This window comes from Hordeum vulgare, chromosome 3H, assembly GCF_904849725.1.
Source record: "Hordeum vulgare subsp. vulgare chromosome 3H, MorexV3_pseudomolecules_assembly, whole genome shotgun sequence".
In the NCBI taxonomy this organism is placed as follows: Eukaryota; Viridiplantae; Streptophyta; class Magnoliopsida; order Poales; family Poaceae; genus Hordeum; species Hordeum vulgare.
The window spans coordinates 42,808,540-42,880,628 of record NC_058520.1 but is presented as its reverse complement, the minus strand read 5'-3'; positions in this window follow the sequence as shown (position 1 = coordinate 42,880,628).

Sequence of the window (72,089 nt, the reverse complement as noted above, 5' to 3'; positions counted from 1 at the left end):
TCTCATTATAAGTTTTTTTGGCATCGTGGATGAACTCAACAATATAACTATCACATAAGGCATTATTTCCATGATCCAAAAGCATAAAGGTATGATTACTCTTCTTATAAGCAAAATCTTTCTTATTAGGAATAGTGAGAGTAAAGCAATCATTGTCATCATGGTAATCATCATATTCAGGAAGCATAGTTTCATCAAAGAAAATTTTCTCCTCAAAAGTTAGGGGACTAAAAATATCATGTTCATCAAACCCGTCATCCCCAAGCTTAGAGCTTTCCATGTCATTAGCAATATTGATATTCAAAGAAAGCATACTAATAACATTGCCACCATCATAATTGTTATGCAAATAATAAAGTTCCGTAGGTTTTTAAATTTTCTCCTCAAACACTTCATGTCCTAGTTCAAGATAAAGTTTATAAAGCTCTCTCATATTTTTGTTGTTTTCCATTAAGCCTAACTAGTGAAATGAAAACAAGAAACAAAAATATTTAATTGCAAGATATAAAGATATACCTTCAACCACTCACTTCGCCGACAACGGCGCCAGAAATAGCTTGATGTCTACGCACGCTTCTATTCTTGTACACTATATTGGGCCTCCAAGCGCAGAGGTTTGTAGGACAACAACAATTTCCCTCAAGTGGATGACCTAAGGTTTATCGAACTCAAGGAAGTAGAGGTTGAAGATGGTCTCTCTCAAGCAACCCTACAATTAAGAAACAAGAAGTCTCTTGTGTCCCCAACACACCTAATACAATGGTAAATTGTATGGTGCACTAGTTCAGCGAAGATATGGCAAAATATGGGTGATAGGTGTGGCAAAGCAAGGTAATCTAAATCTGTAATTAAAATTACAGCAAGTTAGAAAGTGACAAAAGTGAGCATAAATGGTGTAACAATGGTGAGAAACAAGGCCTAGGCTTCATACTTTCACTAGTGGCAACTCCCAACAACATTAACATAGTCTAATCACATGATATTTCCACTAAAACATGCAATGGAGACGTACTCGGAGGTAATTCCTTTTTGATCAACAGAGGACGAGAATTATGTAGGGCTACAAAAGCACACCTCAGAGTTCGTAGTTCTCATCTATGGATTTCCCAATGTCACCGCGGCCATCCAGTGATAGTACCACAATCACCACAACGTATCTCAAGGATAGTCAAAGACAAGCACCAAGAGACTCTCAATATTCAATCAATTCACAACAGAGCAAATCACTCATGAAAATATTCTTCTAATCCATGTCCAATAGACCGCTATCAGCATGGTCTCGGAGATTATACTAGATAAGATCAAGTGAGTACATCAATCCAATACATAGAAGAAGGGGAAACATCATGGGATCACTCTAGGTTAACATAGCCTATGATCACAATCAAGATGACATCATGGGAGAGAGAAACCACATAGCTTCTTTAGAAGACCTGAGCCCCGAGGAGGAACTACTCCCACTTCATGGAGGGAGGAAGCAACGCCGATGAAGATGAATCCGAGGGCACTTCCCCGTCCCGGTGGGGTGCCGACACAGGAGTTCTGGTCCCCTAAAACTTGTTGGCGATGGCGGCGGAGATTAGAATTGCTTCTGGAGAAAAGGGTTCTCCAATGAGGGTTTCCTCCATAGGGGTGAAATAGGAGCCAAGGTAGGGCACCACAGGGGGTGGGCCCCACCCAGGCGGCCTCCCTGCGCGGCCAGGGGGCAGGCCACATCACCAGGGCACCTGGGGGCCTGGTGACCCCCCTCTGGCCCTCCTTCGGCCGTGTGGAGCCTTGTGGAACGCTGATATTTTATATTTTTTTGTGGAATTTTTAGGCACTGTAAATATGGGTATAAACCTGCAATTCAGAGTTAGTAGGTTAGTCCAAATATGTTGAAAAAGGTATGAAAGTGTACAAACCACATAGCAATAGCACCCAAAACTTGCATGGAGCAAGCAGAAATTATAGATACATTTGGGACGTATTACGAGTGGATTCCTTTGTGAATGTGACGAGGCATGGCCGACCATTCTGGGCCCTTGCCACACATCCCCGAGACGGGGCGATGGGACGACATATTGTGGATTGCTGATCATCGCCACAATGTTAATTAAAATGCCAAGGGGATTTGGGGATTTTATCTGAGTTGGTCGGGAGACCTTTTCCCACTAACCTCCATGTGGGAGGAGTTATGGGTTCTCGACGTCATGGTATCGGTTGAAGCTCTTTAGACGTCAGCAATGGAGCGACGCGTGCTCGAGTGGCCAGGACAAGCATCGTTCTTGTATAGGAGGTGCCAGGACTGACATCGGTCGCCCTTGCATCATGCAGGAGCGCAAATGGTGACAGGCCCATTAACCTTGCACGCTTAGGATTTTGACCGACGGGCTCGCCTCTCTGCTGAGCCTAGGTAGGGCTGCGACATGTTGACGTTCCGAGGCTAGGCATGACCCAGGAAAGTGTGTCTGGACAGAGTTTATCAAGTCTGTTGGGTACTGTGGTGCACCCCTGCAGGGAAGAAAATTAACTATTGGAATAGCCATGTCCACGATTACAGGATGACTTGAAGTCGTGCCCCGATCTTATACAACTTCAACTGTTACTTAACTAGAATGTTTCCTCTCGGATCGCTTTCTCACAGGGTGTCGAGCAAGGATCTGTGGGCGTGACCTTAATTAATATTGCTGCAACAATATGACTATATATTTGTGCTAGTTGTTCTACTCTCGTCTATTGCTGCAAGACCCCTGAAGATGCTAGTCTTTTATAGGACTAGTTCCCTCTCTCTAATCTTGCATTGCTGAGTCAGTCCACATATAACCCCTTTCCTTTGATACCGAGGCATATTAAGTAAAGTCCTGATATCAGTCTTGCGAGTACTTTGGATGAGTACTCACCGTCGCTTTGCTACCCCTTATCCCCTTGATACGATTGCTGCGACCACATGTTGGAGCCTAGAAGATGGCGTATCCCGCCGACGATGTTTGCTAACCCGACGGTGCCGACTACTACGTGGAGGCCGCTAACGACGAGGATAGTTTAAGAGGTTCCCAGGCAGGAGGCCTCGCCTCGTTCGATCGATGTATCTTTTGTGTTAGCCTTCTCTAAGGCATCTCCTTGGTTTATGTGTGTCCTCAGATATTTGTTGCTTCCGTTGACTCATGTGTTTTTCGAGCTTCTGTATTCGAGCCCTCGAGGCCTCTTGATTGTAATATGAAGCTTGTATGTTTTTATTTGTGTCTAGAGTTGTGTTGTGATATCTTTCCGTGAGTACTTGAGCTTGGTCGTATGCATTTGCGTGTATGATTAGCGTACGATCAAATCGGGGGCGTCACAAGTTTGTATCAGAGTTTACTGCGTGTAGGTAGCCCCCTTTCCAACACCTTGGCCGAAGTTGAGTCTAGTATTTGAAAAAAACTTTACTAACATTGTTGTGTGGCTTATGGGCCCACATATCAATCACGTGGTATTAGTATCTTTTAGTCCTCGTCTATACTCTGGGTTTTGTCTCTTCTCTTTCGGGTTAAAGATTTGCTAACTCTAACTCTAGGTTCTCGCAAATACTTCTTCCCAAAGAGCACCTCATCGAGATGATGGCTTGATTCACTAGAAGACTCCGAAGATACTCTCCAATGTTCTCTCGAGAACTTGTGCTTATCGCTTTTGCTACTGCCTTCTTCCGTCAATCCCTATGGATGACTTCAAGTAAATGTCGTTCATGTTTTTTTCTAGATGCTCTTGTTTTACAAGATGCAACGGATTATCTTACCGGGAATTCGTTCGTCGCCACTTCTCATGGGTTTCGCAAGTACCTTGAATTACTATTCGACCTTTTGAAATCCTCGGTAGCCTATTGCTCTTGGCCTTTCTCATCTGCTTTCATTATGGTTAAATCCATATGTCTAGCAACATTCATTAAAATATTTTGTGATTTTCTTTAGATATTATTGATTCAACGTTTGTGTGAATGCACACCATCATCAGTTCATCCTCATAAATTATCTTTCCGGCTCTAACGTCATCTGAACATGAACTCGTTCTAGACAAATCAACCTTGATTTATTGTCCAATCTAAGTCCATTCAACTTAGTTGTATTTGATCAGAGCATCTGATTCTGATACACCAACCTGGAAATCATAAATTCCTTTGGTATTTAAGTACCGATATAATTCATGTGTTCTATGATCCGATGCCTTGCGTTTCTTTCTTCCTCTGATTGAGTACCGATATTCACATCAGGTTCTTTGTGAACCGCCACACCCATTGTTGGGTTATTATCCGATAACATCCTTTACATTCAAAAATTCTTGTGATATTCCTCCCCTGATACATGATGCCATTGGTAAATTGCGTCTTCTCCTTTTGATAGGTTGTACCCTATGCTTTTGTCACACATGCTTTCTTTTCGAGCATGTGTTAACTACTATTGAAGTTTGTGGTATATGTTCCTTAGATGACTTGATGGGTTAACCCTATACCTTCCTAAATCTGTGTGATCCCAAGGGTTTTCACGATTCTTACTCTTCTGGTGTTTTGCCAGATAATCCTTCAAAGCTACAACCACATCAAAGGCGAGGAGTAAATGGCACATGATGCATTGATGAAGTGCGAGTCGACCTTGAACCTTGTGTTCATGCCCATGGAAACGATCTTGATCCTATTATAGAAGCTTCTCGTATCAATAATCATTCATTGTATCATTTGAACTTGTATATGTGATATGGTACTTCGCAATCGTGGTTCCGACCAGGGTTGTTCTTCTTTGATCCCATATGTAGACAAGTTAAAGTCCTTATCTTCCACAGATCAATACATTAGTCTAACCTCTATTCTGATCTGCCTCCGAGTAAAATCCCCGGTATCTCGAGAATATCACAGAGCAATATAACTTGTGATGTGCTCCTCGTCAACTATGATATTTCATTGGTTCCGGTTTTCCTCGTGTTCTAAGTTGTTGGACACTCAAGGACACCGATAAAGGAATTGAGTAGGCATTGCGATTCAACAACTCTTAGTAGTACTCTTTCCTTATGAATTTGTACTCGATCACGTCTTTCCAAGCTGTTAGGCTACATCATCATTGTCATGCTAGAGCTTGAGCCTGCTATCTCCGTCCTTTATCCCCGGAATGCATTTCCAGCAGTGCAATACACTTACATCAAGCTTTCAACGTCGTGTTGGTTGTCCTGAAAGACAAGTTCGACTCTGAGCTAGCAGCCTTATCTGTATGTCCGACAACATTCCTTTGCTTGATCTCGTCACTGGTCGATCATTCCTTTGCTTGATGTCGTCACTGGTCGATCATTCCTTTGATTGATGTCGTCACTGGTCGATCACATCTTCATGTAACTTCTCGACAATATGTGTCGTGATGTTCATCATCATCATTTCAAGCTCTTCCAGGATATCAATCAAATTAATGATGAGGAATACCATCCTTTCCCCTTGATGATTTATGTTATCATCGACAACCCTATTGCCTTCCCTCCAACCCAAACTTGTTCGTGTTTCGTGTTGACCCTAGAGTTCCTTGTTATCCAGCTTATGTTATGTTCTACCTTGGAGTATTGCCATCCTTTATGTCAAGTGTGTTGTGACAATTGATGCACCTCTTAATAATTCTTGGCATGGTGATACTTCTCGCCATCACCATTCATTTCTTGATCCCCTTGTTGTTCCTAATTGGAATACTGACAAGTAAAGTTTGATGAATGATTCCAATACTTCTAGCAATCCTATTGCTTTGAAGTTAATAACTAATTGTTTCATATTTATTGTATTGGTTGTTGGCTCACCATTTTAGCATTGGTCGTGCTGTTGAGTCCGTATTTCCGAGTGCACCCTTCGACCAATGTTAAATTGTTGTTGTCCCCTCGAGCATACATCATTATGTCATTTGATCTGACAAATGCTATCTCCTTGATCTTATAATTTTCGAAATTCATCCCTATCAAAATTTTGAGGGATTGTTGTTGAGCCCATCGGCCACACCCTCCACTTATCCATGTTTCCACGATGAAGCTCATGAAAGCATTATCTTTGTGCCTAGCTCATGAAGAATATATTTGATAGAAGACATGTGTTACCCAAAGTTCATGTGCATTCTTATCGTCGTGAATGTGAGAAAGTTTTGTTTCGCTTCCTCTCGGGTCATCCCGAATCATTCACGCATGTGTGAGGTGTTATATGTTTTGAAGATTTGCTACCATCATTTCATATAACTTCTCTTAGCACCCCAAGCCACCGATTGATTTGATGAAGGAAAGTAAGTTTCCTTCATAAGAGCTAATCCTGGTTCACACAAGGACCTTGATATCCTCGATGATGGTTCCCAAATCATAACTTAGATGCATTTCGTTGTAAGAATTCCATGTGGCCATGAATGTCTTGACATTGTATTCACGTGTCTTACAATCCAGCTCATGATACAAGACTTGCTCCCGTAGTTCATATCCCGAGGATCTTGCATCATCATCTCATAAATTGTTGTTGCCCTATTTTCTTATCACGCACCCTGAGCCTGAGCTATCCTAACACCAATCATATTTGAATCTCGGGCATAAATGATGGTTGTAACATTGACCAAGAATTATAAATTTGGTCTTATATAACCCGGTACGGTGATGTCTTGTCTAGCACACCTAGACGGAGGACCTATTGTTATAGTATCTTGTTCAGCAAGATTCACCTATTTTCCATGAGGAAATCATATGACTTATTTTATAAGTGGTTCCTCATGAATCCCTTGTGTTCCCAAATTCTGACACTTATATGATGACCGTGTCGATGCTACCTCGAAGCACATATTTGGTACTTCAAATGTCAACAGGAACATTGGAAGCGCATAAACCCTTCTTGTATTCTAATATATCCGCGCAGTGATAATTCCCAGCTTAGGTAAAAATCTCATTGTACAACTGTGTCAACAAGACCAGGTTACTATTGTGGGTAACATTTCTGTAGCCGCTGATGGACGAGAGCTTTGCCTACTAGCCCGCCTCGTTTCAACGAGCGGGAAAATGGTTCTATTCCCCCCCCCCCCCCCGCACTTGGTACCGACGTTGTTGCCAACGTAAGTGACAGGTTATCCTCTGACATGTCTTGCTATTAAGACCATACAAGATGTCACCGCTCTGCCTACTCTTGGCCCGCATGATGGGCCCATAACCCAAAATTTCCACAGGATCAAAACCTAATTCTCCTATACATCTTTGACTCCAAAGTATCCTTTACACTTGGCTTCGTATGAAATTCCCGAGCCACCGTCCAATGGGACGATCAATTCTTGTATCAGGCTCAATACTTATCTCATTTCTCTAAACCCCCTTTCATATCTGCTTAGGCAGGTATCCTTTACACAGGTTTCATTGCCTAATCGTTTGAAACCTCTATACCATCACATAGTATTCTTGATGAATTCCGTGAGTTACAATTGGAAAAATATTTCAGGTCCTCTTCCGTGAGTTGACCGTCACATGCCCAACTTTGTGTTGCTACGTTCTTCTAGATTTATATCATGTATCTCATTCATAGGACGATGAAGATCCCGAGGGAGGATGACGAATTCATCGGGTTGATCTAAGTTAGAGAATTGAATACTTCAACGAAAAGGTTGAATTTCTTCGGGAAGAATAAACAAGACCGAGGAGACTCGTTAGAATTTCGTAACCAAATGTTTCCCTCTTACCCCTACCTCTTAGTTCTCGGGACGAGAATTTCTTTTAGTGGTGGAGAGTTTTGATATCCCCAGATTATGCTACAGTAACCCCATGTAATTAAGCTACAATAACACGGGGATTCAGCTAATACATTTTGCTAATCAAGTTATGATCACTATTGGAATCAAACCCTCATTCAAATTCCTTTGCAATTCAAATTCATTTCAAAAGTGGATTTAAAAGTTTTGCAAATTTCAAATTAAAAATCAAGAATGGGTTGCAAATAATCCCCTAGTAAATATAAAATTGTAACCACCTCTTTTTAAGTATTTAAAAGATTTAAAACCATTAAACTAGAGGCCAAAACAATAAATTGCATGCCTTTTAAATTATGTAAATTCCAAACCTTTTTCAAATGCCCCCAAACTTTTTGTGGCCTAGTCTAATACTACCACATAATTATTGGAGCAATTTCAAGATTTACAAAAGTCTTTTGGTATTAAAAGTAAATTAAATATTAAATAATAAATTAAAAACAAAATGAAAAAAGAAAGAAAAAGAAAAGCCCCGGTTCCCTCACATTTGGGCCGGCCCACTTACCCCAGCCTCTCCCACGACCCACTCCCCCTTCCCCCGTGTGGTTATAAAAGGGGTGCCAGCCCCAACCCTAGGTTCTTTTCCCCTATCCCTTCCCATTTCCCACCCTAGAACGGCGGCGCCCTCATCCTCCCTCGACCCTGCCCATGTGCGCCCGAGCCGTCGATGCCTCGCCGACACCGGCGACCATGGCCGTTGCCGCCGGATCCTCCCCAACCCCTCCCCGCCGGCCGACCACACGCCTCGCTGCCCCCTTCCCACAAACGACCATGAGGCCACCCCTTCCTCCTCACCTTCCCCTCCCCTTCCAATCCGGCACCTCACCGCCGCATACCCCATCCCCCTCCGACGAGCCCCCCATCCATAGTCGCAGCCGCATAAGCAGGCGCCAAACCCTGTCGGCCGCGCCCTGGCTCCGCCCGCTACATGCCCGCACCTATGTTTCCGCTCCCAAGTCCGTCGATGCACCAAGCCGCCCGGGCCACCGCCTCTGACTGCGCTTGCCTCCGGCCGCCATGTGCCGCTTGTGGCTGCGCTGCTGCTCCCCACGCGTCGTGCCTCCGGTCCCGCTGCTCGCCTCGTACCACCGCCCTGTTCACCGCGAGCGCTGCTACAGTGCCCCTCCGGCCATCTCCGCACCCACTACTACCGCCCATCGACATGCGCCAAAGAAGTCGACCCGTAGCCGCTCTCTGCTGACCAAATGGTCGCCGGAGCCGCGAGCTTGGCGCTCCTATGCCACCTCTATAAGGCACCACCAGCGCGCTCTTGATTAAACCAAAGGGCTAGCCCACTGCCAGGTGGGGCCCGACCCGTTTTAGATTTAGTTTAGGATTAATTAGTGCCTAATCTACCTAATGTCTCAGTCACATGTGGCCCCGTATGGCTAATAACTCCCCTTGATTAAAAGTACATCTCTGTTAAAATATGTGTCAATGACAAGTGGGCCACCATCCCTCATTCTTTTTTTCTGTTAAAACAATTTTTAATAAGCCGAGACAACGAGATGTGGCCCCACTCATAAGTTGGACCAAGTGAACAGTCAACTCAATTGACTGCTGACTCGAATGTTGACTTGGTCAAATGGGCCCTCTAGACCCACGTGTCATCCATTACGGCTAGCCCATAGTGGGTACAATAGGTATTTATTGTTTTAATTCGAATTAATATTAGATTCAGGAAATCATTAAACTTCTGAAAATTGTATAAAATAATTTATAACTCGGATGAAAAAGTTTTATACATGAAAGTTGATCACAAAAACGAGACGAGCCCGGATATGTTGCTCGTTCATTTGTTACACGTCGCTAGCATAGCAAATATGAAATTTTTCCATCGTTTTTGCGTGTCCAGTAGTAGCCAGAGGCATGAGAAATATCGTCAGGTATTTTACCGATCCGTCTATAACATGTAGTACTACGATAGATCATGCCTAGTTGTGCATATTGACATGCCATGCATCGTGCTGCATGTGTGCTTTATACTTATTGTTTCTTCCCCCCTTTTCTTACCGGTAGACCCCGAGACTGACGCTGCTGCCGGGTGCGACTACCTTTCTGATGACCAGCCCTTTCCCGCAGAGCAACAAGGCAAGCAAACTCCTCCTTGATCATTCCTATATCGCCTATTCTTTCTCCCTCATGCTTGCATTAGATTTTGCTACTATTGTAGATAGCTCCTATTCTGATGCATAGCCTGTTTTTGATGAACTGCTACTTTACTCTACCGCACTTTAATTTGCTTAGTATAGGTGGAGCAGGGACCCCCTTTGACCCATTAGTCCAGTTGCCCCTACTTTTTCATTAAGTGTCGATCTTTTGATTGACGAACCAGGACCCGTCCCATCACTCACACCCCCTTAGTTGTACGACCATGTAGTGCTACTATCGAGTACCGAGGGTGACACCTCGATACGTACTCCTGATGTTAGCTTTGTAGTGTAGTTAACCGGTGGTGGTTTATGGAGGGTGATTCCTCCTTCACCACCTTCGAAAACGACTCTGTTGTGCAACCCCTCAAGCGTGATCCAGTGAGGGTGGTTCTCCCTAGCCACCTTGACGGTTACATCGTTCGGAATCCATCGAGGGTGATACCTCGGATCCCCCTGATGTTTTAGCCACACAGTTACTTGACCTTGCCACTGGATACATGAGGTGTGTTGTGGGTGGATTCCTGCGTGAATCTGATGAGGCGTGGCCGGGCATTCTGGGCCCTTGCCACACATCCTCGAGACGGGCGACGGGACCACGTATCGTGGATTGCAGATTGTCGCCATAGTGTTAATTAAAATGCTAAGGGGATTTGGTTATTTTATTTGAGTTGGTCGGGAGGCGTTTTCGCACTAACCTTCATGTGGGAGGAGTGATGGGCTCTCGACGTCGTGGTATCAACCAAAGCTCTCAGACGTTAGCAATGGAGCGGTGCGCACTCGAGTGGCCCGCATAATCATCGTTCTTGTATAAGAGGTACGAGGACTCACATCGGCTGCCCTTGCATCATGCAGGAGCACAAAGGGTGATGGGCCCATGACCCCTGCGCGCTTAAGATTTAGACCGACAGGTTGGCCTCTCAGTTGAGCCTAGGTAGGGCTGCGACGTATTGATTTTCTGAGGCCTGGTGTTACCCAGGAAAGTGTCTCCGGCCAGAGTTTATCAAGCGTGTTGGGTACTGTGGTGCACCCCTGCAGGGAAGAAAATTAACTATTCGAATAGTCGTGTCCATGGTTACATGATGACTTGGAGTTATGCCCCAATATAATACAACTTCAACTGTTACTTAGCTGGAAGTGTTCTTTGGGTTTGCTTTCTCGTAGGGAGTAAAGCACGGATCTCTGGACATGACCTTAATTAATATTGCTACAACAATATGACTATATATTTGTGCTACTTGTTCTACACTCATCTATTTCTGCAAGACCCCTCAAGATGCTAGTCTTTGATAGGACTAGTCCACTCTCTCTAATCTCAAATTGCTGCAGTGAGTCCACATATAACCCCTTTCCTTTGATACTGAGGCAGATTTACTATAGTTCTGATGTCAGTCTTGTGAGTAATTTGGATGAGTACTCACCGTTGCTTTGCTCCTCCTTTTCCCCTTGATACAACTACTGCGAGCCTGCGACCAGATGTTGGAGCCGAGGAGATGCGTATCCCGCTGACGACATTTGCTACCCCGACGGTGCCGACTACTACATGGAGGCCGCTAACAACTAGCAGTACTTTAGGAACTTCCCACATAGGAGGCCTTGCCTCGTTCGAACAATGTATCTTTTGTGTTAGCCTTATCTAAGGCATCTCCTCTCGTTATGTCCGCTCTCAGATATTTGTTGCTTCCGCTGACTCATGTGTTTCTCGAGCTTCTGTATTCGAGCCCTCGAGGCCCCTGCTTGTAATATGAAGCTTGTATGTTTTTATTTGTGTCTACAGTTGTGTTGTGATATCTTCCCGTGAGTCCTTGAGCTTGGTCGTACGCATTTGCGTGTATGGTTAGCGTACGATCAAATCAAAGGCGTCACACTTTGTCTAACTATACACCGATAGAGGTTACCCCGTGGGCCGTACATAAAATTGGCACATGTGTTAATGGCTTGACCTCGGCCGGTGTCGTACACTAACCGGGGCTAGTAACTTGCCTCCCCACGCAAAAGCTCCTATGACTAAGTGAAAGTTATAAAGCCTGAATATCTGATTGCTTCGTTTCCACCAAAACACAACTGCCTTCGAGAACCGAGATGTCAGCTAAGAGTTGTATTATTAGTATGAAAATACCCTGCATAGTATCTACAAAGGGGTAGAAGCTGGCGATGAGCCACTTTCAGATTATAAATAGTCGCAATGGAGTCAAAATAGCATATAGCATAAATCATTTATATTCAATATGCGAGTGCTGCCTTCCGTAATCACCGTTATAAAGCCATAAATATGCATCAATTTGACTTAAGATTTTGGCCAAGATGGGTTGCGTGGCTCTTGTGCTTATCCCCTACATTCTCGATTGTTACTTCTGGGTCATCCGGGTTAGTACCTCAGGTTGGGTGAATCCAAAAGCTAGCCATCTTAAGAATATAATTGGTCGGCAACAACGGAAGTGAAAATTTTGGTTCATTAAAGACCATAGAGTTCGGGAACATTCCCCAAACTAAATCCTCAATATTTTCCTCCCACATTGATCGGAGTTGAGGTTTCAAGATCATGGTCAAACATGATATCCTAGGAAAAGGAACTTATAAATGAACTATTTTTCGAGAGGATGTTCTTTTATGTTAAATAAGTAATCTCTCCGCGTACCTTTGTTTATAAAACCGTATGGCCGGATTGCCTTGTTTTCCATAAATCTTTGCCCTTATAAAGGCTTTATAAATTAGGACAAACACTCCTCGGCTAGTGGTCGAGGAGGTTGCAACCGATGGTCGGTCAACAAAGTGTTGTACAATGCAGATCCGAGCATTAATGATGTAAAGTACTTGGATACATAGAATCATTATATTTAAATTGTGTCAAAAATAACAAATGTTGTGTCAAACAAATATTGATCCTTAATACAATTTCCGAGGAGATTCGATCCTCAGGTCAGTCGGCCACACCCAACCTGAGTCTCGGAGGCAACACACACCTGACGAAAACTTGATTTAGTTCGGAAAGAGGCGGGATATCTTCTTGTTTGAGGTGTAGTGCATGGTGATTCTTCTCGGAGAAATTTTATCGACTTACAGTTCGACATCTTCCCTGCCGAGCTCCACCTCAGTGTTGTCAAAACACACTTAATAGATGAAATAGTTCCCCAGGAGATATGATCCTAGGTTCGGTCATGTTGCCCAACCCAAGTCTCGGGGGCTACTAGTTATATAGCTCGTCATAGAATAAATTACACCAACTGAAAAATATTTTCCGACCCGTAGTTCGGCATCTCTCCTACCGATCTGCACCTTGGCATTGTCAAAACATACACAACAAATGCAAAATAGTTTTCGAGGAGATTATGATCCTCGGGTCGGTCGGCCGCACCCAATCTGAGTCTCACGGGCTACTGGACACCAAGTTTTAATTCCTGAAGTATGTTGTCGAGTAAGGAATTGATCCTTAGGCCAATTTCACGAATCGACATGAGTCTCAAGGGCTACTAGGATTAGCAGTTTTATTTTTTTTCCTTCAGGTGCATCTCGGGTTTTAGACCGGCACACACCTTGAGAGCTAGTGTCTATACATCTTGGTAGTAAATAAATTACACCAATTGGAAATAAATTCCGCAAAAAACAGCCCGAGACCGAGGTGGTGCACCACCTCGGAAGCAGTCTGGCATATAGTTTGGATGTGAATGGGCGGCTCCATAAAAGACTATTCTAGGATTTAAGCTCGGATGAACTCCTTCAAATTTTCATAGACCGAGGTAATCTATGACACCTCGGATGCCGACCAGCGTTGGAGCTCGGCTACAAAAAGACACCTCGAATGCAGTCCGATGCTGGAGCTCGGACGCAAGAGTATACCTCGGATGCAATTCGGCATTGGAGCTCGGACGCAAGAGGATATCACCGCACGAGAAACATTTCAAACCCAAGGTGTGGCATGAAAAATTACAAGGCATTAAGAAAGGCTGATAACTTAAAGGGGCTCCTCGGATGCCCGATGTGTGAACTCTTCGGATACACCTCGGCGATCCTCAAGATCATTGACGGGAAGATTTGTTGAACCAGTTTTCAAGAACAACGAACGAAGATGAAGAATAGTTAGGAAGAACCGAGGAGCGTCCCCAACTTGAAGACCTATGCTCGAAAATTAGGAAGTCATCGACGGCCGAACTGGTGTTGTCCGAACATAAAAGGGGAGAATAACTCACCCCGAAAGTCGAAGACTTTGGACGTATGATGCTAAAGATCAAGACTACTGCATTGGCGGCCAGTTGAGGGGCTACAGAGGGCGTCCGGGACTAAGGGGTCTGATGTCCCACAAGCGTATCAGATCGCAGTAGTTTTCAAGGGTAGAGTATTCAACCCAAATTTGACAATCCCCGGCAACGGCGCCAGAAAAAGCCTTGTTGACGGGATGTTAGCGCCAACAAAGTCTTGAAACAAGTAACATCGGAGTAGCAAGGAACAGTTGTAGCAGCAGCAGCAGCAAAGCGACAAGTAACAGCAGTAGTGACAGCAGCAGCAAAGTGAAAAGTAACAACAGTAAAGTGGCCCAATCCCTTTGGTAACAAGGGACAAGCCTAGGCAAAGTAACATAGTGAGAACCAGTAGTAAAAGACTCGTAGGCAATGGATCGGTGATGGGTGAGTATGACGGATGTGATTCATCATGTAACAACTATAATACGGAGAGATATGTAACTAGCTCCAGTTCGTCAATCTAATGTAGGCATGTATTTCGTATGTAGTCATACGTGCTTAGGGAAAAGAACTTGCATGACATCTATTGTCCATCCCTCCCGTGGCAGCGGGGTCCTAATGGAAACTACGGGATATTAAGGTTCTCCTTTTAATAAAGAACCGGACCAACGCATTAACACGCGGTGAATACATGAACTCCTCATACTATGGTCATCTTCGGGAGTGGTTCCGGCTATTGTCACTCCGGGGTTGCCGGGTCATAACACATAGTAGGTGACTACAACTTGCAAGATAGGATCTAAAACACACATATATTGGCGACAACATAATAGGTTTAGATCTGAAATCATGGCACTCGGGCCCTAGTGACAAGCATTAAGCATAGCCAAGTAGTAGCAACATCAATCTAGAACATAATGGATACTAGGGATCAATCCCCGTCAAGAACTAACTCGATTACATGATAGATCTCATCCAACTCATCATCATCCAGCAAGCCTACGATGAGATTACACACGAACGATGAAGAGCATCATGGAATTGTCGATGGAGAAAGGTTGATGATGACGATGGCGACGATTTCCTCTCTCCGGAGCCCAAAACGGACTCCAGATCTGCCCTCCAGATGAAGAACAAGATGTGGCGGCGCCTCCGTATCGCAAAACGCAATGAAACCTTCTCTCTGATTTTTTTTCCAGGCGAAACAGAAGATATATAGCTGAGATTGGGGGCGATGGTGCCACATGGGCCCCACAAGCATTGACAGTATCTAACATTGAGTGCAGGCATGAGTAGGACACAAATCACCATGAACATGAACATCATAGAGGTTATGTTGATTTTGTTTCAACTACATGCGTGAACATGCGCCAAGTCAAGCCACTTGAATCATTCAAAGGAGGATACCATCCTATCATACTACATCATAGTCATCTCAACATTCATGTTGGCAACCAAGACAGACCATTATAAGCTCCTAGCTAAGTAAGCATGGCATAAGCAACTATGATCTCTAAGTTGTCATTGCAAACATGTTTCTCTCACAACAAAGCTGAACTAGGCATAGTGAGCTAGTCATATTTACAAAAACAAAATAGATCGAGTTCATACCAGCTTTTCCAGGCTCAATCACTTCATCATATATCGTCATTATTGCCTTTCACTTGCACAACCGAACGATGTGAACAATAATAAGCGTGCTCGTGCATTGGACTAAAGGTGGAATCTGCACGCAAACACAAAGGAGAAGACAAAGTAATATGGCTCTTTGAAAGCTAAATAGGTATGCATGCAAGATCCACCAAACATTGTAACCAATATCTTCTACCTTGACCCAACGAAAAATAAAACTATCTACACGGGAAAGCTCCCAACAAGCAAAAGAAGAAAAAGAAAAAAATGGTTTACTTCTCAAACTAGAAAGACACACGAAAACAAAACGAGAAAAAGAAAATAAACTAGCATGGATGATACAATGGCAAAGTGTGAACACCGGCTAACAAAGTGAAAGCATAAGCAAGAATGTAAAGTCGGTGAGAACACATACTCCCCCAAGCTTAGGCTTTTGGCCTAACTTGGTCTACTCCCATGCAGGGAAATAACCAGCTCCTGGGTACTCTGGAGTGAACTGAGGATGCCACTGCTGTGTGAGCTCTTGTGGCTCCCAGGATAAACCGGCGTCTGGTACTCGACTGCGGCTCGGGCACGGGCACCTGTGGTTGGGCCAAGCCCCAATATACGTAGATGTCCGAGGGCATAATAGTGTACCTGCCTGCATGAAGATTGAACAAAGAAGGAGGAGGCAAAGTTATAGTCTCACGAGTACCCTGACTAAATACCAGGTTATAAATCATCCTTCTATTCATATCTCTATCAAGAAAGTCATGGCGAACCATGCTATTGTAATCTAGATATCTCTCGGGAAGAAGAATCTCTTCTTCCTCCTCCAGTCTAATAGGTATCTCAAAGTGTCTAGCAAGATGAGTAGCGTAGATACCTCCATAGACAACACCCTTAGAACGGTTCAGGTTCAACCGTTGAGCTACTATAGCGCCCAAGCTATAAGTTTTATCGTTATAAAGGGCTTCGTGCAAGAGCGCAAGATTTGGGGAACTAAGTGACCCAGCTTTCCCACGGCCAATCAAACATTTTCCCAGAAATAGTGAGAAGTACCGAAGCACGGGAAAATGAATGCTAGCAGCTCTAGCGCAAGACACTCCTCTCTCCTCTCCTACAACAATTGTACCAATGAAAGCTTCCAAGTTCCGTGGACGAGGTTCATGAATATCCCCAACGTAAGGCAATTTGCAAACATTCCAAAAATCCTGGAGTGACATGCGCTGGGGGATATCATAAAGTTTAAACTCAACCATAGGAGGATTCTTCCTCGGATAGAAGTGAAAGCTTTGTATGAAGATATTAGTGAGGAGGAAGTATGGCGGACACTTATCTTCAACGAAGGCGGTAAGGCCTGCGTTCTCCACCAAGTGATAAAAGCCTTCATAAAGTCCAGCGGCGCGTAAGAACACATCGCTTGGCCATTCGCACGCTTGAACTTCCGCGACTCGAGGGACCGGATACTTGGGCTTCTTCTCACTTCCATCATCCTTGGGGTCACGGCTTGACGAGCCTCTTTAAAACCTTCTCATCTTTTCCTTTTCCTATCTCTGAAAATTTCTGAAATTTTTAGTGATTCTAAGGAAAAGTGAATAAGGCTCAACAAAACTCATAGCAACTACTCCCACAAGTGCCTAGAGGCCATATTACGCATCGAAACTACTTGGGACGAGCTAGAATCAGCATGCAAAGCTCAAGAACATGGTCACCAAGGCAGCAAAAATATGCGGAGTATAAGGCACTAGAGCAAAAAACTAATTGGACCAATGAGGAGTCCTTACCAAGGAGTAATTTCCCCAAAATAGTTCGGAGAATGGTGATTTGAGCAAAGAGTTCGAAAATCCCAGCAAGAGGAGCAAGAACACGAGTTTGAGCTCTGAAACGATTTTTTCTCGAGGTAAGAGAACTGGATGGGAGCAAGAATGAGTGGAAGGGGTGCCTGTGAGCCCCACGACCCTGGGTGGCGCGGCCAGGGGGGTGCCCGCGTCCCTAGGGCTTGTGGCCCACTAGTGTGGCCCCCAGACAGACTCTTTGTCCCGGAATTTTTCAAATATTCCAGAAAAAATCATACTTGATTTTCACAGCGTTCGGAGAACTTTGATTTTCGGGGTACTTTTCTACCGGACGCTAAAACAGAAAACTCGGAAAACTAAACTAAATCTATGATTTTTCTTCTAAGTAGTCCAAAGTGAAAGCTTGGAACAGAGGTTTGTGACTCCTTGATTCATCCATCTCAGGGTCATCGAAAGAAATCCGTCAATGGGGTTGATCAAATCCCCTTGACAAAACTTTCTCGAATCGCAAAAGAAGACGGGGAATTTCCGAATAGTCACTAGGTCACCTCAATGGGGATGTGTATCTCCCCAACAAGCAAATCATACTTCATCTTGACACGAGGAATAGGGCATTCAAAGCTCCCAATAAGAATCGATGAAGTTTTTTCGATAGCACTGATGCAATGTACTCGATATTGTTTCTTCGGAAAGTGCACCGTGTGCTCATTACCGTTGACATGGAAAGTGACATTGCCTTTGTTGCAATCTATAACAGACCCTGCAGTGTTTAAAAAGGGTCTTCCGAGGATGACAGCCATGTCATCGTCCTCAGGAATATCCAAGATAACAAAGTCCGTTAAGATAGTGGTGTTAGCGACCACAACAGGCACATCCTCGCAAATGCCGATAGGGAAAGCAGTTGATTTGTCGACCATTTGCAGAGAGATTTCAGTGGATGTCAACTTATCCAGTTCAAGTCTATGATAAAGAGAGATAGGCATAACACTAACACCGGCTCCAAGTTCGCATAACGCAGTTCTAACGTAGTTGCCTTTAATGGAGCAAGGTATAGTGGGCACATCGGGATCACCTAGTTTCTTCGAAGTTCCACCCTTCAAAGTGTAATTAGCGAGCATGGCGGAGATCTCAAGATCAGGTATCCTCCTCTTATGAGCCACAATATCTTTCATGTACTTAGCATACGGAGACATCTTGAGCATACCAGTCAAACGCATCTGCAGAAAGACAGGTCTGATCATCTCCACGAAGCGCTCAAAATCCTCATCATCCTTTTTCTTGGATGGTTTGGGAGGAAAGGGCATAGGTTTCTGAACCCATGGTTCGCTTTCTTTACCATGCTTCCTAGCAGCAAAGTCATTCTTATCGTATCTCTTAGTCTTAGGCTGTGAGTTATCAAGATCAGGTTCAATCTCCACATCCTTTTAATTGCTAGGTTGAGCATCAACATGAACATCACTATTGATATTATCATTAGGCTCATGTTCATCACCAGATTGTGTTTCAGCATCAGAGATAGAGGCATGGTTTGGACTCTCAGGTGTAGCAGCAATAGGGTTGCTAGCGTGCAGGTTCCTATCATCTTTCTTCTTCTTTCTAGGATGACTAGGTGCATAAGTGCTAACTCCTTGAGAATCTTGTTCAATTCTCTTCAGATGACCCTCATGATACAGAGGTTCCTGGGTCATTCTACCGCCTCTAGTGACGACTCTGACAGAATTGTCATTCAACTTATTGAGCAAGTTATTCTGAGCTTTAAGTACTTGTTCTACCTGAGTAGTAACCATAGAAGCATGCTTACTCAGAAGCTTAAGATCATTGACATTTCTATCCTCACAAGCACTTAAATGACTAAGCATACGAGCATTCTTTTCCAATTGTCTGCTAACATAATCATTGAAACTCTGTTGTTTGACAACGAAGTTATCAAATTCATCCATGCATAAGCTAGTAGGTTTATCAAAAGGAATATCACTCTCATCAAACCTACGCAGAGAATTTACTTCTACTACCTGTATCAGGTTATCGAGACCATGGATCTCTTCGATAGGTGGTAGATTTTTGACATCTTTAGATTTAATGCCTTTCTCTCGCATAGTTTTCTTAGCTTCTGGCATATCTTCAGAACTGAGGAATAGAATACCTCTTTTCTTCGGAGTTGGCTTAGGAGGTGGTTCGGGAATAGTCTAAGCATTCTCATTGCACAAGAAGTTGTTCAGCAGAATCTCAGCTTGTTCTACGGTTCTTTCCCTAAAAACACTATCGGCACAGCTATCTAAGTTGTCTTTGGAAGCATCAGTAAGTCCATTATAGAAGATATCAAGTATTTCGTTTTTCTCAAGAGGGTGATAAGGCAAAGCATTCAGCAGCTGGATGAGCCTCCCCCAAGCTTGTGGGAGACTCTCTTCTTCAGCTTGAGCAAACTTGTATATTTCCTGCAAGGCAACTTGCTTCTTATGGGAAGGGAAATATTTTTCAGAGAAGTAGTAGACCATATCCTGGGGGCTACACACACAACCAGGAGCAAGAGAAGTGAACCAGGTCTTAGCATCATCCTTTAGAGAGAAAGGAAACAGCTTGAGCATGTAGTAGTGGCGGATCTTTTCCTCACTAGTGAATAGGGTGGCTATATCGTGCAGTTTGGTAAGATGGGCTACAACCATCTCAGACTCGTAACCATGAAAGGGATCAGATTCGACCAGAGTGATTAACTCAGGGTCGACAGAGAATTCATAATCCTTATCGGTCTCAAAGATGGGCGAAGTGGCAAACTTCGGGTCGTATTTCATCCTAGCGTTCAGAGATTTTTCTTTCCACTTGCGGAGAAGTTGCTCAACATCATAGCTATCCTTACACGCAAGAAAATCCTCAGCTATCTCTCCCTCCATAACATAGAGCGTATCAGGCATAACAGGCATAGTAGCAGGTTCTACTTCAATAGTATCAACAGTTTCAGAAGTATCATCACATCTAGCAGCAACTCTAGCAAGTTGTGCATCAAGGGCACCAAGTGGCAAAGTAGTATCAAGCATAGCATCATCAGGCATAGTATCAAGCATAGCATCATCAGGCATAGTATCAAGCATAGCATCATTAGGCATAGTATCAAGCATAACATCATGGACAGCAGAAGTAGCATCATCAAGCACATGCGACATATCAAGATTTCTGGCAGGAGGTCATGTCGCAAACATACTCATAACTGAAGGTGAATCAAGTGCAGAGCTAGATGGCAGTTCCTTACCTGTCCTCGTAGTGGAAGGTAAGATTTCAGTTCTTGGATCTTTCGGATTCCTCATAGTGATCAGCAGACGTCAATCCCAAGTGACTCAGAGAATATAGCTATGCTTTCCCGGCAACGGCGCCAGAAAAAGCCTTGATGTCCCACAAGCGTATGGGATCGCAACAGTTTTCGAGGGTAGAGTATTCAACCCAAATTTATAGATTCGCTCACAAGGGGAAGCTAAAGAATATTCTCAAGTATTAGCAGCTGAGTTGTCAATTCAACCACACCTGAAAGATTAGTGTCTGCAAGCAAAGTTTCAGTAGCAAGGTAGTATGATAGCAACGGCACCAGAAAAAGCTTTGACAATCCCCGGCAACGGTGCCAGAAAAAGCCTTGTTGACGGGATGTTAGGGCCAACAAAGTCTTGCAACAAGTAACATTGGAGTAGCAAGGAACAGTAGTAGCAGCAGCAGCAAAGCGACAAGTAATAGCAGTAGTGACAGCAGCAGCAAAGCAACAAGTAACAGCAGTAAAGTGGCTCAATCCCTTTGGTAGCAAGGGACAAGCCTAGGCAAAGTAACGTAGCGAGAACCTGTAGTAAAAGACTCGTAGGCAATGGATCAGTGATGGATGAGTATGGCGGACGTGATTCATCATGTAACAGCTATAACATGGGGAGATATGTAACTAGCTCCCGTTCGTCAATCTAATGTAGGCATGTACTCCGTATGTAGTCATACGTTCTTAGGGAAAAGAACTTGCATGACATCTATTGTCCATCCCTCCCGTGGCAGCGGGGTCCTAATGGAAACTATGGGATATTAAGATTCTCCTTTTAATAAAGAACCGGACCAACGCATTAACACGCGGTGAATACATGAACTCCTCATACTATGGTCATCTCCGGGAGTGGTTCCAGCTATTGTCACTCCGGGGTTGCCGGGTCATAACACGTAGTAGGTGACTACAACTTGCAAGATAGGATCTAAAACACACATATATTGGCAACGACATAATAGGTTCAGATATGAAATCATGGCACTCGGGCCCTAGTGACAAGCATTAAGCATAGCCAAGTAGTAGCAACATCAATCTAGAACATAGTGGATACTAGGGATCAATCCCCGTCAAGAACTAACTCGATTACATGATAGATCTCATCCAACTCATCATCGTCCAGCAAGCCTACGATGAGATTACTCATGAACGATGAAGAGCATCATGGAATTGTCGATGGATAAAGGTTGATGATGACGTTGGCGACGATTTCCCCTCTCCGGAGCCCGAAACGGACTCTAGATCTGCCCTCCAAATGAAGAACAGGATGTGGTGGCGCCTCCGTATCGCAAAACGCGATGAAACCTTCTCTCTGATTTTTTTTCTAGGCGAAACGGAAGATATAGAGTTGAGATTGGGGGCGGTGGTTCCACGTGGGGCCCACAAGCCTGCACGGCGCGACCATAGGGGGTGGCCGCGGCCTGTGGGCTTTTGGCGCACTGGCACGCCCCCACACGTGAATCTTTGCGCAGGTATTTTTCTTTTATTCCAGAAAAAATCTCCGTAAATTTTTAGGACATTCCGAGAACTTTTATTTATGCACAAAAACAACACCATGGCAATTCTGCTGAAAACAGCGTCCGTCCGGGTTAGTTCCATTCAAATCATGCAAATTAGAGTCCAAAACAAGGGCAAAAGATTTTAAAAATGTAGATACGACGGAGACGTATCAGGGTCCTCGGGCCATTGCCCTATCACTATGGGCGGGACTCCTGCGCTACTTTGGGCAGCCGATGACATATATGAGGAAGATTCCACAAGACTTGGTGATCAAGAGATGGAGTCCTCTACACCGACGTAGCCGAGTAGGACTCTTGTTATCCTAGGCCTACAGTGCATTATATAAACCGAGGCGAGTCTAGTCGATAGAAAATCTGATATTCATATGATCTTTAGTCTTAGGGTTCAGGCCATAACATATGATCTCGAGCTAGATCAACTCTACACTTGATACTTCATCATCAATATAAACAAGAGCATGCCGTAGGGTTGTAAGTCCATCAAGAGGGCCCGAACCTGGGTAAACATCGTCTCCTTCGTCCCTTGTTACCCATCGTTCCAAGATCCACAGTTCGGACCCCCTACTTGAGATCAGTCAGTTTCGACACTGATAGTGGTTGCGCATTATTGTGTGCTGGCCCCCTCGGGCATCCCCACGTATATCTCTTCGTCCTATAAATTCGCAATTACCACAAAAACCCTAGGGAGCCACCCGAAGCACTTTTTCACCGCCACAAGTCTGTGTTTCACCATGAGGCCATCTGGAGTCCTTTTCTAGTGTCATGATGGAGGGGGGATCTGCATCTACCTTGATGCTCCCATGGTAATGTGTGAGTAGTTTATGACATATCTAGAGGTTCGTAGCTAGTACCTAGAGGGCGCTCTCTCTCTCTCTCTCCCTCTCTCTCTCTCTTGTTCTTCAATAGAATGATCATCCATCTTCGCTTTGATCTATCCGATGTAATCCTATTGTGTGGTGCGTTTGTTGGGATCCAGTGAATTGTGGGTTTATGTTTAGATTATTCATGATAAAGATATGAGTCTTTTCTGAATTCTAATTATGATTCTTATTTGAATGATTATCATAGCTTTGTAAATCTCTCTGATCCATTGAAATAGTTTGGCCAACTAGATTGATATTTCTTCAGTGAGAGGGGTGCGTTGTAGTGGGTTCAACCTGACGTGTTTCTATGTCCTAGTGATAGAAGGGGACAAGGTACGCCTTTGTATTGTTGCCACTAAGGATGAAACAATGGGGTTAATTCATATTGATTGAGTTCTCTTTGTCTACTTCATGTCATCATTCTCCAAGCATTACTTTGTATGTCATGAACTTAATACGTAGAGAGGCAAGCATAGAAGCGCTCTTGAAGTGGAGTAACAATAATAGGTGGACGCAGGAGTCAACCTATTTGCTTATGGACATGATGCCTATGTACATATGATCAATGCCGTGAATATCACATAACTATATGCTTTTCTATCAAATGACCAACAGTAATTTGTTTACCAACCGTGTGCCTACTACATGAGAGATGCCATAAGGGAAAACTACGCCCCCGGGTCTATTCACTTACAAGTTTACAAACGCTACAAGATCTCACTGCCTTAATTTACTAGTTATTTGCTTTTCACTTTGCAACTTCTATCTACACACTTTAGAGCATCTCTAGCAGCCCCCGTATAAGTGGCCAGCCCCGTAATTTTTTTGTGTTTTACAGTTTTGGTCGCAAAAAGTGTGCAGAACAAAAACCGTAAAAGTGGTCCATCCCGTAAATTTTTGTAGGGGCACGGGAAAACCACACCGAAAACACTTATTTTTAAGGTTGGAAGGACGATTCTTGGGAGAGTCATATACCGGTCAAACCTCGTCGGAGTAAACACGCCAACGCGAAGTTTACCGAAATCAGCCCAAAATTTATCGGAATTCATCACCGCACAACGGAAAAGGCCACTGGATGCTGCAAACGATTGCTCCTGGTTTGAATTGGATGAGCTCGACCCCGTTGTGGCCTCCCATGACCTCAGCCTGGCTGCCGAAATCCTCCCGGCACAATCGGCAAAGGGTACGACTCGGTCGACGCGGCTGGCAACAGAGCAGGACAGTGCTGGCAGGCGGGGGGGGCATGGCTGGCGGGCGACAAGGCATGGCCGGCGAGGCTGGGCGTCACCGACATGGTGATAGGGCACGACGGACGGGGACGGGGCGCGTCCGACATGCGATGGGGCATGGCTGACAGGCGACGGGACACGACCGACAAGCGATGGGGCACGACCGACGGGTTGGACGTGGCCGACGTAGCCGGCTTGATCGATTGGAGGAAGGGGCGGCGGTTGTCGGACCGGAAGAAGGAGCTCTTTATCCCAGATTTACAATTTGTTTTAGAGTTTCTATTCGGCCGTAGGTAAAATGGACCCTTAAAATGCTTTTTTGACCCGTATCCCAGTTTTACACTTTGTGTTTTATGGGGTCTGCTAGAGATGCTCTTACTTGCTTGCAAATAACGAGTCCAAGGGGATCGACAACCCTCTTGCCCGCGTTGGGTGCAAGTGTTTGTTTCTTTTGTGTGTAGTCACTGAAGACGGGGGCTGGTTGTTACTCTATTGGTTCGGTAAACCTTGGTTCTCTACTGAGGGAAATACTTACCTATATTGTGATGCATTACCCGTTCCTCTTCACGGAAAACCCAACGCGGATCACTCCTACGGCAAAATACAACAGCGCCAGAAATTGGCACGTTGATGGAGACTTGTCTTGCGCTGGTTTTTCCCTTGAGGAGGAAAGGGTGATGCAGCACAGGAGCAGTCAGTATTTCCCTCAGTTTGAGAACCAAGGTATCAATCTAGTAGGAGAATCGCGTCAAGTCCAGAGTACCTGCCCAAACACAAAAGAGCTTGCACCCAACGCTATAAAGGGGTTGTCAATCCCTTCAAGATTGATTGCAAAGTGAGATCTGAAGGAGAAAAGTGCAACGAAGTAAAAGTGCAAGGCTAAAAATATGATGTGAAGTAGACCCGGAGGCCATAGTGTTCACTAGTGGCTTCTCTCAAAATAGCAAATAATACGGTGGGTGAACAAATTACTGTCGAGCAATTGATAGAACCGCGCAAAGTGATGACGATATCTAAGGCAATGATCATACATATATGCATCACGTCTGAGACAAGTAGACCGATACTTTCTGCATCTACTACTATTACTCCACACATTGACCGCTATCCATCATGCATCTTGTGCATTGAGTTCATGACGAACAGAGTAACGCCTTAAGCAAGATGACATGATGTAGAGGGATAGACTCAAACCAATGATGAAACCCCCATCTTTTTACCCTTGATGGCAACAACACGATGCGTGCCTCGCTACCCCTTCTGTGACTGGGTGAGGTCACCACACGGTATGAACCCAAAACCAAGCACTTCTCCCATTGCAAGAATCATAGATCAAGCTGGCCAAACAAAACCCACAACTCGAAGAGAATTACAAGGATATGAAATCATGCATAAGAGATATCAGAATAAACTCAAATAAGATTCATAGATAATCTGATCATAAATCCACAATTCATCGTATCTCAACAAACACACCGCAAAAGAAGATTACATCAGATAGATCTCCATGAAGATCATGGATAACTTTGTATTGAAGATCCAAGAGAGAGAAGAAGCCATCTAGCTACTAGCTATGGACCCGTAGGTCTGCGGTGAACTACTCACTCATCATCGGAGAGTTCATGGTGTTGATGACGAAGCCCTCCGTATCCGAATCCCCCTCCGGAAGGGCACCAGAACGTGCCCCAGATGGGATCTTGCGAAGACAGAAGCTTGCGGCGGCGGAAAAGTACTTTCGATGATCTCCTGATTTTTTCTGGAATTATTGGGAATATATAGGCGAAAGACCTAGGGCAGAGGTGGCCCAGTGAGTCCACAAGCCTGGGAGGCACGGGCCCCCCTGGCCGCGGCTAGGGGGCTTGTAGGGTCCCTGGTGGCCCCCTCCCTTGGTTCTCAAGCTTCCCGATCTTCTTTTGTCTTGGAAAAAAATCTTTTTGGAAGTTTCGTTCCGTTTGGACTCCGTTTAAAATCCTCCTCTGAAAGGGGTCCAAAACACGAAAAAAATAGGAACTGGCACTTGGCACTGAGTTAATAAGTTAGTCCCAAAAATATATAAAAGGCATACAAAACATCCAAAGTTTGACAGGATAATAGCATGAAACCATCAAAAATTATAAATACATTGGAGACGTATCAAGCATCCCCAAGCTTAACTCTTGCTCGTCCTCGAATAGGGAAGTGATAAAGACTTAATTTTTGATGTGGAATGCTACCTAACATAGTTGTCCTTTGCAACTTCTTTCGTGTGACATGAATGTTCAGATCCGTAAGATTCAAAACAACAGTTTGCTATTGATACGTCTCAAACGTATCTATAATTTTTGATGGTTTCATGCTGTTATCTTGTCATCTTTGGATGTTTGGTGTACCTTTTATATCTTTTTTGTGACTAATTTATTGATTCAGTGCCAAGTGCCATTTCCTGTTTTTTCTGTGTTTTTGGCTCTTTTCATATCTGATTTTGGAACGGAGTCCAAACGGAATAAAATCCCCGAAATGATTTTTTCCCGAACGGAAGAAGATCAGGGGGCTTTTGGGCCAAGCCAGGAGGGCTATAGGGAGCCCACAAGCCCCCACTCCGCCAACAGGGGGAGGCGGCGGTGGGCAGGCTTGTGGCCTCCCTGGTGCCCCCCTGACCTAGATCTTGCGCCTATATATTCCCTAAAAATCAGAAAAAAAATCAAGGGAGCCACCAAAATACTTTTCCGCCGCTGCAAGCTTCCGTTTCCGCGATATCTCATCTGGAGACCCTTCCCGGCGTCCTGTCGGATTGGACTTTGGAGTTGGAGGGCTTCTTCATCATCATCATCGCCCCTCCAATGACTCGTGAGTAGTTCACTTCAGACCTACAGGTCCGTAGTTAGTAGCTAGATAGCTTCTTCTCTCTCTTGGATCTTCAATACAAAGTTCTCCATGATCTTCATGGAGATCTATCCGATGTAATCTTCTTTGGCGGTGTGTTTGTCGAGATCCGATGAATTGTTGATTTGTGATCACATTATCTATGATATATATTTGGGTCTTTGCTGATTTCTTATATGCATGATTTGATATCCTTGTAAGTCTCTCCGAGTCTTGGGTTTTGTTTGGCCAACTAGATCTATGATTCTTGCAATGGGAGAAGTGCTTGGTTTTGGGTTCTTACCGTGTGGTGACCTTTCCCAGTGACAGTAGGGGCAGCAAGGCACACATTGTGTAGTTTCCATCAAGGGTAACAAGGTGGGCTCTGTCGTAGATATGAGATTGTCCATCTACATCATGTCATCTTGCTTAAGGCGTTACTCTGTTCTTTTGGACTTAATACACTAGATGCATGCTGGATAGCGGTCGACATGTGGAGTAATAGTAGTAGATGCAGAAAGTATCGGTCTACTTGTTTTGGACGTGATGCCTATAGACATAATCATTACCATAGATGACGTCACGACTTTGCGCGGTTATATCAATTGCTCGACAGTAATTTGTTCACCCACCTTCTACTTGCTTTCATGAGAGAAGCCACTAGTAAACACTACGGCCCCCGGGTCTATTCACATCTATCGTTTCACTTTCGCTTTTACTTTGCTTTGTTACTTTGTTCTTTCAGTTGTCACTTGGCGACCAATCTATAAGGGATTGACAACCCCTTCATAGCGTTGGGAGCAAGCTTTTTGAGTTTGTGCAGGCTCTTGTGATACTCCTTCACTGGATCGATACCTTGGTTCTCAAACTAAGGGAAATACTTACCACCGCTATGCTACATAACCCTTTCCGCTTCTAGGGAACACCAACGCAAGGCTCCAAGGCCACGGGGGGAATCCTTTGCATATTTGCCTAGGAAGTCCCTTAAGGCGTAGCCGTAGCAGAATGATTCCTGGTGCCGTTGCTGAGGAGTATCAAGCAACACTCCTATTTCTAGCGCCGTTGGAAGGTCTTTTGTTGCAGTAGCAGCTATTGACAAGAAAACAATAATACTTCAAGCAAACTAGCAAGGTAATCATGAACTTTCGAAATAACAAGGCCAAAGAAAGTTATCCCTACAGAATCATATAGTCCGGCTATGCTCCATCATCCCCACACAACTAATTTAAATCATGCACAACCCCGGTATTGGCCAAGTAATTGTTTTCACACTCTTACTTTCTCAAACCTTTTATAACTATCACGCAATATAGCACCATAGGTGGAATAGAGTGTGGTGGTGGTTGTGAGACAAAAAGGGAGGAGATGGTCACATTGACTCGGCGTATTAAAGGGCTATGGATATGCCCATTAATAGATATCAATGTGAATGAGTAGGGATTGCCATAAAAAGGATGCACTAGAGCTATAAGTATGTGAAAGCTCAAAAGGAGAACTAGTGGGTGTGCATCCAACTTGCTTGCTCACGAAGACCTATGGCGATCTTGAGGAAGCCCATCATTGGAATATACAAGCCAAGTTATATAATGAAGATTCCCACTAGCATATGGTGGTGACAGAACGGGAGGCTCTCAATCATGAAGAACATGGTGCTATAATGAAGCACAAGTGTGGAAAAAGATAGTAGCATTGTCCCTTCTCTCTTTTTCTCTCTTTTTTTTTATTTTTTTATTTGGGCTCTTGGGCCTCTTTTTTTAATATTTTTGGGCTCTTTGGCCTCTTTTTTTTATTTCCTCACATGGGACAATGCTCTAATAATGATGATCATCACACTTTTATTTACTCATAGCTCAAAGCTCAGAATGATGATGACTCTATAGGAAATGCCCCCGGCAGTGTACCGGGATGTGCAACGATCTAGCTTGGCGTATGACATTGAAACATCTCGCTAGCTATCTTACGATCATGAGAGTGACAGCACAAGTCATGAGACGGAACGGTGGGAGTTGCATGGCAATATATCTCGGAATGGCTATGAAAATGCCATAGTAGGTAGGTATGGTGGCTGTTTTGAGGAAGGCATATGGTGGGTTTGTGCACCGGCGAGAATTTCACGGCACTAGAGAGGCTAGCAATGGTGGAAGGTGAAACTGCATCTATACCATGGACTCGCATTAGTCATGAAGAACTCACATACTTGTTCCAAAAGTTTTATTTGTAATCGAAACAAAGTGCTAAACGCTTACTCCTAGGGGAAGGGTTGGTAGGTGTTAACCATCGCGCGATCCCGACCGCAACACAAAGCATGACAATCAATAGATCAATTATGCTCCGACTTCCTAACATAGCGGTTCACCATACGTGCATGCTACGGGAATCACTAACTTCAACACAAGTATTTCTAGATTCACAACACCCTACTAACATAATTCTTAATATTACCAAATCCACGTCTCAAAACTAATTGAGAGGAATCAAAACTTATCTTTCTACTCAATGCACATGAAGATGGAAGTATTTTCTGTATCCTCTTTGGGTACCTATCATCTTCGGGACTACTTTCATAACACAAGCGAACTAGCAAGTTACGCACCGCCGTGCTCTAAAATATCTAAGTGAAGCACATAGAGCAAAATTATCTAGCTCAAAAGATATAAGTGAAGCACGATGAGCATTCTAGAAAAACCACGATGAGTGCATGTCTCTCTCAAAAGGTGTGCAGCAAGGATGATTGTGACACAACAAAAATAAAAGACTCGTACGATACAAGACGCTCCAAGCAAAACACATATCATGTGGTAATAAAAATATAGCTCCAAGTAATGTTACCGATGGATTGAAGACGAAAGAGGGGATGCCTTTCCGGGGCATCCCAAGCTTAGGCTTTTTGGTGTCCTTGAATTTGGCTTGGGATGCCTTGGTCATCCCCAAGCTTGAGCTCTTTCCACTCCTTATCTCTTTGTCCATGAGAACATCACCCAAAACTTGAACACTTCACAACACAAAACTTAAACAGAAACTCGTGATAACATTAGCACAAGAAAACAACCCACCACCTCTTTAGGTATTGTAGCAATCTTGATTTATATTTATATTGGTGTTAGATTACTGTATTCTCAGTTTTCCATGGCTAGTACCCCTGTGACATCCTCGACTTTTGCTACAGTAATTATTGTAATTAAGCTACAATGATCAACCGCTAATGATGCCACATCATCAAGAATTCCCATCTCAGACCCGCGTTGATTCAAGTCTATCCGGATTCAAAATTTGAAAACAAAAGAAAAGTACTTTATAAGTTCATTACAAATATTAAAAGAATATGTATATGAAAGAAAGAATTAAAAGTATGTATAATAAAATGTAAAAGAAAGTATAATAAAAGAAAGTATTTAAAAAGAAAAATCAGATAGTAAAATAAATAGTGAAAGAAAGAAAAAAAGGGGAAAAAAGGAGAAACAAAACCAACCGGCCCAACTCGGCCAAATGGCCTAGCCGGCCTTCCCAACCCCTCTCAACCCTAGCGCCCCCCCCCCCCCCTGGCGAGGGAGCCACTGCCTCGCTCCCTCCCCTCCCACCGAGCGCCGCCAGCCTCCCCCTCGTGGGGGCCCCATCCCCACCAACACAGCCCCCGACCTCTCTCTCCCGTAACTCCCTCCCCCACGAGAGCCCCCACCCCACGCCAGATCCCCCATCTCCCTCCCCCACGACTCTCCTCCCGTCGCCCCTCCCCCTCAGATCCACCCCTCCCTGGCCGGCGAGCCCCCCCCCCCCCCCCGCCGGCGAGCCGCTCCCCCACCAGCCCTCCTCCCCTCCCGCCGATGGCCCCCCTGCCTCTCCTCACCGAGGGACCCCCCCCCCCCCCGTCGGCTGGGCCTCCAAGACCTCCGGCGGCCGAGGCCCTCCCGGGTTCCTCCCTGGCCGGCCGACCCAGGCCAGGGGCCTCCCCCCCCGTCGCGTCCCCTTCCTCCCGCTCGGTCCAGGAGGGACCGGGCAGGGAGACCGCCCCCCCTCGGCCCCTTCACCTCGCCGGCGAGCCACTCCTCCATCGGGCCTCCCCTACACCTCTTCCTCGCTGGAACCGCGCCGTCACCGTCCCCTTCACCACCGGAACAGCGCCGTCACCGTCACCGCCTCGTCCTCCTCCTCGCCGTCACCTCCACTTCCCGCGAACTCCGGCTTCACCGGCCCCTCCCATCAACGTCGGTGAGCCCCTCCTCGGGCTCCTCCCACCATGTCGTTCTCCTCGCCGTCCCGGTTCCGTTCCGGCAAACGAGGCTTCGATCCGTCGATGGTAGACTCCGGTAGGAAGGATTGAACATTTGGTTCTTCTATGTGGAGTTAGCAAAGAACCTCTCTGTTATATTTGTTAACAGAGAGAGGGAGATGAGAGTTTTGAGAGAAAATAAAAAAACAAATGTTGTATTCCGTATGTATGTATGTATGTATTTGATACCCGTATTTATGTATGTATTTGCGTATATAGGCATGTGGAGAAATACGACATTTGTATGGTTATGTATTTGTGATTTAAAATGTGTTTTTGGCCTAGGGTCACTTACCGGTGGGGCCAACGCACCCGCTGTCTATGACAGGGAGGCCCCACGCGATAGTTAAAATAAAAATAAAAATAATGCTTTTATTAAATAAATAAATAAATAGATATATTAGTTAAATTAATTAATTATAATAATGAGAGAATGCCACGTGGGTCCCTCATTAAATTAATCTGATAAATCGATATTAAAACTTGTGCCTATGACGTTCGGGACCCACTGGTCAGTTGACCAGTCAACTGCTGATGTCAGCATGACATCGCGATGATGTCATAATAGGATTTTATTAAAATAGCTAAATATGTTTTTAATTCCTAAATAATTAATAAAACTTTGAAAATTAATATTAAATAATCCGTAAGTCAGATCAAAATAATTACAACATGAAAGTTGATCAGCAAAACGAGACGAACCCGGATACACGGCCCGTTTGTGTGTCATGCGTACCTAGCATAGCAAACTTGGAACTTTTCCTTCGTTTCCTGTATAACCGGTAGTAGCCCGAGACCCGGAAAATATCGTCAGATATTCTTCCGACCCGTCTATGACGGATGTTGCTGCGTTAGCTCATGTCTAGCCTGCATCTTTCCATGTCATGCTTTGTGTTGCATCGGTGCTATTATTTATTGTTTCTTCCTCCTCTTCTTACCGGTAGACCCCGAGACTGACGCTGCTGCCGGGTACATCTACGACCCTGCCGATCAGTCCTTTGCCGTAGAGCACCAAGGCAAGCAAACCCCCCTTGATCATTCCTATATCGCCTATGTATTTCTTCCTACCGCTTGCATTAGTATTTTGCTACAATTGTAGTTAGCTCCTATATCTGATGCATAGCCTATTTTTGATGAACTGCTACTTTCAGTCCTGTACTTTAAATATGCTTAGTATAGGTGGAGCAGTCATCCCCTCTGACCCCGTAGTTCAGTTGCCCCGCTTGTTTTCAAGTCTCGATCTCTGACCGACGAGCCAGACCCGACACAGCACATACACCCCCCCTTCGTTGTACGACGCTACAAAGATACTATCGGGTACCGAGGGTGACACCTCGCTAAGTACTCCTGATGATATCTCTGTAGTATAGCTAGTTGGTCGTGGTTATCGAGGGTGATTCCTCTTTCACCATTCCCGATGACGCCCCTGTCGTGCAACCCCTCAAGTGTGGGACCCCCGAGGGTGATTCCTCTAAGCCCACCTTGACGGGTACATCGTTCGGAGTCCAAGGAGGGAGATACCTCGGATTCCCCCCCCCCCCCGATGTTACAACCACACAGTTACTCGACCATGTTACTGGGATCATTGGTGATTAGTTGCAAGACGGGTGGATTCCCGTGAGACTGTGTTGATGGCCTAATTAAAATGCTAATGGATTTGGGTATTTGATCTGGGTTGGTCGGAGACCTTTTCGCACTAACCGGCTACGCGGGAAGAATTATGGGTACTCGGCGTCGCGGTATCAGCCGAAGCTTTTCAGATGCCAGCAATGTAGCGGCGCGTGCCCGAGTGGTCCCGAGATGCATCGAGCTTGTGATTAAAGGATGCTAGGATTGACGTCGGCCGCCCACTCCACGTGTAGGAGCGTGAAGGGGAACTGGGCCCACGAACCCTTTGTGCTTAGGAGTTAGACCGGCAGGCTGGCCTCTCTGGTTAGTCTTAGGTGGGGCCGCGACGTGTCGATATTCCGAGGCCGGGCAGGACCCAGAAAAGTATGTCCGGCCAGAGTGTTATCGAGCGTGACGGGACATGTGGTGCACCCCTGCAGGGATGAAAATTAACTATTCGGATAGCCGTGTCCACGGTTAAAGGACGACTTGGAATTGTGCCGCGATCTTTTACAACTACAATTGTTACTTAACTGGAATTAGTTTGCCTCGGGATTGCTTCCTCGCAGGGAGTCGAGGGAGGATCTTTAGGCGTGACCTCACTTTAATATTGCTGCAACAATATGACTATTAATGTTTTACCCCTGTTCTACTCTCGTCTATTGCTGCAAGACCCTTGAAGATGCTAGTCTTCGATATGACTAGGTCTTCTCTCTCTATTCTCGCATTGCTGCAGTCAGTCCACATATAACCCCCTTCTTTGATACTGATGCATAATTAGAATAGTTCTGATGTAAGACTTGCGAGTACTTTGGATGAGTACTCACCGCTGCTTTGCTCCCCCCTTGTTCCCTTGATCCGTTTGCTGCGACCAGATGATGGAGCCCAGGAGATGGAGGTCCCCGCCGCCGACGACTGCTACCCCGACGGTGCCTACTACTACGTGGAGGCCGCTGATGATGAGGAGTTGTTAGGAGGTTCCCAGGCAGGAGGCCTCGCCTCGTTCGATCGTTGTATCTTTTGTGCTAGCCTTCTCTAAGGCACCCCATGTTTTATGTCTGTACTCAGATATTTGTTGCTTCCGCTGACTCGTGTGTTTATCGAGCTTTCGTATTCTAGCCCTCGAGGCCCCTGGCTTGTAATATGAAGCTGATGTTATTTTATTTGTGTCTAGAGTTGTGTTGTGGTATCTTCCCGTGAGTCCTTGGGTTTGATCGTACGCATTTGCGTGTATGATTAGCGTACGATTAAATCGAGGGCGTCACAACCCCCCGATACTATCCATAGTTTCATCAAAACAAGCAACCAACTCAACAAAAACAGAATCTGTCAAAAACAGACCAGTCTGTAGCAATCTGTATACTTCGTATACATCTGGTACCTCACAAATTCTGAAAAATTACGAATGCCTGGGAAAAAGGCATATCAACGAGCAGCAAAAAGAATCAACTCAAAAGCTCTGTATGAATAAAAATGAACAATAATCTCCTGAGCGAACAGTTTCTGTCTTTTTTCAGCAGGATCAAACAACCATCACCAAGACTAGTCATAAAGGTTTTGCTTGGCTCAAACACAAAAAGAAACACAAAAGACACAATCACAACAGAATTATAATAGTGTGGACACAACAAAACAGAAAGAAAAAGATAAATTCATTGGGTTCCCTCCCAACAAGCGCTATTGTTTAACGCCCTTAGCTAGGCATAAAGCGATAGAATCACGTATCGTCATCTTTGGTGCTCAAACCATAAGTATCGTGATCACTTATCATCATAAGGTCTTCATCTTTCTTACTAGATGATTCACCACTATTTTTAGGAAAAAAACATACTTGGTGATCTTATTGTGGGCAAAGTTTGGAGTATTCTGCACATCGGCAAAAGGGGAACCCAAGTTGGTCATAACGTCCTCTAGTTTGCCCATCCTAGCGGAATCATGACCTAGTTTTTCATTAACTGTGGGTTCCTTCTCCTCTAAATTTTTCAAAACCATTCCCACCTTGGGTCCATACTGATTGATTTGATTGTGGATATTTTTATCCAAATTCTCAATAAGTTCGGTCGTAGCAACTTTATGTTCAATGACGTCCAGCCTACGCATCACATGTTCTAGAGTTAAGGTAGTTCCATTAACCATGAGTGGGGGTGAGCCTACCAAATTTATTACAGCTCCGTAAGAATCTACGGTATGGCTACCCAAGAAATTTCCGCCTATGATGGTGTCAAGAATATACCTATTCCAAGGAGAAATACCCACATAAAAATTGCAAAGCAGGACGGTAGTGGATTGCTTATGAGTAGATCTACTCTGAGCATTGCAAATCCTATACCAAGCGTTGATACGTCTCCAACGTATCTATAATTTTTGATGGTTCCATGCTATTATCTTGTCAACTTTGGATGTTTTATATGCATGAATATGCTATTTTATATCTTTTTGGGACTAACCTATTAACTCAGTGCCAAGTGCCAGTTTCTGTTTTTCCGTGTTTTTGGCCCATTTTCAAACGGAGTCCAAATCGAATGAAACTTTACGATGATTTTTTTGGACCAAAAGAGACCCTCGAAGCTTTGGGAGAAGGCCAGATGGGCCACGAGGGAGTCATAAGCCCTCACGCCGCCACCACCCACCCCGCTGGTGGTGGCGAGCAGGCTTGTGACCTCCTCGTGGGCCCAACTCATGCAATTCCACTGCCATAAATTCCTATAAATTCAGAAACCCCCAAAAAGAAACCTAGATCGGGAGTTCCGCCGCCGCAAGGCTTTGTAGCGACCAAAAACCAATCTGGAGCCCGTTCCAGCACCTTGCCGGAGGGGGAATCCATCTCCGGTGGCCATCTTCATCATCCCGGCGATCTCCATGACGAGGAGGGAGTAGTTCTCCCTCGAGGCTGAGGGTATGTACCAGTAGCTATGTGTTTGATCTCCCTCTCTCGTTTTCTTGAGATGTCTTGATCTCGATGTACCATGGGCTTTGCTACTCTAGTTGGATCTTATGATGTTCTTCCCCCTCTCCTTCTTGTAATGAATTGAGTTTCCCCTCTGGAGTTATCTTATCGGATTGAGTCTTTGAGAACACTTGATGTATGTCTTGCACGTGTCTATCTGCTGTGATCAACTTGCGGGTTTGTGACATTGGGAACCTATGCATATGGGTTGGCACACGTTGGATTCATGTGAGTACTTGATGTATGTTTTGGTGATCAACTTGCGGGTTCGTGACATTGGGAACCTATGCACAGGGGTTGGCACACGTTTGACTCTCTGGTAGAAACTTTGGGGCACTCTTTGAAGTTTTATGTGTTGGTTGAATAGATGATTCTGAGATTATTTGATGCATATCGTATAATCATGCCCACGGATACTTGAGGTGACAATGGAGTATCTAGGTTACATTAGGGTCTTGGTTGATATGTATCTTAAGATGTTATTCTTGTACGAACTCTATGATGGATCGAACGGAAAGAATAGCTTCGTGTTATTTTACTACGGACTCTTGAATAGATCGATCAGAAAGAATAACTTTGTGGTGGTTTCGTACCCGACAATAATCTCTTCGTTTGTTCCCCGCTACTAGTGACTTTGGAGTGACTCTTTGTTGCATGTTGAGGGCTAGTTATATGATCCAATTATGTTATCATTGTTCAGAGAACTTCACTAGTGAAAGTATGAACCCTAGGCCTTGTTTCCACGCATTGCAATACCGTTCGTGCTCACTTTTACCATTTGTTACCTTGCTGTTTTTGTAATTTCAGATTACAAAAGCCTATATCTACCATCCTTATTGCACTTGTATCACCATCTCTTCGCCGAACTAGTGCACCTATACAACTTACCATTGTATTAGGTGTGTTGGGGACACAAGAGACTCTTTGTTATTTGGTTGTAGGGTTGCTTGAGAGAGACCATCTTCATCCTACGCCTCCCGCGGATTGATAAACCTTAGGTCACCCACTTGAGGGAAAATTGCTACTGTCCTACAACCCTCTGCACTTGGAGGCCCAACAACGTCTACAAGGAAAAGGTTGCGTAGTAGACATCAAGCGTCCTTTAAGTTTTCTTCCTCAATTTGTTTGAAATTGAGAACTTCGTTCTCGGGAGTATCGTTCGAAGTGGTGGATCTAGCCATGAGGACAGGTTGACTATCCCACACAAACGAACAGCAAACAAGCGAGAGAAAAGGGCAAACGAAAAAGGCAAATATTTTCTTGTAAATTTTTGTTTTTCAGAACTGGGGGAGAGGAAAACGAGAGGCAAAAAAGTAAATGCAAGAGATGAGTTTGCGACACTTACTTGGATGAGTTCTTGACTTGATCCACCTGGGCAACGGCGCCTGAAATTCTTTTGCTACGGCAACACACAATGGCGCCGGAAATTGGCACGTTGACGGAGACTTGTCTTGCGTTGGTTTTTGCCTTCAAGAGGAAAGGGTGATGCAGCACAGGAACAGTAAGTATTTCCCTCAGTTTGAGAACCAAGGTATCAATCCAGTAGGAGAATCACGTCAAGTCTAGAATACCTGCGCAAACACAAAAGAGCTTGCACCCAACGTTATAAAGGGGTTGTCAATCCCTTCAAGATTGATTGCAAAGTGAGATCTGAAGGCGAAAAGTGCAACGAAGTAAAAGTGTAAGGCTGAAAATATGATGTGAAGTAGACCCCAGGGCCATAGTGTTCACTAGAGGCTTCTCTCAAAATAGCAAATAATACGGTGGGTGAACAAACTACTGTTGAGCAATTGATAGAACCGGGAAAAGTCATGACGATATCTAAGATAATGATCATGCATATAGGCATCACGTCCGAGACAAGTAGACCCATACTTTCTGCATCTACTACTATTGCTCCACACATCGACCACTATCCAGCATGCATCTAGTGTATTGAGTTCATGACGAACAGAGTAACGCCTTAAGCAAGATGACATGATGTAGAGGGATAGACTCAAACCGATGATAAAAACCCCATTTTTTTACCCTTGGTGGCAACAACACGATGCGTGCCTCGCTACCCCTGCTGTCACTGGGTGAGGTCACCGCACGGTATGAATCCAAAACCAAGCACTTCTCCCATTGCAAGAATCATAGATCAAGCTGGCCAAACAAAACCCACAACTCTAAGAGAATTACAAGGATATGAAATCATGCATAAGAGAGATCAGAAGAAACTCAAATAAGATTCATAGATAATCTGATCATAAATCCACAATTCATCGGATCTCAACAAACACACCGCTTGTGGGGTCCCTGGTAGCCCCCTGCCATGGTTCTCAAGCTTCCCCATCTTCTGTTTCAGAAAAAATCATTTTGGAAGTTTCGTTCCGTTTGGACTTCGTTTAAAATCCTCCGCTGAAAGGGGTCAAAAACACGGAAAAAACAGGAACTGGCACTTGGCACTGAGTTAATAAGTTAGTACCAAAAAGATATAAAAGGCATACAAAACATCCAAAGTTTGACAGGATAATAGCATGAAACCATCAAAAATTATAGATATGTTGGAGACGTATCAATCACAAGCATGAAGACCCAGACTCTGCAATTGGCTAAATGCTAACATAATCCATGATAGTGTCCATGGACACTGGTAAAACCTCCAGAAGACTTAGAGTCTAACAACTTTGAATGGAACTATAAACTGATACAGATAAAATTTTGTTTTATCCATAAAGCTCAAGTCGTTGCAAATAACAAATTCACCGAGTTGACTATGACGAGATTTTCTCACTGTGGCGATGCCTAAAGTTAGTTTGGGTTACACTAGCAATTAAAATGTATTCCAATTATGATATATCCTAAATGGATACCAAAAGGATTTCCATGAGATGGAAATATAACCAAGGACATGTATATGATATAGTCCAATGAAAATTGTTGATCTAGAGGATGCTAGTGAGTGTATTAACTTGAGAGACCTAGTAATGGACAGAAGCAAGCATAATGGAGTTGTAATCTTTATTTTGATGAAATAGTCAGAGAGATTTCATCAAAGATAGCAAAGATGCTTGTATTCACAAGAAAGTAACCATGAGCATAATAATATTTGTAAAACTTTGTGTATCTGACACATTATTGAGTGAAAATAATACTGGTTAGGCTCGGTGTTTGGCATATTTATCCATGGATATATAATTTCCTGAAAAGGCTAAGCCAAAATACATATTGCCAAGATGCTAAAATGTTTAAGCAGAGAAACGTCAAGAATATTGTCTTTCCAAAATCACATGGAAAGAGTTTTAGCAAGACTCAGTGTCCTAAAACACTAATAAGTAAAGTACATCATTTAGATTCCACACACTTTTTGTTACTACATGGTATGTGAACAAACCAGATATGTAGAATACTCCAAATAAGTTGTGAGTAAGTTAGGAAAGTGATAAAAGTGTTTATCATAGGAATAAAATAAAAAAATGGTGTTAAGCACTAAAGTAGCACCGGTGATATATTTATAGCAAACAGATATAATGAAGAGATCATTGTGAGTAGTTATATTGATATAGTCTTCATGTGTGCTCCAACGACTTTTTTTCTATTAAGGGGTTTTGTGGAATTTACAAAATGGTAGCACACTAAGTTAAAACTATTCTAGACAGGTTATTGTGGCGGATTATATAACAAAGGCCAAGTATGATGTCACTTTAAAAGTGATAATAGAGGATGTTGGATCATATAGTTCATTTACGAACTTAGTATGGATTCAAGATGTCCTAGATAAATGAACATTATTGTAGATAGTGGCTTCAGAGATGTGTCTAACGAATCAAGGTCCGACCATTGATACAAATATATAAGAACCCAAACCTCACAAACTATGAATTTGGTGAAAGCATGAAAACCCGAGGATATGCAATGATACACGTGGACGTGAACTTGTTCGATCCATTCGACGAAGTCTATACCACAAGCGAATCATATTTTACACTAGTGTACGATAGGTGTAAAGTGCATTAGCATTGACTGGATTATTGGTTCTGGTGCAAACGGAAGTCTGTTGGAAACATGCCTGATAACCCACAAGTACAGGGGAACGTTTGTAGCCTTCTTCGATAAATAAGAGTGTCGAACCATACGAGGAGCTAAAGGTAGAACAAATATTCCCTCAAATTCTATCGACCATCGATACAACTCTACGCACGCTTGACGTTTGCTTTACCTAAAACAAGTATGAAACTATTTTGCAAGAATAAAACTACGGGTACTATGTGAGAATAAAACTACAAATAAATTGCAAGGTAATAAAAGTGGATAGACTTTGTCAACAAGAAAGTCATTTGTCCCTAGGCAATCGATAACAAGTAACAATAATCATTCTTGCAATTTTATATGAGGGAGAGGCATGAGCTAACATACTTTCTCTGCTTGGATCATATGCACTTATGATTGGAACTCTAACAAGTTTCCGCAACTACTAAAGATCATTAAGGTCATGAAACCCAACCATAGCATTAAGTATCAAGTCCTCTTTACTCCCAGACGCCATACCCACTTATCCGTGTTTAGGCTGCTGTCACCCCCGCAACACCGACAATAAGCAAACCATGAACATATTGCAACACCCTACAGCGGGGGGCCCTCACGTTTGCGCAACAAGGAGGGCACCGTAGGACAGCACCATAAATAAAATATACAATCATACCAACCAAGATCACGGTTAACCCATAGGACAAAACAGATCTACTCAAACATCGTAGGAGAGCCAAATATCATTGGGAAATAATATATGGGGTTGAGCATCATGTTTAAGTAGAGATTAGAACGGAGAGAAGGGGTGTTACACCACTACATAGAGGGGGATAAAGTTGGTGTTGACGGTAGAAAGGTTGTTGATGTGGATAGCCGTCACGATCCTAGCCCCGGCGGCACTCCGGCGCCACAGGGAGAGAGGGGAGAGAGCCAACCTCCTTCTTCTCCTTCCTTAGCCTACCCCCTAGATGGGAGGAGAGTTCCCCCTTTGGTCCATGGCCTCCATGGCGGTGGAGGGGCGGGAGCCCCTCCGAGACTGGATCTCCCTCTCTGTTCTCTTCTATTTCACGCTTCCCAGATGTGGCCCTTCATGGTGTCTTAAATTCCCGGAGATCCATAACTCCGATTGTGCTGAAATTATTACACGATTTTTTTCCATAAATTATCTTTCTTGCGTGAGAAGAAGGGATCCAACTGACGTTCAAGGAGGGCACAAGACACTAGGGCGCGCTTGGGGCATGTGGCCCGCCCTGGTGGGTTGTGGTCTCTATGGGCCCCCGTTTGCATTGATTCCACCTCCCAAAAATAAGATAAATTACAAAATAATTCTTCATAAATTTTTATCGCGGTTGGACTTCGTTTTATATGAATTTTCGGTGATACGAAAAAACATGCAAAAAACTGGAACTGGCACTGGGCACTAGATCAATAGGTTAGTCGCATAAATCATATAAAAAGTTGCCAAAAGTATGTTAAAGTTGTATAATATTGGCATGAAACAATCAAAATTGTAGATACGTCGGAGACCTATCAGCATCCCCAAGCTTAATTCCTGCTCGTCCTCGAGTAGGTAAATGGTAAAAAAATGTTTGATGTGGAATGCTACCTAGCATAAACTTGATCATATATCTAATCATGGCATGAATATTAAGACATAAGTGATTCAAAGCAATAGTCTATAATTTGACATAAAGACATCAATACTGAGGCATCCCAAAATAAAATCATGTCTATCAAAATATCAATGCTAAAGAAAGCTATCCCTACAAATTCATATAATCTTGTCATACTCTCTCTTCTTAACACAAAGTATAAATCATGTATTATCTCGGTGTCAGCCAAGCAATTGGTTCATACTTTTTAACACACTTCAGCTTTTTCAACCCTCACGCAATACATGAGCACAAGCCATGGATATAGCACTACGGGTGGAATAGAGTATGATGATAGGGGTAAATATAGAGAAGACAAAAAAGTAAGAAAGTCTCACATCGACGCGGCTAACCAACGGGCTATGGAGATGCCCATCAATTAATATCAATGTAAGGAGTAGGGATTGGCATGCAACGAATGCACTAAGAGCTATAAGTGTACGAAAGCTCCATATGAAAACTAAGTGGGTGTGTATCTAATCCTATAATGCAAAATTCCCACACGTATAGGAAAGTGACAACATAGGAGACATTCCATATGAAAAACATGGTGCTACTTCAAAGCACAAGTGTGGAACTAGCATGTCCCTACTCTGTTTTTATTTTATTTTCTTTTCTTTCTTTGTTTTCTATGTTTTCCTCTCATTCTCCGAAGTCTCATCCCGACTTGTGGGGGAATCATAGTCTCCATCATCCTTTCCTCGCTGGGACATTCTCTAATAATGAATAATGATGATCATCACACTTCTATTTACTTATAACTCAAAAGAAATAAAAATTACAACTCGATACCTAGAACAAAATATGACTCTGCATGAATGCCTCTGCCAGTGTACCAGGATGTGCAATGATCTAGCGTAACATGTATAAAAAATGATGCACTGTGGTTGAGCCACAACTATTATGTCAGATATATGATCATGCAAAGCAATACTAGAATTAATGCTCAAGTCAAACGGAGGCGGTGGAAATTGCATGGCAATATATCTCGCAATGGCTATGGAAAGGCCATAATAGGTAGGTATGGTGGCTTTTTTAGGAAGATATAATAAGGCTTGTGTGTGATAGAGCGTATCATATCATGGGGTTTGGAAGCACCGGCGAGGTTTGCACCACGTCTCGAGGTGAGAAAGGGCAATCCATGGTACCATACAGGCTAGCAAATTTCGGAAAGGTAAGAGTGCGTACAATCCATGAACTCACATTAGTCATAAAGAACTCATATACTTATTGCAAAAGTTTATTAACCCTCGAAGCAAAGTACTACTACGCACGCCCCTAGGGGGGATGTTGGTAGGAGTTAACCATCGCGCGTCTCCGACCTTCACACAAAGATAGACAATCAAGCATAAATTGTGCTCCAACTTCCCGGCATAACGAGAGACTATACATGCATGCTTCGGGAATCACATACCTTAACACCAATGTTCTTACTAACCACAACCATTTACTAGTACCTCCCACATATTCCATCTCTATATCAAAACACTATTGCAAGGAATCAAACATATCATATTCAGTGATCCATAAGTTTTATGTAGGATTTTATGACTAACCATGCAAATGACCAATTCATGTTGACTCTCTAAATAGATATAAGTGAAGCATGAGAGTTTAGTTCTTTCTACAAAATATCATGCTCTAATAAGTATAATGAAGCAATAGAGCATTCTACAAACAACGGTTTTCTATGTGAAGAGAAACACACAATCCAAACTTCAAATGATATAAGTGAGGCACATGAAGCATTCTATAAAGCCATACTCAAAAGATATAAGTGTCACAACCCTAGATTATAATTTGTAGTTAGTTGCATCAGTGAGCATTCATGCATGCATTCAAATCAATTTAATTCAAATGTGGATGATCTACAAATGGGGATGACCAAACCCTGGCACCAAATAAAATCCAAATAGGTTGAACAAGGATTATTTTAAATGAACTCATTTGGTCTTCAAAAATGTTCACCATTTTTGGTAAGTTGGAAGCAACATATTGCTACCTCAAAAGGATCACCGGCAATGGCGCCGGAAATAATTTTGGTAGTTCTGCTGTGTATCCCTTGCAACGGCACCGGGAAGTAGTTGTGTCGACGGCACCAGGAATCCTTCAGCTACGGCTACGCCTTAAGGGAATTCCTAGGCAAGTATGCAAAGGATTTCCCCCGTGGCCTTAGAGCCTTGTGTTGGTGTTCCCTCGAAGCGGAAAGGGTGATGTAGCACAGCGGTGGTAAGTATTTCCCTCAGTTTGAGAACCAAGGTATCAATCCGGCGGAAGAGTATCTCAAGATCCTGCACAAACACAAAAACTTGCACCCAGTGCTATGAAGGGGTTGTCAATCCCTTATAGATTGTTTGCCAAGTGAGAACTGAAAGCAACAAAGTAACAAAGAAAAGTAAAAGCGGAGATGTAAACGATGGATGTGAATAGACCCGGGGGCCGTAGTGTTTAGTAGTGGCTTCTCTCATGAAACCAAGTAGACGGTGGGTGAACAAATTACTGTCGAGCAATAGATAGAAATGTGCAGAGTCGTGACGATATCTATGCAATGATTATTTCTATAGGCATCAAGTCCGAAACAAGTAGACCGATACTTTCTGCATCTACTACTATTACTCCACACGTCGACTGCTATCCAGCATGCATCTAGTCTATTAAGTCCATAAGAACAGAGTGACGCCTTAAGCAAGATGACATGATGTAGAGGGATAATCTCAAACCAATGATAAAAATCCCATCTTTTTACCCTTGATGGCAACTGCTTGATGTGTGCCTTGCTGCCCCTACTGTCAGTGGGAAAGGTCACCACATGGCAGAGCCCAAAACCAAGCACTTCTCCCATTGCAAGAATCATAGATCTAGTTGGCCAAACAAAATCCAAGACTCGGAGAGACTTACAAAGATATCAAATCATGCATATAAGAAATCACCAAAGACTCAAATATATATCATAGATAATCTGATCACAAGTCCACAATTCATCGGATCTCGACAAACACCCCGCCAAAGAAGATTACATTAGATAGATCTCCATGAAGATCATGGAGAACTTTGTATTGAAGATCCAAGAGAGAGAAGAAGCCATCTAGCTACTAACTACGGACCCGTAGGTCTGAAGTGAACTACTCACGAGTCATTGGAGGGGCGATGATGATGAAGAAGAAGCCCTCCAGCTCCAAAGTCCCCTCCGGCACGGTGCCGGGAAGGGTCTCCAGATAAGATCTCGCGGAAACAGAAGCTTGCGGCGGCGGAAAAGTATTTTCGAGGCTCCCTCGATTTCTTGCGGAATATTTGGGAATATATAGGCGCAAGATCTATGTTAGGGGGCGGCCACGGTGGCCACAAGCTTGCCCACCGCCGCCACCCCCCTGGTGGCGTGGTGGGAGCTTGTGGGCTCCATGGGGCCCACCTGGCTTGGCCCAAAGGCTCCCTGGTCTTCTTTCGTTCAGGAAAAAATCATTTCAGGGTTTTTATTCCGTTCGCACTCCGTTCCAAAATCAGATCTGAAAAGAGGCAAAAACAGGGACAAAACAGGAACTTGCACTTATCACTGAATTAATAAGTTAGTCCCAAAAAGATATAAAAAGGTATATAAAACATACAAAGAAGGCAAGATAACAGCATGAAACCATCAAAAATTATAGATACGTTTGAGGCCTATCAAGCATCCCCAAGCTTAACTCCTGCTCGTCCTCGAGTAGGGAAGTGATAAGAATGAATTTTTGATGCTTTCATGCTACCTAGCATAGGTGTCCTTTGTAACTCCTCTTATGTGACGTGAATGTTCAGATCCATTAGATTCAAAACAATAGTTTGCTATTGACGTGGAAACAATAATAATTCAAGCAAACTAGCAAGGTAATCATGAACTTTCAAAATAACAAGGCCAAAAGAAAGCTATCCCTACAAAAGCATATAGTCTGGCTATGCTCTATCATCATTGCACAACGAATTTAAATCATGCACAACCCCGATATTGGCCAAGTAATTGTTTCACACCTTTACTTTCTCAAATATTTTCAACTCTCACGCAATACATGAGCGTGAGCCATGGTTATAGCACTATAGATGGTGTGGAATGTGGTGGAGGTTGCAATACAAAAAGGAGAAGATAGTCACATTAACTAGGCATATCAATGAGCTGTGGAGATGCTCATCAATAGATATCAATGTGAATGAGTAGGGATTGCCATACAAATGATGCACTAGAGCTACAAATATGTGAAAGCTCTTAAAGGAAACTAGTGGGTGTGCATCCAACTTGCTTGCTCACGAAGACCTAAGGCAATTTTGAGGAAGCCTGTCATTGGAATATACAAGCCAAGTTATATAATGAGAATTCCCACTAGCTATATGGTGGTGATAAAACGAGAGACTCTCAATCATGAAGATCATGGTGCTCAATATGCACAAGTGTGGAAAAAGTGATACCGTTGTCCCTTCTCTCTTTTTCTTTCATTTGTTTTTATTTTGGTGGGCTCTTTGGCCTCTTTTTTATGGGCTTCTTGGGCCTCTTTTATTTCCTAACATGGGACAATGCTCCAATAATGATGATCATCACACTTTCAAGTCAAAACTTAGAGAAACTATGACTCTGTATGGAATGCCTTCGGTAGTGTACCGTGGCAATGATCTAGCATGGCATAGACATCAATGGAAACATCATGCTAGCTATCTTACGATCATGCAAACGCAATGTAGACGTGGTGGCACATATCATGGTGGTAGTTGCATGGCAACATATCTCGGAATGACTTTGAAAAAGCCATAGTAGGTAGGTATGGTGGCTGTTTTGAGGGAGGCTAATGGTGGGTTTTGTGTACCGGCGAAAGTTGCACGACACTAAGAAGATAGTGATGGTGGAAGGTGAAAGTGCATCTAAACCATGGACTCAACATTAGTCATGAAGAACTCATATACTTGTTGCAAAAGTTTTATGAGTAATCGAAACAAAGAATTCAACGCATACTCCTAGGGGAAGGGTTGGTAGGTATAAACCATCGCGCGATCCCGACCGCCACGCAAAGGATGACAATCAATATACTAATCATGCTCAGATTTCATCACATAGCGGTTCACCATACGTGCATGCTACGGGAATCACTAACTTCAACACAAGTATTTCTAGATCCACAACGCCTTTCTAGCATGACTTCAATATTACCATAACCACAACTCAAAACTTATTGAGATGAATCAAACTTCTCTAACTATTCAATGCACACGAAGGTGGAAGTTTTCGTATCCCTTTGGATAACTACCCCTTTTGAGAATACTTTCAAAGCATAGATCAACTACCAAGCCATGCACCGCTGCGCTCTAAAAGATATAAGTGAAGCACATAGAGAAAAAGTATCTACCTCAAAAGATATAAGTGAAGCACATGTGCGCTGGATTGTCTACCAAAAGATATAAGTGAAGCTCGACAAAATCACGGTGTGTGCATGTCTCTCTCTATAGGTGTGCAGCAAGGATGATTGTGACACAACAAAAAAAAGACTCCTACGATACAAGACGTTCCAAGCAAAAACACATAACATGTGGTGAATAAAAATATAGCCCCAAGTAACGTTACCGATGGATTGAAGACGAGAGAGGGGATGCCTTCCCGGGGCATCCCCAAGCTTAGGCTTTTACGGCATCCTTGAATCTCTTGGGGTGCCTTGGGCATCCCCAAGCTTGAGCTCTTGCCACTCTTTATCTCTTTTTCCATAAGAACTTCACCCAAAACTAGAAAACTTCACAACACGAAACTTAAACAGAAACTCGTGATAACATTAGTACAAGAAAGCAAATCACCACTTCCTTAGGTACTGTAGCAAACTCAAATTCTACTTGTGCTGATGTTGGGTTACTGTACTTTCAATCTTCCATGGCTAATACCCCCCGATACTATCCATGGTTTCATCAAAATAAGCAACCAACACAACAAAAACAGAATCTATCAACCGCAGACCGGTCTGTAGCAATCTGTATGTTTCGTATACCTGTGGTACTTCAAAAATTCTGACAAATTACGACAGTGTGAAGAATTTGCGTAGTAATCAGCAGCAAAAAGAATCAACTCAAAGGCTCTTACAGAAATAACTGAAAATTCTTCTCGTGAGTAGAAAGTTTATGTCTTTCCCAGCATGACCAAACGATCATCCTCAAGACTAATCATAACGGTTTTGCTTGGCACAAACGCAAAAAGAAACACAAAAAACACAATCATAAAAGAATTATGAAAGTGTGGAAAACACAAAACAGAAAAAAAAAGGATAGATTCGTTGGGTTGCCTCCCAACAAGCGCTTTTGTTTAACGCCCTTAGCTAGGCAATCAATGATGCTCTCACAAAAGACAAGAATTGAAGCACAACGAGAGCATCATAAAGCCTGTGAAAATCACATCTAAGTCTAACATACTTTCTATGCATAGGCATGTTATAGGAAAATAGATTGTCAAGACAACCAATAGTTGCCATATGCAACGAAGAAGAAAGAGACAATATCAATTTCAACATAACGAGAGCTGATTTGGTAACATGAAAGTTTCTACCAAAATATTTTCCTCTATCATAACAATTACATGTGGGATCATATTCGAATTCAACAATGTAACTATCCCATAGGATATTATTTTCATGACCCACATGCATGCAAAGTTGACGCTCTTCAAAAATAGTGGGATTATCATCAAATAAAGTCATGGCTTCTCCAATCCCACTTTCAGTATTGTCGCAAATATCATATTCATCATGAGGTTGGAACAAATTTTCAAGATCATAAGAAAGATCATCACCCCAATCATTATTATTGCAACAACTAGGGGACATAACAAAACTAGCATCCCCAAACTTAGGGTTTTGCATATTTTTAGCATGATTTTCACTAATAGGATTTATAGTGAAATCATTGCAATCATGCTTTTCATCCAAGGAGCCCTCGTGAATCACTTCATGAATTTCTTCCTCACAATTTTCAGATTCACGCATCTTAAGCAAAACTCCATAGAAATAGTCAATTGCCCTCAACTCACTAGCAATTCATTCCACATAAGTGGGTCTCTTAAAGAGATTAACAAACGAAGATGCAAGCATATTGAAGGCACATGGCACACAAGCAAGCGAGAAAACCGGCAAAGGAAAACGGCAAAGGCAAAAGAAAACGGCGAATGAGAAAGGCAAATGAAAACGACAAATATGAAGTGGGGGAGAGGAAAACGAGAGGCAACTGGCAACAAAAGTAAATGCAAGAGAAGAGTTTGTGAGACCTACTTGGATAGATCTTGATTTCTCCTCCCCGGCAACGGTGCCAGAAATACTTCTGCTACCTCAAAAGGATCCCCGGCAATGGCGCCGGAAATACTTCTGATAGTTCTGTTGTGTATCCCTTGCAACGGCGCCAGGAAGTAGTTGTGTCGACGGCACCAGGAATCCTTCAGCTACGGCTACGCCTTAATTGACTTCCTAGGCAAGTATGCAAAGGATTTCCCCCGTGGCCTTGGAGCCTCGCGGTGGTGTTCCCTCAAAGGGGAAAGGGTGACGTAGCACAACGGTGGTAAGTATTTCCCTCAGTTTGAGAACCAAGGTATCAATCCGGTTGAAGAGTATCTCAAGATCCTGCACAAACACAAAAGCTTGCACCCAACCTATGAAGGGGTTGTCAATCCCTTGTAGATTGTTTGCCAAGTGAGAACTGAAAGCAACAAAGTAACAAAGCAAAGTACAAGCGGAGATGTAAACGAGGGATGTGAATCGACCCGGGGGCCGTAGTGTTTACTAGTGGCTTCTCTCATGAAAGCAAGTAGACGGTGGGTGAACAAATTACTGTCGAGCAATTGATAGAAGTGTGCAGAGTCGTGACGATATCTATGCAATGATTACTTCTATAGGCATCATGTCCGAAACAAGTAGACCGATACTTTCGGCATCTACTACTATTACTCCACACGTCGACCGCTATCGTGCATGCATCTAGTGTATTAAGTCCATAAGAACAGAGTAACGCGTTAAGCAAAATGACATGATGTAGAGGGATAATCTCAAACCAATGATAGAAACCCCATCTTTTTACCCTTGATGGCAACTGCTTGATGTTTGCCTTGCTGCCCCTACTGTCACTAGGAAAGGTCACCACATGGCAGAACCCAAAACCAAGCACTTCTCCCATTGCAAGAATCATAGATCTAGTTGGCCAAACAAATCCCAAGACTCGGAGAGACTTACAAGAATATCAAATCATGCATATAAGAAATCAGCAAAGACTCAAATATATATCATAGATAATCTGATCACAAGTCCACAATTCATCGGATCTCGACAAACACACCGCCAAAGAAGATTACATCGGATAGATCTCCATGAAGATCATGGAGAACTTTGTATTGAAGATCCAAGAGAGAGAAGAAGCCATCTAGCTACTAACTACGGACCCGTAGGTCTGAAGTGAACTACTCACGAGTCAATGGAGGGGCGATGATGATGATGAAGAAGCCCTCCAGCTCCAAAGTCCCCTCCGACAGGGTGCTGGGAAGGGTCTCCAGATGAGATCTCGCGGAACCGGAAGCTTGCAGCGGCGGAAAAGTATTTTCGAAACTCCCTTGATTTTTTGCACAATATTTGGGAATATATAGGCACAAGATCAAGGTCAAGGGGCGGCCAGGGTGGCCACAAGCTTGCCCGCCGCCGCCACCCCTGGTGGCGTGGTGGGAGCTTGTGGGCTCCCTGGGGCCCACCTGGCTTGGCCCAAAGGCTCCGTGGTCTTCTTTCGTTCGGGAAAAAATCATTTCGGGTTTTTATTCCGTTTGGACTCCGTTCCAAAATTAGATCTAAAAGAGTCAAAAACACAGAAAAAACACGAACTGGCACTTGGCATTGAGTTAATAAGTTAGTCCCAAAAAGATATAAAAAGGTACATAAAACATACAAAGAAGGCAAGATAACAGCGTGAAACCACCAAAAATTATAGATACGTTTGAGACGTATCACATACCAGAGGTGATAAACTTTTAACAACCCTTTTGTCATTTTTAAGTTAATCTTAAATGCTTCTGATAATGATAACTAAAGTGCTATAAATACTTTAGTCTTTGCAAAAATGATGAATCTTTTTGTCGAGCCAGGAAACAATCCAAACAACACCCCAAAAACAATTTCAATACTTCTGACTTAAGTTTGAAGGCAAAACAAAATAAAATAACTATTAGAAATTTCAAACACAAACAAATCAAAAAAAGAAGAAGAAAGAACTTACCTGGCCTAGGAAGGAGATGGCCCAGCCCACTGGCCTCTGCCAGTCATCGTCTACCTCTGCCACAAGGCAGAGGCGAGACCATGCACGGTGCCGGGCGAGCCAGCTCTTGCTTCGCGCTCGCGGCCACCCATGCATCTATATCCGTCTGCGGCCACCACCTAGACCCCTCGAGCTCATCCCCCTCTCCAGTCTCTGCCCTATCTCTCTGCTTCTCCCTCCCCCATGGATTCCAGCGAGGCCGTCGCCGCCCTCAGTCGCAGTCATAGCATGAGGCTTCCCCTCGCCTCCTCAAGAAGACCAGAAGGACCCCCTCGTTGCCTTGCTCCTTCTCCCCGCTGGAATCAGGCCTGGGACCCACGGAGCGCCGCCATCGTCGTTGTCCCCTTCACCTCCGGCCACCGAACCTTCTTCGTCGATTCGCGCCAACCAAAGCGTCCCCGAGCTCGTCGTCGATGCCATAGGACTCGCGGTGAGCTGCTGTATCGTTTCCCCCATCTCCCCGCGTTTCCCCGTGCCCCAAGCTAGTAAGGCCAGCGGAGCCGATAGCTCCTCGACGCCGGCCATGTCGTCGTCGTCGTTATGGTCTTCCACCCAAGTGCCCGAGCTCAGGAATGGGCTCCTGGAGCTCTGTAGATGATGTTGAGACTGTCAGCTGCCCTTCCCGTGCCCTGCATCCACCACCCGCACAAGGCCATGCTCCGGCCACTGCGGACGTCGTTGTCGCCGTCGAGGTAGTGGACTCTAGCTTCTGTCGCTTGCTTCATCGGATGCGCGCGAGCACGTGCTTTTTGTAGAGCCAAACCGCGCCCGAAACGGATGCATGTAGCATTTTTCTAGCGAGCTCCACCGTGTGTGGTGTCGCCGACGTTGAGCCGCCGGTGGCTTCGTTCCTTTTGACCAGGGGGTTGACTCCCCTAAGTCACAGACAGGTGGGGCCTGGCCCTGTTAAGTTTAGTTAATCACGAAAAAATAATTAATTAGATTAACTAACCAAATGACTCACTAACAATGGGCCCTACGGCTCTAAAATAAGAAATAAGATTAACCTAACCCTGTTAATTAAACCCTATCACTCACGTGTGGACCCCACATGTCATGTTTGACTCTGACCAGGTCAGTTGACCTGCTAACGTAGTGCTCACGGAGTGCTGACGCAATAATTGGTTTTCTAATATAAAAGAAATTCCACAAAATGGCAAAAACTTCTAAAAATCATAGAAAATAAAATATAACTCAGATGAAAATAATTTATATATGAAAAATGATCAACAAATTCAAGGAATCTGATTATGGCATTTTCATGCATGTTTGAGAAAGTTAACATCACCAAGTAGGAAAAATGATGATTAGGGTAAATTTAATAAATAGTTTGGAGATGGAATTTGGTATATATTTTAATTCCACTTCAATTAACAAGACCAAACATTGAGCTAGGAAAACCAGTACCTCAAAATGCCATCTTCATGCATGATAAAACAAGTTATGCATGAGCATCAGGTCGAATTAGTTAAAAGGGTATCCGGAAAATACCTTGCTTGAAGTGATATTTGAATTCTAATATGAAATACAACTTCAACCTAAGAAATGGTAGCTATATTGGCCCTGCCACTTCTCATCTTCATTTCACGATCATGCATCATAGTGTTGCATTTCTGTGAAGTAACTATTGTTCTTTCTTGTTTGCCGGTGGCGTTTCCTCTCGGTAGACAATGGTTCCGACGATGTGATCGTTGACATTGATGAAGACTCAATGCTATCTTCACACGTGTCAGGCAAGCAAACCCCCTTGAGCATGCTGATATAAACCCACTCTCTCGCTCCTGATCTCTTTTATTGCATTAGGACAAACACGATTCAACTGTTACATGTTCTCGGTAGTTGAACCCATTCCTCGGCATGACCTGAATTTTCCACAGTAAATAGTTGAAACCACTTAGCATGAGTAGCAACTACTTGAATCCTTGTTGTGCTTACTCATCCATGCTTGTTTACTGTGCCTGCTATGCTTAGAGTTGTGTCGGGTTTGATCCATCTGGGTGATGAATCGTAATGGTGGTGTTCATGTTCTACCATGTGAGAGTATAGGTGTGAATCCGTTTTGGTAAAGGTAGCAATGAGAGGCCATGTAGGACTACATGGTGGGTTGTCTCATTGGGACCATCCTTAAGAACTGACTTCCGTGTATGTTATCCAAGACAAGATACTTCCACACATTGGTATACTTAATTGACCCTCTTGGCTTATTGTAACGACCAAACCTCGAAGGATTTGAGTCTCTGTGCTTAACTGTGCTAGTCCCTGGATCGACTCGCTAGCACACACAGTATAGATGAATACCAGAATAGCAAGTGCATCATTTATTACAACGTATGATCCAGAATTTATAAAGTATAACAATCTGCATAGCACTTAGCTAACTCTAATAAATAATGGCAGCAGAAAGGTAGCAAAATAATAATGACGAGTCCCATCATAGCCCACCGGCGAAAAGGTTGAGTGCAGACTCGCGACCCTACTGTATCTCACTGATCATCTGAATATCCTGCAACATGATAAGTTGCAGCCACAAGGGTCAATACATTGAATGTATTGGCAATTCACACATAATGATAATGCAAACCTACATATATAAGCAATGTATGACAAACAAAACAGTCAAGTTGGTTCAGCATAAAGCTAACTTCACCTACCTCCATGAACTGATCAAGGTCTCACACGCCACAACCAATTTAAACCCGCAAGAAAGAACTCACAAACCAGCGGTGAGATGACAAAGATCTTCAATATGTATCAAGTGCGCTCAGTCGATGACGCATTCAACGGGGTCTCCAAAGCGCTCAGCCATCAACGCATTCACCTGATTTAAGTCCCAACAACTCAAGTGCGCTCAGTCATGGCGCATTCTCTAGGGACAATAGAGCACTCAGCCATAGACGCATTCACTCGAGCAAAAGCCCCGAGCCTACAGCTATAAACACTCACTACTTCATAAAACACTCGGTACAAGTCCATGTCTACCATAGCATATGCAAGCACACAATTAAGCATTGCAATCCAGGACACACATATGGCGACAAGCAATATAAGAATCACACCAAACACATAACATATCATAACAATGCAAAGCATACATATAGGATGAGCATAATCAAAAGTGCAAACTTGCCATGAACGGTGTTGAAGTACTCTAACGCTTAATTCTGATACGCTCTACACTCCGGACAATCTATATATATATATATTCGACGAAGGCATCGATAAATAAACCGTACTCACATAATGTAACATCCCAAATTTTGGAATGTTAATATAATTATAAGATTGTTTGTTTGTTTGCTTGAGTGATTGAAACTTGAGTGAAATTTGAAACTTTTCAAAAACTTTTGAATGAGAGGGAATAAAATGACTTTCCCCTTCTCCGGTAAATTCAAATTCAATCATTTAAAAACAAAGAGAGAAGATGACATGACTTCTTCAACTATAAAGAATTTGAACGGAGTTTTCCAATTGAATTCTTTCAAATATTTGCCCTTGCTTCTATATTTTTCTTCCCCGAGAAATACCCCGAAAATATTTTCAAGATGACCCTCCAAACCGGGGATATTCCTTTGAAATATTTGGACCATAAAACCCAAGGTTTATTTGAAAAATATTTGCAAAAAGAAAATAAACCAATTTAGGGATTTTCTAAAAAAACATTTTTTTTGAAGTATTTATTTTGGTAGTGGAAAAATGCCCATATTTTTGGATTTATTTTTCTGAAAATTTTAATATATTATACCCCTATATTCCGAGGATATTCTATTTCCTTTTAATCGTATTAATTCTTGTTTTAATAGAAAGGGAAAGAGATCTCTTATTTTAGGAATGTACTTGAGCCACGTTAGGAAACCAATCTGGCCCAATCCCACCTTCTTCTTCCTCCTCACGAGCTTCCTTCTGTGGCCATGGCAGAAGCTTCCCAGGAAGTTTCCCTCCCCCGTTTCGCGGGCTACACTTCCTTCCCGAGCCTCCCACCACCCCTATATGAACGCCCCTCCTCTCCTTGTTCCATTTTCCCCATCAGCTCGTCCTCTCCCTGCCCGTAGCCACGACGCCCCCACCATTGTTGTTCCTGCAAGGAGCCGAACAGAATAACGCCCAGGAGCACCTGACGCCCCCTTCCTCGCCTCCGGGACCCCCTCCGCCGTTCCCCCTCCTCGCCGGCGACCTCGCCACCTCGCCGGACTTCTTCCTCTCTGTCACCCATGGTGAGATTCACGAAATCCCGTATTGCAGTTTTTTCAAAAAATTGCAATCTTAGAAAATTCATATCTATTAGTCTATAACTCCGAATTAGGTGATTCTTTTTGCATTGGATCACAAATATTATGTAGTTTCTGCAGATATATAATTTGTCTATGTTTGGATTTATAAAAATTGAGTTAGATCAGATTTGAATTAAAGCTTGTTTTGCTTATTCCGGGAGTTTAAAAATAGCTTTTAATTTGATTCTTTTTGCTGCTGCTTCCTATTGATCATATCTTTCAGTATTTTAAGTTTCAATTTTTTTAAAATATTTTTAATAGGGTTTTTTACCAAAACAGATTCTGTTTTAGTTCTTTTAGGATTATAGCTATTTCTTTTTCTATATTTGTTTTTAAATTAGTTTTTTTATATTTGAGAAAGTTTATATTTGGTTTTCTGTTAGATAACAGTTGGTTTGCAACAAGTTTTGATTTTTATTTTTATTTGTTTTCATGAAATCAATTCTAGTTCCTTAGTAACTTGCAATTGGTTTCTCCACTGTTTCAAATCCCGTTTGGAAATACTTTCAAATAGTTTTGTGAAAAATATTTTATTTTATCTTAATTAAACTTATATCTTAGTTCCTTGTTATTAATTAATGTTAGACAAAAACTATTTAGTGTTTGACGTAGTAGAAGACTCCCTAGTCTTATTTGAAGTTTCCTCCGGATTCCTTTTCGCTCTCTCTTTTGTTTTGATTGCTAGAATGATTGCTAGTATGAGTGCTTATGTGAATGATATGTTTGTTATATAGATTTCAGCGGGGAGTGACGAGTAGTCTATCAAGTTATTTTCTCAAGAAATTCTTCTTCGTCAACATCACCAGGCAAGTCACTTTGATCATACTATCACCTATGTTTTATGCATCGTAGTTCTACCATCCTATGCCCAATTGCATGCTGAGTAGGTACTTGGAAATTTTAGTATAGATTGTAGTATCATGTGGTAGGCACACAACAACCCCGATACTTGGCCCGGGACGACAAATTTCATACTGCTATGCTAGAGTAGACGGGATTTCGGCTGAGTGCATAACACGAGTGATGCGAGGTTGATTAAATAATCAAGAGCGGTTAAGACAAGATTTTCAAGACCTCGGACGCAATGCAACTCTGGGTGAAGGACGGTTGATCGGCTCCCTGGAGAACCCAGTGGATGACCCGGGATGCTGGAGAGGCCATGACATTCTGCGGAAAGCTTCACCCAGGCTCAAAGGGACGGACGGATATTTTCAAGACCCAAGGCTTACCTGCACAGCCACAAGTCATTATGGGCTCTGGCTTGGTTGGACAACGCGGCGACTCTGGACAGGCGGTGCTAGCAGATGTAGAAGAATGGTAGGATTGGATGGGCACCGACAGGGATTCAGAGGGACCCATTGAAAGACCATGTTTTGATCATCCGGTCTTCAAACACCCTGAAGTGCGAGGACATACACGGAGGCGATCAAATCTTGTGCGGAACGTGTGCAAAACTCTGCAGAGTACTCAAACCTAATCGATTAGCCGTGTCCACGGTCATCGACAACCTGAACCAAAGGAACTGAAGTTATCTGAAATTCTCAACACAAATAACAATATTGATGTGGGTATTATTGACAACATGGGTACAAGAATTGGTTGGTGGAACCATCTCGTTAACAACCAACAATGTAGTAACATTTTGCTTTTAGCCCCCTGTTGATGTAGGAGAAAACTTGCTTTTCGCAAAAAACTTATAGCCCCACCTGCCATATTTGCATATAGTATAGATGATTACTTTTCACCCCTCTCTTATGTGACTTGCCGGCATATTCAATATGCTGACCTACACGGCTGCAACGTCTTATGTTGCAGATATTTTTCTTTGACGACTAAGAGTATGATTCAGGGTTACGGTCTACACTCAACTTGACGTTGGTGTTTATTGGGACTCCACTCCGTTGACTGCTTTCGTTGAGATATTTAAGGTATATATCAGTTTTACGCTATTTACATGTGATTGCACTTTGATATATACATTGATGTACTGTGTGTGCCAGCATACTGATCCAGTGATGGCACAGAAACACAGAGGCTTGACTCATCTTGAGTCGGGTCGCTACAGAAATGGTATCGAAGCACATGTTTACTGTAGGATGTGACCCTAGAAACTGGAAATTTCTTAGGAAAGGATCTCTCAAAATTTTTATTTTCAACAACACCTTTTACTTCTCATCTCTTCTGATTTCATCAAATATTCACTCTCACCTCCACTAGTTATACAATCCCCTTACCCCTTTGACCTCATGAAGAATCAACGGAGCTCTACTTCAAAGTAAAGAGGATTTCAACATGCATTTGAAGAATTGAAGGTGCACCAATTGAAGACTCTCAAGACCCGAAGAACTCGAAGACCCCGAAGCGTTCGAATATTTATATGACCATTAGAAGTCCAAACCCCTGTTATATACCCACGTTAGATACGATGATCTGTGAGCCGTCATTGGTGTGTGTTTTCCGACGGCCACAAATAAAACCTATTCTCAAAAATATTGTTTGTATTGTGTGTATCTCCCTCTCTCTTAGCCGTCTCATCCCCAAAACCTCAACCCTACCAGATGGAGTATGAAGCTGGACTTGTAGTATCTGGACCAATGACCCAGCTGGAAGCTGAGATATGGATTCAGAACATGGAGAACCACTTCGGGAGCAACTTGATCTCAAGGAAGTATGAAGTGGAACACGCTCTTAAGTACTTTACACAAAGTGCTGCAATCTGGTGGAAAATACATCATCCCATACAAGGATTTAGTGGAGCAGAAACCTGGGACGAATTCAAGAAGACTTTGTTAAGATCCCGTTATTGAGAAGTGCTATGATAATCCGAAGGAGAAGACTTGTGCATGCAAGATCTGTGGAGAAATAGGACACACTCAGGAAGAACACAAGCATGGATGCACTCATTGTGAAGAAAATCACCCAGCTGAGGAGTGCCTGTTGGAAATATGCCCTAGAGGCAATAATAAATTAGTTATTATTATATTTCTTAGTTCATGATAATCGTTTATTATCCATGCTATAATTGTATTGATTGGAAACACAGTACTTGTGTGGATACGTAGACAAAACACTGTCCCTAGTAAGCCTCTAGTTGACTAGCTCGTTGATCAAAGATGGTCAAGGTTTCCTGGCCATAGGCAAGTGTTGTCACTTGATAACGGGATCACATCATTAGGAGAATCATGTGATGGATTAGACCCAGACTAATAGACGTAGCATGTTGATCGTGTCATTTTGTTGCTACTGTTTTCTGCGTGTCAAGTATTTATTCCTATGACCATGAGATCATATAACTCACTAACACCGGAGGAATGCTTTGTGTGTATCAAACGTTGCAACGTAACTGGGTGACTATAAAGATGCTCTACAGGTATCTCCGAAGGTGTTAGTTGAGTTAGTATGGATCAAGACTGGGATTCGTCACTCCGTGTGACGGAGAGGTATCTCGGGGCCCACTCGGTAATACAACATCACACACAAGCCTTGCAAGCAATGTAACTTAGTGTAAGTTGCGGGATCTTGTATTACGGAACGAGTAAAGAGACTTACCGGTAAACGAGATTGAAATAGGTATGCGGATACTGACGATCGAATCTCGGACAAGTAACATACCGAAGGACAAAGGGAATGACATACGGGATTATATGAATCCTTGGCACTGAGGTTCAAACGATAAGATCTTCGTAGAATATGTAGGATCCAATATGGTCATCCAGGTCCCGCTATTGGATATTGACCGAGGAGTCTCTCGGGTCATGTCTACATAGTTCTCGAACCCGCAGGGTCTGCACACTTAAGGTTCGACATTGTTTTATGCGTATTTGAGTTATATGGTTGGTTACCGAATGTTGTTCGGAGTCCCGGATGAGATCACGGACGTCACGAGGGTTTCCGGAATGTTCCGGAAACGAAGATTGATATATAGGATGACCTCATTTGATTACCGGAAGGTTTTTGGAGTTACCGGGAATGTACCGGGAATGACGAATGGGTTCCGGGAGTTCACCGGGGGGGGCAACCCACCCTGGGGAAGCCCATAGGCCTTGAGGGTGGCACACCAGCCCTTAGTGGGCTGGTGGGACAGCCCAAAAGGGCCCTATGCGCCTAGGAAAGAAAATCAATGAGAAAAAAAATAGGAGGTGGGAAGGGAAGGAAGGACTCCCACCCACCAAACCAAGTCCAACTCGGTTTGGGGGGGGGGAGACCTTCCCCCTTGGACTCGGCCAACCCCCTTGGGGCTCCTTGAGCCCCAAGGCAAGGTCCCCTCCCTCCCACCTATATATACGGAGGTTTAGGGCTGATTTGAGACGACTTTTCCACGGCAGCCCGACCACATACCTCCACGGTTTTTTCCTCTAGATCGCGTTTCTGCGGAGCTCGGGCGGAGCCCTGCTGAGACAAGGTCATCACCAACCTCCGGAGCGCCGTCACGCTGCCGGAGAACTCTTCTACCTCTCCGTCTCTCTTGCTGGATCAAGAAGGCCGAGATCATCGTCGAGCTGTACGTGTGCTGAACGCGAAGGTGCCGTCCGTTCGGTACTAGATCGTGGGACTGATCGCGGGATTGTTCGCGGGGCGGATCGAGGGACGTGAGGACGTTCCACTACATCAACCACGTTCACTAACGCTTCTGCTGTACGATCTACAAGGGTACGTAGATCACTCATCCCCTCTCGTAGATGGACATCACCATGATAGGTCTTCGTGCGCATAGGAAAATTTTTGTTTCCCATGCGACGTTCCCCAACAGTGGCATCATGAGCTAGGTTCATGCGTAGATGTCTTCTCGAGTAGAACAAAAAAGTTTTTGTGGGCGGTGATGTGCGTTTTGCTGCCCTCCTTAGTCTTTTCTTGATTCCGTGGTATTGTTGGATCGAAGCGGCTCGGACCGACATTACTCGTACACTTACGAGAGACTGGTTTCATCGCTACGAGTAACTCCGTTGCTCAAAGATGACCGGCGAGTGTCGGTTTCTCCAACTTTAGTTGAATCGGATTTGACCGAGGAGGTCCTTGGATGAGGTTAAATAGCAACTCATATATGTCTGTTGTGGTGTTTGCGTAAGTAAGATGCGATCCTACTAGATACCCATGGTCACCACGTAAAACATGCAACAACAAAATTAGAGGACGTCTAACTTGTTTTTGCAGGGTATGCTTGTGATGTGATATGGCCCAACGATGTGATGTGATATATTGGATGTATGAGATGATCATGTTGTAATAGAAAATATCGACTTGCACGTCGATGGTACGGCAACCGGCAGGAGCCATAGGGTTGTCTTTATAACTAACGTTTGTGCTTGCAGATGCGTTTACTATTTTGGTAGGATGTAGCTTTAGTAGTAATAGCATGAGTAGCACGACAACCCCGATGGCGACACGTTGATGGAGATCATGGTGTGACGCCGGTGACAAGAAGATCGTGCCGGTGCTTTGGTGATGGAGATCAAGAAGCACAAGATGATGGCCATATCATGTCACTTATGAATTGCATGTGATGTTAATCCTTTTTGCACCTTATCTTGCTTAGAACGATGGTAGCATTATGAGGTGATCTCTCACTAAAATTTCAAGACGAAATTGTGTTCTCCCCGACTGTGCACCGTTGCTACAGTTCGTCGTTTCGAGACACCACGTGATGATCGGGTGTGATAGACTCAACGTTCACATACAACGGGTGCAAAACAATTGCGCACGCAGAACACTCGGGTTAAGCTTGACGAGCCTAGCATGTGCAGACATGGCCTCGGAACACATGAGACCGAAAGGTCGAGCATGAATCATATAGTTGATATGATTAGCATAGAGATGCTTACCACTGAAACTATTCTCGACTCACGTGATGATCGGACTTGAGATAGTGGATTTGGATCATGTACCACTCAAATGACTAGAGAGATGTACTTTTTGAGTGGGAGTTCTTAAGTAATATGATTAATTGAACTAATTGTCATGAACATAGTCTAATGGTCTTGGCGAATTACGATGTAGCTTGCGCTATAGCTCTACTGTTTTTATATGTTCCTAGAGAAAATTTAGTTGAAAGTTGATAGTAGCAAACTTTCAGACTAAATCTGTAAAACCGAGGATTGTCCTCGTAGCTACGCAGAAGGCTTATGTCCTTAATGCACCACTCGGTGTGCTGCACCTCGAGCGTCGTTTGTGGATGCTATGAACGTCCGACATACACGTTTCTGATGACTACACGATAGTTCAGTGCAAAATACTTAATGGCTTAGAAGCAAGGCGCCGAAAACGTTGTAAAACATCACGGAACATAAGTGATGTTCTAAAGAGATAAAATTGTGATTTCATGCTTGTGCCCTTGTTAAGAGGTACGAGACCTCCGACAAGATTCTTTGTCCACAAAGTAAAGGAGAAAGGCTCAATCGTTGAGCGTGTGCTCAGATTGTCTGAGTACGACAATCGCTTGAATCAAGTGGGAGTTAATCTTCCAGATGAGATAGTGATAGTTCTCCAAAGTCACTGCCACCAAGCTGTGAGAGCTTCGTGATGAACTATAACATATCAAGGATACATACAATGATCCTTGAGCGATTTGCGATGTTTTGATACTGCGAAAGTAGAAATCAAAAAGGAGCATCAATAAAACCACTAAGTTTCAAGAAAGGCAAGGGTTAGAAGGGATACTTTGTGAAACGGCAAAACAGTTGCTGCACTAATGAAGAAACCCAAGATTAAACCTAAACCCGAGACTAAGTGCTTCTGTAATGAGGGGAACAGTCACTGAGGCGGAGCAACTCTAGATACTTGGTAGATAAGAAGGCTGGCAAAAGTCGAGAGAAGTATATTTGATATACATGATGTTGATGTGTACTTTACTAGTACTCCTAGTAGCATGAGGGTATTGGATACCGGTTCGGTTGCTAAGTGATTAGTAACGCGAAATGAAAGCTACGGCATAAACGGAGACTAGCTAAAGGCGAGGTGACGATACGTGTTGGAAGTGTTTCCAAGGTTGATATGATCAAACGTCGCACGCTCCCTCTACCATCGGGATTGGTGTTAAACCTAAATAATTGTTATTTGGTGCTTGCGTTAAGCATGAACATGATTGGATCGTTTTTATTGCAATACGATTATTCATTTAAAGAGAATAATGGTTACTCTATTTTCTTGAATAATCACCTTCAATGGTTTATTGAATCTCGATCGTAGTGTTACACATGTTCATGATATTGGTGCCAAAAGATACGAGGTAATGATGATAGTTCCACTTACTTGTGGCACTGCCGCTTGAGTCATGTTAGTATAAATTGCATGAAGAGGCTCCATGCTGATGGATCTTTATATTTACCTGATTTTGAATCACTAGTGACATGCTAATCATACCACATGAGCAAGGCCTTATTTTCATTGAGATGAAACAAGATAGTAACTTGTTCGAAGTGATACATTTGATGTATGCAGTCCAATGGGTGCTGAGGCACGCAGTGGATATCATTATGTTCTTACTTCACTGACGACTTGAGTAGATACAGGAGTATTTACTTAATGAATCACAAGTCTGAAATATTGAAAAGTTCAATTCCGTTTCAGAGTGAAGTTCGTCGTAACAAGAGGATGAACTGTCTACGATATGATCATAGAAATGAATATCTGAGTTACGAGTTTTTGGTACAATGTTAAGACAATGTGGAAATTGTTTCGCAGTTCATGCCACCTGGAACATCATAGTGTGATGATGTGTCTGAACGTCATAGCCACGCACTATTTAGTATGGTGCATGTTGTGATGTCTCTTATCGAAATTACCACTATCGTTTATGGGTTATGCATTAGAGACAACCGCATTCACTTTAAATAGGGCACCGCGTATTTCCGTTGAGATGACACAGTATAGACTGAGGTTTAGAGAAATCTAAACTATCGTTTCTTGAAAGTTTGGGGCTTCGACACTTATGTGAAAAAAATTCAGTCTGATAAAGCTCGAACCCAAAGCGGATAAATGCATCTTCATAGGATATCCAAAACAGTTGGGTACATCTCCTATCTCAGATCCAAAAGCAAAGTGTTTGTTTCTAGAAACGGATCCTTTCTCGAGGAAAGGTTTCTCTCGAAAGAATTGAGTGGGAGGGTAGTAGAACTTGATGAGGTTATTGAACCATCACTTCAACCAGTGTGTAGCAGGCCGCAGGAAGTTGTTCCTGTGGCGCCTACACCAATTGAAGTGGAAGCTAATGATGGTGATCGTCGAGCATCAGATAAAGTTACTACAACCCTCGTAGGTTGACAAGGTCGCGTACTACTACAGAGTGGTACGGTAATCCTGTCTTGGAGGTCATGTTATTGAGCAACAGTGAACCTACGAGATATGGAGAAAGCGATGGTGGGCCCAGATTCCGACAAATGGCTAGAAGCCATGAAATCCGAGAGAGGATCTATGTATGAAAACAAAGTGTAGACTTTGGAAGAACTACTTGATGGTCAGAGGACTATTGAGTAAACATGGGTCTTTAAAAGAAAGACAGACGATGATGGTGATAAGTCACTATTAAGAAAAGCTCGACTTGTCGCAAAGATGTTTCCGACAAGATCAAACGGTTGACTATGATGAGTCTTTCTCACTCGTAGCGATGCTAAAGGTCTGTTAGAATTATGTTAGTTGATGATGCATTATTTATGAAATATTGCACATAGGATGTCAAAACATTGTTTTCTCAACGGTTTCTTTGAGCAAACATTGTATGTGATACAACCAGAAGGTTTTGTCAATCCTAAAGATACTAGCAAGTATGCAAGCTCCAGTGATCCTTCAATTTACTGGTGCAAGCATCTCGGAGTTGGAATATACACTTTGATGAGATGATCAAAGATTTTGGGTTTGTACAAGGTTTATGAGAAACTTGTATTTCCAAAGAAGTGAGTGGGAGCACTATAGAATTTCTGATAAATATATGTGGTTGACATATTGTGGATCAGAAGTAATGTAGAATTTCTGTAAAGCATACAAGGTTGTTTGAAAGGAGTTTTTCAAAGGAATACCTGGATTGAGCTACTTGAACGTTGAGCATCAAAGATCTATGGAGATAGATCAAAAACGCTTAATGGAAGTTTCAACAAGATGCATGCCTTGACAAGTTTTTGAAAGAGTTCAAAATAGATCAGCAAAGAAGGAGTTCTTGGTTGCGTTGTAAGGTGTGAATTTGAGTAAGACTCAAAACCTGACCACGGCAGAATAAAGAGAATAGACGAAGGTCGTCTTCGATGCCTTAGCCGTAGACTCTAAAGTATGCCATGCAGAGTACCGCACCTGATGTGTGCCTTGCAGCAAGTCTGTACACAGAGTGATCCAGGATTGAATCACCGATCAGCGGTCAAAGTTATCCTTAGTAACTAAATAGACTAAGGAATTTTTCTCGATTATGGAGGTGGTTAAAGAGTTCGCCGTAAAAGGTTACGTCGATGCAAGCTTTGACACTGATCCGAATAACTATGAGTAGTGAAACGGATTCGTATAGTAGAGTAGATATTTGGAGCATTTCCGAATAGCACGTAGTAGCAGCATCTATAAGATGACATAAAGATTTGTAAAGAACGCAGGGATCTGAAAGTTTCAGAACCGTTGACTAAAACCTCTCTCACGAGCAAGACGTGACCAGACCCCAGAACTATATGGGTGTTGGGTTCGTTGAAATTACATGGTGATGTGAACTAGATTATTGACTCTAGTGCAAGTGGGAGACTGTTGGAAATATGCCCTAGAGGCAATAATAAATTAGTTATTATTATATTTCTTAGTTCCTGATAATCGTTTATTATCCATGCTATAATTGTATTGATTGGAAACACAGTACTTGTGTGGATACATAGACAAAACGATGTCCCTAGTAAGCCTCTAGTTAAATAGCTCGTTGATCAAAGATGGTCAAGGTTTCCTGGCCATAGGCAAGTGTTGTCACTTGATAACGGGATCACATCATTAGGAGATCATGTGATGGACTAGACCCAAACTAATAGACGTAGCATGTTGATCGTGTCATTTTGTTGCTACTGTTTTCTGCGTGCCAAGTATTTATTCCTATGACCATGCGATCATATAACTCACTGACACCGGAGGAATGCTTTGTGTGTATCAAACGTCGCAACGTAACTGGGTGACTATAAAGATGCTCTACAGGTATCTCCGAAGGTGTTAGTTGAGTTAGTATGGATCAAGACTGGGATTTGTCACTCCGTGTGACGGAGAGGTATCTCGGGGCCCACTCGGTAATAGAACATCACACACAAGCCTTGCAAGCAATGTAAATTAGTGTAAGTTGCGGGATCTTGTATTACGGAACGAGTAAAGAGACTTTCCGGTAAACGAGATTGAAATAGGTATGCGGATACTGACGATCGAATCTCGGGCAAGTAACATACCGAAGGACAAAGGGAATGACATACGGGATTATATGAATCCTTGGCACTGAGGTTCAAACGATAAGATCTTCGTAGAATATGTCGGATCCAATATGGGCATCCAAGTCCCGCTATTGGATATTGACCGAGGAGTCTCTCGGGTCATGTCTACATAGTTCTCGAACCCGCAGGGTCTGCACACTTAAGGTTCGACGTTGTTTTATGCGTATTTGAGTTATATGGTTGGTTACCGAATGTTGTTAGGAGTCCCGGATGAGATCACGGATGTCACGAGGGTTTCCGGAATGGTCCGGAAACGAAGATTGATATATAGGATGACCTCATTTGATTACCGGAAGGTTTTCGGAGTTACCGGGAATGTACCGGGAATGTCGAATGGGTTCCGGGAGTTCACCGGGGGGCAACCCACCCTGGGGAAGCCCATAGGCCTTGAGGGTGGCACACCAGCCCTTAGTGGGCTGGTGGGACAGCCCAAAAGGGCCCTATGCGCCTAGGAAAGAAAATCAAAGAGAAAAGAAAAAAAAAGAGGAGGTGGGAAGGGAAGGAAGGACTCCCACCCACCAAACCAAGTCCAACTCGGTTTGGGGGGGGGAGACCTTCCCCCTTGGACTCGGCCGACCCCCTTGGGTCTCCTTGAGCCCCAAGGCAAGGTCCCCTCCCTCCCACCTATATATACGGAGGTTTTAGGGCTGATTTGAGACGACTTTTCCACAGCAGCCCGACCACATACCTCCACGGTTTTTCCTCTAGATCGCGTTTCTACGGAGCTCGGGCGGAGCCCTGCTGAGACAAGTTCATCACCAACCTCCAGAGCGCCGTCACGCTGCCGGAGAACTCTTCTACCTCTCCGTCTCTCTTGTTGGATCAAGAAGGCCGAGATCATCGTCGAGTTGTACGTGTGCTGAACGCGGAGGTGCCGTCCGTTCGGTACTAGATCGTGGGACTGATCGCGGGATTGTTCGCGGGGCGGATCGAGGGACGTGAGGACGTTCCACTACATCAAGCGCGTTCACTAACGCTTCTGCTGTATGATCTACAAGGGTACGTAGATCACTGATCCCCTCTCGTAGATGGACATCACCATGATAGGTCTTCGTGCGCGTAGGAAAATTTTTGTTTTCCATGCGACGTTCCCCAACAGTGCCCAAGTAGTCAAGTGACTTGTTTCCTTTGTGAAGGAACCAACCACTATCCAACTCAGTGTCACATTTACCCCAAGGTACAGCAAGTTGTCCAGCAGCAGAAAGAAGCAATGAAGGAAACGCTCAAGAAGAAGATTCTAGCAGAGCAAGTGATGAACGAAAATATTGAAGACACTGATGTACAAGGTCTGACCAGATTTTTCTCCAATGTATGCTACTCATGTGGAGAAGAAGGACATTATTCACAGGATTGCACGAAGGGAAGCCAAGAGTATCCAGGAAACTTCCCGACGGAAAAAGTGGAGTTTGATCCACTTGAAATAGAAGAACTGGCCAAAATAAAGGAGTCCGGAAAGAAGAAAAAGTACCCTCGGAAGAGCCAAATCTCTGCAGACATAGACCTGAGTCATGTCAGATGTTACAAGTGTATGGAATTTGGCCACCACAAATACATGTGCTCCGGAAGGAAGCCGGAAACCCAAGGAGAAAAAGCAAACACTAAGACGCCTCGAGACTTGTCAGAACTCATTTGCTTTCGTTGCAAGGAAGCGGGACATTTTGCTAGCGATTGTCCACAAAGGAAGAAAGCTAAGAAGGAGTAGTGAAGTTTTGACCGCGGCAATTAGTGTAATCTGAAGAAACTCTTGTTTTTCATGAGATCATGGAGTGAAATTTTTTGTAACAGAAGTCCCCGAGATTGTAATAACATCATGAATAAATGGAATTTATTGTCTCATGATTGCCTATGTTAAAAATGTTTGCGTTGTTTCTCTTCGAACAAAGATCTCTGAACAATTATGAGGATATGAGAAAATATGGTCTATGCAGGCATGAGTATACTTCATTTTAAGTGTGGTAGTAATCGGTAAACCCACAGGATCCACTGAGTAGGAATGTACCATAACCAAGGAGACATATACATTCCTCTGAGTACCTATTTACTGACACTTGCAGATGACAACTCTCTACGAGTCATTCCTCAAGGGCCCAGAAACGATCATGACCCTGACCAGTGATCATGATTACCCGAAAATCCTGAAGGACACGATGAAGCACATTCATCTTGAAGGAGATGCAGTCTACAAAGGCTACCCATTCATGGAAAGTGGAGTAGAACTTTGGTATGTGGAAGTACACCTTCATCATGTGAAAGGAGTTTGTCCAAAGACTATGGGGCAATACTTTTTCATTTCACGTGTACCACGAGCAACCTTCTTTGATGTTGTTCGTGAAGCTGCCATGGAAGCCATACGTCAGATCGGAGAAATACTTGAAGCAAGACTCCGTCATACCCAGGAATACCTGAGTGAGGTACGTGCGGAGATGATGGAGATGAAGCTAATGGCCACCATAATGAAGCAAAAGATGGATGATTTCAAGGAGCACCTCGGAAAGTTCGAGTGGAACTAAAATATCTCCAAGAGAGATAGATGAATAAAGTTGGCAGAAATGCTTGACCATACCGAACAATGTGGATGGCAGCATTGTAATAGAGTACTTTTGAATTGGAGTTTTTGAGGAGAAATTAAGGAAGTAATAAAGGATTGATTATGAAATGGATATGATCTATGGAAGAAGCTATGATGGATCACAAACGTTTTCTTAGGAGCATACGAAAAACCTGAGAGTTGTTAAGATACGATAGATGTTTTGTTCAGCTTGCAGAACCAATGGATTATCCGAACTTCGTTCGTGGACAAGAGAAATTCTGCAACGCTAGTGAGGATGCCCAAGTGTTAGAATGCGAGATTCGCTAAACCTTATACAGAGAAATGATTTGGGTACGGAATGGATTGATCACCATGACGACTTACTCTTATCATTTATCTTGCTATTCGGAATGGTAAATCTGAGAGACTTACCCATAGTGAGAGACGATGTTCTTTGAAGCTTTTGTTTAAGCCTTAGAATGGTATGATGAAAGCCCCATGTACATGGCACTTGTTTTCACGCGTAAGAAATTTTATGGTGAGGATGAAACCAAGACCCCTCTCTCTGCAGGATAGCCAGAAATGGTAGACCACCATGAGAATCATCGATAGGTTAGTTAGAACTGATCACGAGACTGTCAGTTAAAGAAGAACCAATGACGGAAGAAGCTTATATCAACGGGAGAGCATCACCAAAGGATTTAATATGAAGACTGTGCGATGTCAGTTGCCAAAACCCCAGAGGAATCGTTAAAGCATTTTGAGGGACCAGTATCTCTCATTTTAAGTGTGGTAGCATCCCACCTTGCCGGAGATTGGATTTGTTAAAAGATCCCCAAACCCTAACCTTTCTTTCTAGCCTCTTCGAATCTCGAGGACGAGATTCATTTTAAGTGTGGTAGGTTTGTAACATCCCAAATTTTGGAATGTTAATATAATTATAAGATTGTTTGTTTGTTTGCTTGAGTGATTGAAACTTGAGTGAAATTTGGAACTTTTCAAAAACTTTTGAATGAGAGGGAATAAAATGACTTTCCCCTTCTCCGGTAAATTCAAATTCAATCATTTAAAAACAAAGAGAGAAGATGACATGACTTCTTCAACTATAAAGAATTTGAACGGAGTTTTGCAATTGAATTCTTTCAAATATTTGCCCTTGCTTCTATATTTTTCTTCCCCGACAAATACCCCGAAAATAATTCTTGCCAAGCAAGAAAGAGAGGAGGAACATGACCCTCCAAACCGGGGATATTCCTTTGAAATATTTGGACCATAAAACCCAAGGTTTATTTGAAAAATATTTGCAAAAAGAAAATAAACCAATTTAGGGATTTTCTAAAAAAACATTTTTTTGAAGTATTTATTTTGGTAGTGGAAAAATGCCCATCTTTTTGGATTTATTTTTCTGAAAACTTTAATATATTATACCCCTATATTCCGAGGATATTCTATTTCCTTTTAATCGTATTAATTCTTGTTTTAATAGAAAGGGAAAGAGATCTCTTATTTTAGTAATGTACTTGGGCCACGTTAGGAAACCAATCTGGCCCAATCCCACCTTCTTCTTCCTCCTCACGAGCTTCCTTCTGTGGCCATGGCAGAAGCTTCCCAGGAAGTTTCCCTCCCCCGATTCGCGGGCTACACTTCCTCCCGAGCCTCCCACCACCCCTATAAGAACGCCCCTCCTCTCCTCGTTCCATTTTCCCCATCAGCTCGTCCTCTCCCTGCCCATAGCCACGACGCCCCCACCATTGTAGTTCCTGCAAGGAGCCGAACAAAAGAACGCCCAGGAGCACCTGACGCCCCCTTCCTCGCCTTCGGGACCCCCTCCGCCGTTCCCCCTCCCCGTCGGCGACTTCCCCACCTCGCCGGAGCAGCTACCTCGCCGGAGTTCTTCCTCTCTGTCACCCATGGTGAGATTCACGAAATCCCGTATTGCAGTTTTTTCAGAAAATTGCAATCTTAAAAAATTCATATCTATTAGTCTATAACTCCGAATTAGGTGATTCTTTTTGCGTTGGATCACAAATTTTATGTAGTTTCTGCAGATATGTAATTTGTCTATGTTTGGATTTATAAAAATTGAGTTAGATCAGATTTGAATTAAAGCTTGTTTTTCTTATTCCGGGAGTTTAAAAAATAGCTTTTAATTTGATTCTTTTTGCTGCTGCTTCCTATTGATCATATCTTTCAGTAGTTTAAGTTTCATTTTTTTTTAAATATTTTTAATTGGGTTTTTTACCAAAACAGATTCTGTTTTAGTTCTTTTAGGATTATAGCTATTTCTTTTTCTATATTTGTTTCTAAATTAGTTTTTTTATATTTGAGAAAGTTTATATTTGGTTTTCTGTTAGATAATAGTAGGTTTGCAACAAGTTTTGATTTTTATTTTTATTTGTTTTCATGAAATCAATTCTAGTTCCTTAGTAACTTGCAATTGGTTTCTCCACTGTTTCAAATCCCGTTTGGAAATACTTTCAAATAGTTTTGTGAAAAATATTTTATTTATCTTAGTCAAACTTATATCTTAGTTCCTTGTTATTAATTTCTGTTAGACAAAAACTATTTAGTGTTTGACGTAGTAGAAGACTCCCTAGTCTTATTTGAAGTTTCCTCCGGATTCCTTTTCGCTCTCTCTTTTGTTTTGATTGCTAGAATGATTGCTAGTATGAGTGCTTATGTGAATGATATGTTTGTTATATAGATTTCATTGGAGAGTGACGAGTAGTCTATCAAGTTATTTTCTCGAGAAATTCTTCTTCGTCAACATCACCATGCAAGTCACTTTGATCATACTATCACCTATGTTTTATGCATCGTAGTTCTACCATCCTATGCCCAATTGCATGCTGAGTAGGTACTTGGAAATTTTAGTATAGATTGTAGTATCATGTGGTAGGCACACAACAACCCCGATACTTGGCCCGGGACGACAATTTTCATACTACTATGCTAGAGTAGACGGGATTTCGGTTGAGTGCATAACACGAGTGATGCGAGGTTGACTAAATAATCAAGACCGGTTAAGACAAGATTTTCAAGACCTCGGACGCAATGCAACTCTGGGTGAAGGACGGTTGATCGGCTCCCTGGAGAACCCAGTGGATGACCCGGGATGCTGGAGAGGCCATGACATCCTGCGGAAAGCTTCACCCAGGCTCAAAGGGACGGACGGATATTTTCAAGACCCAAGGCTTACCTGCACTGCCACAAGTCATTATGGGCTCTGGCTTGGTTGGACAATGCGGCGACTCTGGACAGGCGGTGCTAGCAGATGTAGAAGAACGGTAGGATTGGATGGGCACCGACAGGGATTCAGACGGACCTGTTGAAAGACCATGTTTTGATCATCCGGTCTTCAAACACCTTGAAGTGCGAGGACATACACGGAGGCGATCAAATCTTGTGGGGAACGTGTGCAAAACTCTGCAGAATACTCAAACCTAATCGATTAGCCGTGTCCACAGTCATGGACAACCTGAACCAAAGGAACTGAAGTTATCTGAAATTCTCAACACAAATAACAATATTGATGTGGGTATTATTGACAACATGGGTACGAGAATTGGTTGGTGGAACCATCTCGTTAACAACCAACAATGTAGTAACATTTTGCTTTTAGCCCCTTGTTGATGTAGGAGAAAACTTGCTTTTCGCAAAAAACTTATGGCCCCACCTGCCATATATGCATATAGTATAGATGATTACTTTTCACCCCTCTCTTATGTGACTTGCCGGCATATTCAATATTCTGACCTACACGGCTGCAACGTCTTATGTTGCAGATATTTTGCTTCGATGAGTAAGAGTACGATTCAGGGTTACGGTCTACACTCAACTTGCCGTTGGTGTTTATTGGGACTCCACTCCCTTGACTGCTTCCGCTGAGATAT